The sequence below is a fragment of the Salvelinus fontinalis genome, chromosome 3 (assembly GCF_029448725.1).
Source record: "Salvelinus fontinalis isolate EN_2023a chromosome 3, ASM2944872v1, whole genome shotgun sequence".
Lineage (NCBI taxonomy): Eukaryota > Metazoa > Chordata > Actinopteri > Salmoniformes > Salmonidae > Salvelinus > Salvelinus fontinalis.
Genome location: NC_074667.1, coordinates 27,540,272 through 27,610,486, shown reverse-complemented (window position 1 = coordinate 27,610,486; position 70,215 = coordinate 27,540,272). Strand labels below are relative to the sequence as shown.

General features: G+C 40.7%; 6 protein-coding genes and 2 long non-coding RNA genes across 12 annotated transcripts in view; 6 read left to right on the top strand and 2 right to left on the bottom strand.

Moving 5' to 3' along the window:
• Positions 1–14,598, top strand: part of LOC129842593 (transmembrane and coiled-coil domains protein 1-like) — a 17,633-nt gene extending 3,035 nt beyond the window's left edge. Inside the window, exons 3-8 of one of the 3 annotated variants that reach the window (XM_055911238.1) lie at positions 2,260–2,303; positions 4,606–4,874; positions 7,973–8,398; positions 9,686–10,167; positions 13,018–13,153; positions 13,348–14,598. In XM_055911238.1, the coding sequence (XP_055767213.1) occupies positions 4,650–4,874; positions 7,973–8,398; positions 9,686–10,167; positions 13,018–13,153; positions 13,348–13,662 (1,584 nt within the window). In that variant the 5' untranslated portion in view covers positions 2,260–2,303; positions 4,606–4,649 and the 3' untranslated portion in view covers positions 13,663–14,598. Of the gene's footprint in view, positions 1–2,259; positions 4,875–7,972; positions 8,399–9,685; positions 10,168–13,017; positions 13,154–13,347 lie in introns of all 3 variants that reach the window. The other 2 variants (XM_055911231.1, XM_055911223.1) reach the window with 2 other exon arrangements.
• Positions 14,599–16,253: 1,655 nt separating this feature from the next.
• Positions 16,254–21,397, bottom strand: LOC129835259 (protein B4-like). The gene is made up of 3 exons (XM_055900814.1): positions 21,309–21,397; positions 17,995–18,234; positions 16,254–16,600 (listed from the first exon to the last, which is right to left on the bottom strand). The coding sequence occupies exons 1-3, from the start codon at positions 21,328–21,330 to the stop codon at positions 16,413–16,415; spliced, it is 450 nt and encodes a 149-aa protein (XP_055756789.1). The 5' UTR covers positions 21,331–21,397; the 3' UTR covers positions 16,254–16,412.
• A 2,705-nt stretch (positions 21,398–24,102) lies between these two features.
• On the top strand, positions 24,103–26,560 carry LOC129835256 (mucin-2-like). The gene is made up of 8 exons (XM_055900800.1): positions 24,103–24,541; positions 24,683–24,739; positions 25,270–25,332; positions 25,502–25,525; positions 25,780–25,827; positions 26,026–26,079; positions 26,269–26,325; positions 26,454–26,560. The coding sequence occupies exons 1-8, from the start codon at positions 24,106–24,108 to the stop codon at positions 26,558–26,560; spliced, it is 846 nt and encodes a 281-aa protein (XP_055756775.1). The 5' UTR covers positions 24,103–24,105.
• Positions 26,561–26,671: 111 nt separating this feature from the next.
• Positions 26,672–30,657, top strand: LOC129842901 (uncharacterized). The gene is made up of 6 exons (XR_008757706.1): positions 26,672–26,726; positions 26,836–26,867; positions 26,976–27,016; positions 27,672–27,738; positions 28,122–28,162; positions 28,399–30,657. It is a non-coding gene; the product is annotated as an uncharacterized LOC129842901 (long non-coding RNA).
• A 1,647-nt stretch (positions 30,658–32,304) lies between these two features.
• On the bottom strand, positions 32,305–36,679 carry LOC129835249 (histone H1-like). The gene is made up of 5 exons (XM_055900787.1): positions 36,030–36,679; positions 35,704–35,930; positions 33,028–33,105; positions 32,751–32,807; positions 32,305–32,568 (listed from the first exon to the last, which is right to left on the bottom strand). Exons 1-5 carry the CDS (start codon positions 36,157–36,159, stop codon positions 32,305–32,307), a joined length of 756 nt encoding a protein of 251 aa, XP_055756762.1. The 5' UTR covers positions 36,160–36,679.
• A 7,166-nt stretch (positions 36,680–43,845) lies between these two features.
• On the top strand, positions 43,846–48,444 carry LOC129842792 (uncharacterized). Of its 2 annotated transcripts, XR_008757683.1 has the most exons (11): positions 43,846–44,692; positions 45,203–45,265; positions 45,435–45,458; positions 45,947–46,000; positions 46,191–46,247; positions 46,376–46,468; positions 46,630–46,648; positions 46,758–46,789; positions 46,898–46,938; positions 47,586–48,074; positions 48,228–48,444. XR_008757683.1 is itself a non-coding variant. In XM_055911450.1 (10 exons), the coding sequence occupies exons 1-10, from the start codon at positions 44,626–44,628 to the stop codon at positions 47,751–47,753; spliced, it is 618 nt and encodes a 205-aa protein (XP_055767425.1). In that variant the 5' UTR covers positions 43,846–44,625; the 3' UTR covers positions 47,754–48,444. The 2 variants fall into 2 exon arrangements, 1 of the variants encoding a protein (XP_055767425.1); XM_055911450.1 differs by having other exon boundaries at positions 47,586–48,444.
• Positions 48,445–51,815: 3,371 nt separating this feature from the next.
• LOC129842733 (uncharacterized) lies at positions 51,816–54,602 on the top strand. The gene is made up of 5 exons (XM_055911368.1): positions 51,816–52,096; positions 52,377–52,664; positions 52,883–53,167; positions 53,356–53,667; positions 54,248–54,602. The coding sequence occupies exons 2-5, from the start codon at positions 52,589–52,591 to the stop codon at positions 54,577–54,579; spliced, it is 1,005 nt and encodes a 334-aa protein (XP_055767343.1). The 5' UTR covers positions 51,816–52,096; positions 52,377–52,588; the 3' UTR covers positions 54,580–54,602.
• Positions 54,603–54,691: 89 nt separating this feature from the next.
• LOC129842912 (uncharacterized) lies at positions 54,692–59,915 on the top strand. Of its 2 annotated transcripts, none has more exons than XR_008757709.1 (5): positions 54,692–55,738; positions 55,980–56,027; positions 56,343–56,372; positions 57,357–57,407; positions 59,863–59,915. It is a non-coding gene; the product is annotated as an uncharacterized LOC129842912 (long non-coding RNA). The 2 variants fall into 2 exon arrangements; XR_008757708.1 differs by having other exon boundaries at positions 57,354–57,407.
• The last annotated feature ends 10,300 nt before the right edge of the window (positions 59,916–70,215 follow it).

Below are 70,215 nucleotides of genomic sequence, written 5' to 3'. Positions count from 1 at the left end.
AAAGAAGGCCGCTTTTGAGCTTTAAAAAATGGAGCCTGAAATAGTTGTGGTATTAATGTTACAGCCATGTTGGCTTTCATCAGAATGAAGAATAGCTTTTGGTAGATGAACAGTGGTAAAAATAGATGAGAAGATGGATGCAGGCGGACACAGCACATTAAGACATTGTCCCCTTCCTGGACAAAGGGCCATGCTGTAGATGCCATGTGAAAGTAGACAGTTACAGTGAATGGACACAAGTACAGATATGGTTGCCAATGTGGTAGATACATTTGCATGAAGTATCTTCTCCATGTAGGCACATGCAGTATAGACTGTAGAGAGAGACACACATACACACATGCTGGTGTGACCTTGGAAGGCTGCATGCATGAGGCGGCCGAGGGAAAGGGGGGCGATCTCAATTGCATACTACTCGCGTCCTCTCTCCTCGTCTCCTTCTCAAAACACATTAGAGGAGAAGGTCAGAGGGAAGTGACCTCTGGCTTTGTCATCCAATGGGTTTTGAGGAGGAGGGAGGACGCGAGGAGTATGCAATTGAGATCTTCCCAGTGATAGGAGAGTGTTGGCTGACCCACTTCTGACAGAGATAATGTAGCGCCCTAAAGGAGGAAAAGAGACTGGGGGTGTCATGGTGTGCTTCACTGTGTGAATGTCTGTTAGTACACTTGTCCATGTACTCGTAGATCGGGGCGGCAGGTAGCCTAGTGGTTAGAGCGTTGGGCCTGTAACCGAAAGGTTTCCAGATCGAATCCCCGAGCTGACAAAGTGAAAATCTGTCGTTCTGCCCATGAACAAGGCAGTTAAACCACTGTTCCTAGACCGTCAATGTAAATAAGAATTTGATCTTAACTGACTTGCCTAGATAAATATGCATTTTGGACTACATCTGTGGCAGTAGGTAGTCTGATATTACAGCATTAGGTCCTGTCTGCTTAATAATGCATTCATAATGCCATTAGACTCCCTAATCACTCTGTGGAACATGCATGTCACTGTGCTTTTGTTTGGTTTGTGTGTAGCCTACCTGCTCACTTGTTAACCACTGCGTCCCCTCAGTGAATTCGGGCCTGCAAATGGGCCTATATATAGCCGGACCTTTCAGTCTCGCTTGCAATAAGTTAAACATGGGGTGAAATGAGGAGGGGAATGGGTAAGAGCGTTAGGGGATTTCCACTGATAGCTGAGGAGTATGCAGATATGCCTGTTGACATCTACTTTAGTCTATTTGGTGAGGTCAAGTGTTAGTTACTGCTAAGTGTGCAGCGCTGCTGGGCGAGATTAGCCATAGTGTTACCTCAGTGTTACCTCAGTGTTACCTCAGTGTTGGGTTAATGTTACAGGCTTAGTGTTCCAGCTATGAGGAAGGGACTTACTCAAATGAAGCAATCTCTCAATCCTATCCATTTGGGAAAATTTCACTCTGTCATTAGTAGTGTTTTTTTCCTATGCTGTATTTGGGCGTTGCGCTATGCAGGCAGTTTTTCTCTGCATCCTCCAATCTGCTAATGTGAGGGGAAATTGTGGTGATGTATTATAATTTGCGAGTGGGTAGGGAGTTGTGTGGGAGGCATCGTGTCCGGCTTGTGCCAGTAAACTGGTGGTGACTGAATTCTTTCCCTTTTCCTCTTCCTTTAGTTGTGTGCGGATTGGGCAACTGGTGTGGTTGGTGGGTTCCACTGATAGACACTTACTCTGTCCGAAGCGGCACCCTGTCCCCTGTATAGTGCACTACTTTTTGACCAGAGTCCATCAAAAGTAGTGTACTATGTAGGAGGATTTGGTTCCTTTTGGGATGAAGGCTTTGACTAAAAAACAGGTTCTTGGCTCACTGCACAAAAGGAGCGCTGCTGGTCAGTGTCTCTCAAGCTTTGTGTCCCTCATTACTTCCGTTATTTACTGTAACACTCATGATGTATCGGACCTCTACTGCTCTGCTCGTAGCTCTCCTGAGTAATCTGGATGGAGTCATCACTGCGAGGTGTTCCACACACCTTCATGTCATGGTCTCATATTTTGAGTGTGCACAAGGCAGTGATATTTGCTGTTAAGATGAGGACTTCTCAAAATGTATTCTAGGAGGAGTCCCTGAAGCCCCTCAGTGAGTGTGTACAGGTCTCGTTGATTCTGTGCAGTTTGTACACGGCTGATTTGAGCACGGGTCCGTGTGCCGCCATTGCCAGCGTCATTTATTTGTATCTCGTCATTGGTTCCATTTTGATAGTGATTTCCCTCTGACGTTGACCTCTTTCTCCGCAGCCAACCCTGAGCTGTAAGTCGGAAGAGGAGAAGCTGGACGGAGGGTAAGATCTATCTATCCCTGGCTCTCTTTTTTATTTTTTCTCTTTCTTGCCACCTGTTTCTTCTTGCTCTCTCCTTTTCCCTCGCGCTCTCTTCCTCCATATCTCTTCCCCCTTTCTTTGCTGTTGCTAAGTAAAATACAGTCTTTATATAAAGTGCTTTCCTGGAGCTCAACTCTCAGATGATGTGGATTTAGCCTTAGCCATCTCCGCTCACGGCTCCATGCTTGATCTGGTCTCTGAGGTCAAGGCTCTCTACAGGGATATCATGGCCCAACTCTGGGTGCCTCAGCCAGATAAGAACCCACCAGAAGATTCCATTATTCATTTATATTTTGTTTCATTATTACTTATCTTTTTCATACTATTTACTTTAAACTCATTCGAAATCCTCAAAGGGTATGTTTTTTCCCCCACCCATTTTAGTAAAGAAATCGTTTCTGAAATGCTGTGTGTCTTATATTAGACTACAAACGACTGTCTAAGTAAATAACAAATGAAGGCGATGTTTGTTAACCTCTGCCTGACAAGGAAACCACAGTCAGATTAGGCTAGTTAACCCAGGTCCTGTGACGTGCTTTCGTCCTCTAAAAGTGCGTTTGCAATATGACACACTGAAGTGCCACTATCTATGGAAACTGTACAATAAAACCCCAGCATTTCAGAAATTGTTTTTGGAAATTATTTTGTTTAGCACGACACCGTCATTGCTGTAGAAGTCTGCTTTCTTTAGTATAGTTGTTTTGTAAGTGGGTTTGGACATCACAGACGTTGTGGTTTGGGTCATATGGATTTACCATACTGAACAAAAATATAAACGCAAAAATTTCAAAGATTTTAGTTACAGTTCATGTAAGGAAATCAGTCAATTTAAATATATTCATCAGACCCGAATCTATGGATTTCACATGACTGGGAATACAGATGATTGCACCTCAGGATCTCGTCATGGTGTCTTTGTGCATTCAAATTGGCATCAATTTAAAATGCAATTTTGTTTGTTGTCAATAGCTTATACCTGCCCATACCATAACCCCACAGCCACCATGGGTCAGTCTGTTCACAACGTTGACATCAGCAAACCTGCTCTCCCGCACGAGGCCATACAGGTGGTCTGTGGTTGTGAGGCTGGTTGGACCTACGTCATTTGAGAGAATTTGTCAGGAGGCGGCTTATGGTAGAGAAATTAACATTACATTCTCTGGTGACAGCTCTGCTGGACATTCCTGCAGTCAGCATGCCAATTGCACGCTGCCTCAACTTGAGACATCTGTGACATTGTATTGTGACAACTGCACGGTTGAGTGGGATTTTATTGTCCCAGCACAAGGTGCACAAGCTGCACAAGGTGCTGTATAATGTGTAATGATCATGCTTTTTAATCAGCTTCTTGATATGCCAAACCTGTCAGGTGGATGGATTGTCTTGGCAAAGGAGAAATGCTCACTGACAGGGATGTAAACTAATTTGTGAACAAAATTTGAGAAGCTTTTTGTGCGTATGGAACAATTCTGTGATATTTTATTTCAGCTCATGAAACATGGGACCAACACTTTACATGCTGCGTTTTTATATTTTTGTTCAGTGTAATAATAAAAAATATTTGAACATACAAATATATATAAATAAATCGAGTCAACTAAACTCGAGCCTCAATGTTTCAAAGCTGACACGAGTTCAACCTCTGCCTGCTGCTTTTTGTAATCATTGTTTTAATTATGGTGCTTTCTTTTGTCCCATCCACTCACTGTTGCATGTCATAATCCATTTTATTTCCCTTTTTGTGTTAGACGAGCATGTCTTTGAGCCAATCCGCATGCACGCGCATAGGGCCCAAGTGAGTGAGCGCCATACTCCTTGCTTCCCGACTTTTGAAGCTGCCTCTCAAAGGGGGTGTGTTGTTGGGGCATAGCTAGACCCCCGCACCCCCAGAGTTGACCCTGTGGCTGAGCGTCAGCCTGGCGCCCCCTGATGGATCAGGCTAGTAGTGAGCAGAGTCCTGAGGAGCCGGATGCGGGAGGTCGGGCGGAGCAGGAGGTGGGCCGAAGGGCGTCTGAGTCGGAGCACGGCCTGTCCAAAATCACCCACAATGCACTGGAGAACATGGGCGCGCTTGGCCACGGCCTGAAGCAGCTTTTCCAGCCGCAGCGCCGCCGCTCGTCCGTCTCCCCGCACGACGCCGCCGCCTCCTCAGGTTGCCCCGCCCTTGAGCCCCCTGACGGTGGGGGGCCAGAGGTTGGGGACGCCCACTCGGCACCCGGTCCGGACTCTGACCCCCACACTACTTCCTCCGCTCCCCCTGCAGCTCTGAGCCGCGTTCTGCAGCAAATCCGTGGCGCGCCCCCCATAATGAAGCGAGGGACCAGTCTGCAGAGCCGCCGCACCAAGGCGGGGGGGACCGGGGACCCCCCCCAGAAAGGCAGCCCCCAGATCCACCGGAGGAGTACCCAGGAGGTTATGCTGCTGCAGGCTGGCCGCCCGCGCTCCTCCTCCACCACGGACACGCCCACCAGCCCCGCCCTGACCGACATGCTGCTCACTTCCGGGTACCACTCCACTGAGGAGCCTGACAGGGTGAGTTGAAACTAGGCCCCTACAGGGGTTGGTCCCCTGTAAAACCTACCCACTGGTGCAGACAGGCCACTGCAAGCTTTTCACCTATATAAAAAAAAAAAAAATGTAATAAACAAGCAGCTGCTGCTAGAGAAAACGCATATCTAAATGGAAGCACAGTATTGGAAGGTCAGAATTCATGATGATTTACTGTGAAATGAAATTGAAGAATTCATGATGATTTACTGTGAAATGAAATTGATCATATTGGGCTTACTGGCTTGCCTTCCTCTGGATGTTCTTGGATGAGTGAAAGGAACTGTCATTACTGGCAGGTCAGTGTGTGTGTGTGTATTGGTCACTATGTGCTCTAAGCCCTTCTATATTTAGCTGTGGCTGTCTCCAAGTATACTTCAGGTCAGCCAGCGAAGGCTTGACTTGCAGGCCAAAACAAGCTGAAAAGCGGCTGGTCCCCTGACATCTCTGACACTGTCCTCCAACATTTTAGATGTAGACTGGTCCTCACTGGAATTGCTCAAATCCGTAGAAATTTGGAGTACACTGTATTAACAATATCTTGCCAATGAATGAATACTGACTGACTTAGTAGCAGGACAGTGCATTTCTAAATTCTTCACGCTGTTAGGATTGAGTGTTGAACTCCTAGACAACTAGTACAACTAGCCCATCATTGTGTCTGAGGTATACCCATCATGCACAGTGCATACCCCTGGCAGTCACCTCGCAATGCTTGATGACACCACCAAGCCTTTTGAGCAGGAAGGGTATGAATCGGGCAGTAGGATGACGAACCTAAGCAGTCTGTTCCACCAACAGCAGACCGTGGCCACCCTACTGTGTGAACTGTAATTAACTCGCGTTACGTGAGCAGCTAACAGGCTAGTGGCTAGCTACAGTAGCGTCTGGATGTGTCTGTAGTTGAGCGACTCAGTCTGTCGGTCTTAGAGAAAGCAAAAGTCCTTTCCATCCCCACATAAGCTGTCTGAACTGACAGTGATGGAAGTGCAACTCCACTGTAGTTAGTGGCCTTCGTCTGGCCCAACTCCCCAGAACGGAACATAAATCATTCATTCTGGGCTGATCTCCAGCACCGCCGTTCTAGAATCCCACCTCTCTGTGTAGAAAATAGATTTGAGAACATAACATTTTTATTTTTCTGGTTGAGAAAAATGCTTTAGCTTCAGTGAAGCCACACCATTTACTGTGAATAGGGAAGTTACACACACACACACACACACACACACACACTCTGTATGGCATCCCTGTCTGATGGATTACTGCTCAGTATATAGACATGGGTTCCTCTGGAGATATTTATGGATGGCTGTTTTTACAAATTATTAACATGTTCCTTTATGGCAAATCAGTCTGAGGTAACATTATGTAGGGTGTCCAGCCACTGCCCAGAGGGGGTGAATGTCACTTCTGTATGTTATAATAGGCAGAATCTACCACAAACCCAAAGCTTCCTTATGTTATAAAATACAATTTACCAAGACATCTGATTATTTGTGTTCTGAGTCGTTCAGTGGGGTCTTTCTCTAATGTGTCATTAACGTTATTTACCCAAAAAGTCCGATTTTGTAACTTAATATATCCGATAATAAGCACAGAGAACTGTTGATATAGCGGTGCAGGCTTCTCATAACTTTTGAGGATTTATAATTTTGTCGTTGTCAGTTGTTTCTGCGGGTCGCAAAAGGTGCATTTCACAAATGTTATTAAATGTAAATGGCTTTCACAATAAAAAGCTTGGAACATGCTCAATAATCCATGGCCATTTCACCGAGCGACGCTTGTTTTTGTGAGGTCTTCGAAGAGGAGTTTCGACCTAATGTGAAAAGCATACGCGTCATGTCTCAATCGATATCCATTTTACCTCTATTGTTTTATGTCCTGCGGATTCGAGAATGACGACCCGTTCAATGGGAAGGTGAGCCTCAGAATTAAGGCTACGGGCTACCGTTCACCGAATCCAGCCTAACTGATGCGATAGAGATATACACTACCGTTCAAAAGTTTGGGGTCACATAGAAATGTCCTTGTTTTGAAATAAAAGCATTTTTTTTTTTGTCCGTTTTAAAATAACATCAAATTGATCAGAAATGCAGTGTAGACATTGTTAATGTTGTAAATGACTATTGTAGCTGGAAACGGCAGATTTTTTTTATGGAATATCTACATAGGCTACAGAGGCCCATTATCAGCCACCATCACTCCCGTGTTCCAATGGCATGTTGTGATAGCTATCCAAGTTTATCATTTTAAAAGGTTAATTGATCTTTAGAAAACCCTTTTGCCTAGAAGGCCAGCATCCCGGAGTCGCTTCTTCACTGTTGACGTTGAGACTGGTGTGTTTGCGGGTACTATTTAATGAAGCTGCCAGTTGAGGACTTGGGAGGCGGCTGTTTCTCAAACTAGACACTCTAATGTACTTGTCTTCTTACTCAGTTGTGCACCAAGGCCTCTCACTCTTTCTATTCTGGTTAGCCAGTTTTTGCTGTTCTGTGAAGGGAGTAGTACACAGCGTTGTACGCAATCTTCAGTTTCTGATAATGGGCCTCTGTACGCCTATTTAGATATTCCATTTAAAATCGGCTGTTCCCAGCTACAATAGTCATTTACAACATTACCAATGTACACTGTATTTCTGATCAATTTGATGTTATTTTGATGGACAAAAAATCAGCTTTTCTGTCAAAAACAAGGACATTTCTAAGTGACCCCAACCTTTTGATTGGTTGTGTGTATAAAAAATGGGTTGTGATTTAGTCCCCCTAATTCTGACCATCCTACAAGGGTAAAAACTAACTTTTTAAGGGACTATGATAGAGACATGAGGTTTGGATCACTGGGTTTTCTAGGATGATTATCTACACAATTAACATTTTACACATTGGTCAAAATGTGTTTTTGATTGGAGACCCTATATTATGATTATACGGTGTTGGCTGATTTGATCATGTTTGCCTTAGTTACTTTCCACTCCATTTGGCTACTTTTAATGCTCTTCCTCAATCTTACACGACAGTCTCTGATCTATCCTTCTCTCCTCCCATCTTCTCTTCCTCCTCGTTACTCTGTCTTTCCTGGGTCAGCTGGATTGTCTGGACGGTTCCGGCCCGGCTGTATCGCCCAACGCCCTCTCCTGCGGAGCCGACGGCTACGGGCTGGACTCGGTCGACACCACCCCCGACCCCCAGCGCACAAAACAGGCCATTGCCCAGCTGCAGCAGAAGATCCTCAAGCTCACCGAGCAGATCAAGATTGAGCAGACGGCCAGAGACGATAACGTGGCCGAGTACCTGAAGCTGGCCAACAACGCGGACAAGCAGCAGAGTGCCCGCATCAAACAGGTGTTTGAGAAGAAGAACCAGAAGTCGGCCCAGACCATTCAGCAGCTGCAGAGGAAGCTGGAGCACTACCACCGCAAACTGAGAGAGGTGGAGCACAATGGTATCCCCCGTCAGCCCAAAGACGTGCTCCGAGACATGCACCAAGGCCTCAAGGGCGTGGGCGCTAAGGTTAGCGTTATGAACATTTTAACATCACATGTACTTTCCTTATGAGGTCATCCCGCTTATTTTTCACCAGTGTTATTTCTACCACTAGTGTGCCACTGCAACTGCTAATGTGAGTACTACCACCACCATCAATCTATTTTTTTCTGGTTTTAGTCACTTGTCCTTTTCAGAGTAATTAGCAGCACACAGTTTCCTACAGAATTCAATAGATTGCGTGTAGAATATGCATGTCTCAGACCTGGGTTCATAAATACTATTCAAAATCATTTCAAACTTTAGCTGGGCTTGATTGAGCTTGACTGGTGCAATAACTTATAGAAGAGTCGCAAACCGTGCCCATCTGTCACTCCAGGCAGACTAAAGCAAACGCTAAAAGTATTTGAAAGATTAAGTGGTATTTGAACTAGGGGTGTGAAACGTTTTAAATTGAAATTGGGATCCCTAATGTTTAGAATAATCCCAAATGGAAAAAGTACCCCCCCCCCCCCCCCATCGCTAATAATGCGTGTATTTGTTCAGTCTTTGGTCTGTTGCATGTAGAATTTCCTAGCCTGTTCATTGGTTTACTGAAGTTAAGAAATTGCGAAGTACATTGCGTGGTACAGCTTCTGATTGCCGACAGATGGGCCTAGTGCACAGTTCTGCCTGTTGGCCGACCTGCCTGTACTCTGCCCCTCCCCTCTCTCTCTGTCGCTCACTAAGAAAGATGCCAGTGTTTGGGAAGTACGGCATCTAATCGGTCTCTGTTTTTTAATCGTAGCAGTCGATTCCTATCGGAAGATATTTTCTTTCTACAAAATGTCTTGTTATGGTATTTAACAAACTTTACACCTAAAGTTGCGCGCAGTCAGATGATTGATTATTTGATTGGCACTTCTGGTAATTAGTACCGCTTCAGTGGTATTCCTTTACAGACAAGTAAAATGCCCGCTCAGTCAAGCTTCGAAACTCTCCAGAGTTTAGTGTCGATATTTTAAAAAGCTTTAGCGTACCCTTACAAACATGCCGTGGCTGAGGTGCTTTCAAGGGTATATGACTGCAGTAGATATAACTTCATTGCCCGGCCCAGCGGTCATGCATTAGGACCATTATTCTGCATTGTGGAATTTTCAGATTTATTCTGGTAAATCGTAAAAAGAAAATGGCAGTTAAGCGTTTTATCAAAGTTGTCCATTTGTCACATCCCTAAGTTGAACCCAGGTCTGGTATCTCTGTCCCATGTGTTTTCACTACCACCGTAGTCTCCCCTCCCTCCCTAGTTAGTAACTGACCCATCTCCCCCAACAGGTCACCGGTGGCCTCTCCAGCTTCTCCCACGCCACTCACTCGGCGGCCGGGGCCGTGGTGTCCAAGCCTCGCGAGATCGCCTCCCTCATCCGCAACAAGTTTGGCAGCGCAGACAACATCTCTGCCCTGAAGGACTCCCTGGACGAGCCCCAGGAGGATGGTCACGTTCTGGGGACTGGGGGGTCCAGGACCCTGGGGGGGGCCTCTAGCCCTAAGTACGGCAGCGAGGACGACTGCTCCAGTGCCACCTCCGGCTCGGCTGGGGCCAACAGCATCACAGGGGCCCCTGGGGGCCCGCCCAGCTCTAAGGGCTTGAACACACTGGAGCACGGCCAGAGCTTGGGCTTGGACACGCTGCTCCACGAGGTCCAGGAGCTCCGGGACAGCCAAGGTCGGCTGGATGAGTCATTTGACAGCCTGAAAAGCCACTACCAGAGAGACTACACCATGATCATGCAGGCCCTGCAGGAGGAGAGATACAGGTAGCCACTGCATGCCACACACAACCTAGGACGCAACCGGTATTAAATAGACTAGACCAGTGGTTACCAACGGGTCGATCGACTGGGCGACCTTCAAGGCAATTTTAGTTGATCAAACATTTCTGTAGAAAAGGCTACCTGGGTGGCAGGTAGCCTAGCGGTTAAAAGGGTAAGGCCAGTAACTGAAAGGTCACTGGTTCGAATCCCAGAGCCGACTAGTTGAAACATCTGTCGATGTGCCCTTGAGCAAGGCACTTAATCCCAATTTCTGCTGTTAGTCGCTCTGTATAAGAGCGTCTGCTAAATGACTCAAATGTAAAAATGATAAAGCCTATATATGATAAAGCCTGATAAAGCCATATATGTATGTATATATGTATGTATATGTCTTGCTCTGTTGGCGGTAGGTGCACTTGATTCCGAAGCACTGTGCCGGGTAGGCAAAGTGTTCCCATTTTGAACCATTTTCTCTGAAGGGACACATTCTGCTTAACCGGCGGACCAGGAGTGCTAAATCAAGCGCGCCTACTGTGCTGGCCAATCGGCTAGTTCAAATCACCATGCCTACAGCTTCCACGACCCCCACAGCAAAGTTTGATACCAGCCTACTAGCATACTTGAGACTTCAACTTTGACAGTGTCTCTTTAGTCATAGTTTTCAAAGAATACAGCAAGGAGCTGCTGTTTTTGTAATGGAGTTCATGTTTAAGTTTTTATTCAGCATTGTCAACACAAAACAAAAACGCACTTCTCCCTACTTCCACTAGTGCTACAACCAGCACTGCAGCTGCAATGAATGAATGAATGAATGAATTGAGTAGCCAAGTGTATCGATAGGCCTGCGTTTTTATTATTAGCAGCTCGTCGTGTCTATTGTAATATAGAGGAATATTTAACTTTCTCTAGTTATAGGAACAACATGAATTTGTGCATGAGGCAGAAATAATGTTGTGCGACTCGAGGTTCACCATCAGGTGGAAGACTGTCCTCTCTCTCTGGTCAGTCTCACCGGAGGAAAGGAGCGAGCAGGGACCGTGAGAGATGGACTCTGCTTCTCTCTCCCCTCTGCTGAAACTGACCGTCAGATGCAGGGAGCATCAGTTTCCCCAGTGGGAGAAACTCCCCAAATACAGGTGTGCCAAGCTTGTAGCGTCATGCCCAAGAAGACACAATGCTGTAATTGCTGCCAAAGGTGTTTCAACAAAGTACTGAGTAAAGGGTCTGAATACTTATGTAAATGTGTTTTATTTATTTTTTGGTACAAATTAGCAAAAATTTCTAATCCTGTTTTCGCTTTGTCATTATGGGGTATTGTGTGTAGATTGAGGGGGGGGGGGACTATTTAATTAATTTTAGAATAAGGCTGTAAAAAGGTCAAGGGGTCTGAATACTTTCCTTAGCCACTGTGCCTTCAGAAAGTATTCCCACCCCTTGACTTTTTCCACAGTTTGTTACATTACAGCCTTATTCTAAAATACTAACCTAGCCTAATTGACAGAGAAAAGGAACCCTGTACAGAATTAAAATATTCCAAATACCCCATAATGTCAAAGTGGAATTGTGTTTTTTGACATTTTTACAAATGTATTTAAAAAGGAAACGCTGAAATGTCATGTCTAAGTATTCAACCACTTTTGTTATGGCAAGCCTAAATTAGTTGAGGAGTAAAAATGTGCTTAAGAAGTCACAAGTTGCATGGCCAATACAAAGACACAGGTGTCCTTCCTCACTCAGTTGCCAGAGAGGAAGGAAACTGCTCAGGGATTTCACAATGGTGACTTTAATACAGAGTTTAATAGTTGTGATAGGAAAAACATTGTAGTTACTCAAAGTCTGTACAGAATTAAAATATTCCAAAACATTCATACTGTTTACAACTTGTTGTCCTGAAATATGAAGTGTTATGTTTGGTACAAATACAACACATTAGATTAGACTACCTATCTCCATATTTTAATATAGGTGGTGGCTGCATCATGTTATGGGTATTCTTGTAATCATTAAGGACTGGGGAGTTTTTCAGGATTAAAAAATAAATGGAATAGAGCTAAGCACAGGCATAATCCTAGAGGAAAACCTGGTTGTCTGCTTTCCACCTGACACTGGGCTAATAACCTAAAACACAAGGCCACATCTACACTGGAGTTGCTTACCAAGAAGACAGTGAATGTTCTTTACAGTTTTGACTTAAATCTGCTTGAAAATGTATGTCAAGACTTAAATGGTTGTCTAGCAATGATCAACAACCAATTTGACAGAGCTTGAAGAATTTTGAAAAGAATAATGGGGAAAATGGTACAATCCAAGTGTGTAAATCTCCGAGAGACTTACCCAGAAAGACTCACAGCTGTAATCGCTGCCAAAGGTGATTCTAACATGTATTGACTCCGGGGTGTGAATACTTATGTAAATTGAGATTTAATTTTCAATATATTTGCAAAAACCTCTAAACATATTTTCACTTTGCTATTATGGGATGTTGTGTATAGATGAGGACATTTTGAATTCAGGCTGTAACACAATGTGGAATAAGTCAAGGGGTATGAATACTTACTGAAGGCAGAGTACATACTCACTGAACTTAGCAGTTACTCAAGTTGCTAAGAGATGCAAAATCCCCTTGTTACTAAATTTAGAATACCGGTATACTTTCTCAGTTCAAAATAACTTATCACTCAGCACCAGCAAACATTTCCACTAACACTTCCTTTCATGACACATTTTATAATAAATAAAAAAAATACATGTATATGTAGCAAAAGCTGTAAAAAAACAACATTTTTTTGTCCTCAAAGGGTGGGGAGGGGTTAATGCAAGGACGTGTTTGATTGGTACCGTGTGTGTGTTCAGGTGTGAGCGTTTGGAGGAGCAGCTGAATGACTTAACAGAGCTGCACCAGAATGAGATCCTGAATCTGAAGCAGGAGCTGGCCAGCATGGAGGAGAAGATCGCCTATCAGTCATACGAGAGAGCTAGAGACATTCAGGTAGGTTCTGTCAGCAATTGAAATAAGGAATATTTTTACCTCATACCTTTTAGCTCCAGTGAACTCAATTATTTCTTCTTTCACCCCCCTTGATATGTTGTTATACGATAGGGTCTGGCTGTGTTTGTGGTGAAGAGAGTTAGTGACATTCCAACCTGTTTAACCATGCCCCCCCCCCCCCCCCCCATATATAGGAGTCTCTGGAGGTGTGCCAGACGCGTATCTCCAAGATGGAGCTGCAGCAACAACAGCAGCAGGTGGTCCAGCTAGAGGGCCTAGAGAACGCCACGGCCCGGACCCTGCTGGGCAAGCTCATCAACGTACTGCTAGCCGTCATGGCCGTGCTCCTGGTCTTCGTCTCCACCGTGGCCAACTGTGTGGTGCCCCTGATGAAGACGCGCAGCCGCACCTTCTCCACGCTGCTCTTTGTCGTCCTCCTCGCCTTCCTGTGGAGGAACTGGGAGGTCATCTCGCAGTACCTGGATCGCTTCCTGTTGTCCCCGAGTTGACCTACAGGGGTGGGGCTCTCTCAATGAGTGACGAAGGGAGGTGATGGCGGGGCTCCCTGAACAATGAGGGACAGAGGTGGGGCCTGGTGTGGGGGGACGACTAACTAACAAACCCGTACACTGCCTCTGATGCATGTGGTGGAGCCAGGCCAGCACAAAGGGCGGGCTTAGCGGAAAGGAGGATGAGGAGCCAGGAGATCTGCACACCTACTTCTCTCGCTCTCTCCAAGCAGTGCAATTGTTTACACGTGGAAGACGTTTTCTTACTTTAGAATTGATTCAAGTGGTATTGAATTTGTTTCTTCTTGTTATTGTAGTCATTAATGCAGATGCTTGAGGGCTTTCTCTTGTGGCAGGATTGGGAAGGTAAACAGCTGGCATGTTGATGATCCACATGGCTAGTGACTTTACCCTTTTCTCTACGTCCAAAATCTCTCTTCCTTTTCTCTCTTTAACCCTAAAATCTCTCCTTTGTCCCTTTTCTTACTCCCAATATGTTCTCTTCCATGTTTGTCTTCCTCTGCCCGTCTTCTCAATCACCCCAGTCTTTGCCTATTTCACCAAACCGCTCTTCTTTCTGGGAGGATTGATGTGACTAGCTACAGTGCACTGCTGTGGACAAAATCTAATATATCACTGGATCAAGCAAGTGATGGGTTCTTGACTTGTTTCTATTGGACGAGCTAAACGTGACGTTGGGCCTGATTGGATCAGGACTGAGTCGGAATATGCTCAGCTTGAAGCCCCGCACTCTTGGCCTGGCCTGTTGGATGTGCCCCTGCTGAGACTATAAACTCATCTATAAACTGAATGAACATACTTGAAGAGCTGTGAAACTGCTCAGACTTTCAGTGCTTCCGTACTGTTTCTATTAGTGAAATGAAATATAAACTTTTTATTTTTTAAAACAAATAAACATGCAGTTTTAAAGATGAAGGATTGAGTCAACACACCCAGCTTCTATTTCAACCTCATGTTTTTGATGTGTAGAAAATATTGCCTATATTGACAAGCTAGCTAGCTAATTCCCACCCAGTTGACTGTTAAAATAGTGTAAGCCCTCCATTGCAATGTCTATGCTACAATGGGTTAACCATAAGTATCACAACAAGCACAACTCCAATATGTAGTAGTTTTTTCAGTTGCAGAAATGCCACATGCGTCCACAACCTAACAATTACAAAACTTGGATTCGATCAAATAACCCCCATGCGGAAAATTGGCAAATATCTATTGACCAAATTCAACTCATTGACCTCCATATAAATTGCTCACGTCGTGGACAGATTCTGGGCAGAGTAAAAACTTGGTTCACTTCTTCCCGTGTATCCTTTTTCAAATCCAGGCCTTGAGGTCCACAGCATTAATTATTTATTTTTCTCCTTAGGGGTGGTTGAGTAAAAGCTGGTTAAACTTCCAGGGAATAAATAACCAGGAGCACCAGTGAACAGCAATGTTCTGGTTTGGGTAACTTTGAATATCAAACTGAAGACCCAATTAGTTATTGCACCCCCTTGTGGACAAACTGAAATGGTACAATATGTTGCATTTCACCTTTGTGGGCACTGACCCATAAGACTAGTTTTTGAATAGTTATGGGAAATGTTTAGTTCTAACTGTATAGAAAGACTGCTACCACAAACCAGCAGCATCCAAAAATCCATGGTGGAGAGAACAGTGAAGGACCAGTATCAGGGCCGTCCCTCAGGAGACTGGTACAAGATGTCATGTCCAGTGTGCCGAAGTGTTCCAGGCTCAGATTGGTCTCAACCATCTTCACACTCACTGTACCAGATTATCCCAATGACTCGTGCCATGGTCGTCAACCTATGATGGATGAACAACAAAGTCCTGACTGCATAGAAAACACCTTAGCCATCAATATTTTCCAGGAAGTCACTGTACTAGTGATACAATTAATCTGGCAGAAGAGGGTACTGATTTAAACAGGTGTAAGAAACAAGAACTTCCCATCTTTTTATTTATATATTTATCTTGCATCATTACAAACCCCTAGCTACCATCAACACTTCTCTACAGGAAAAGTGGAGATTAGATTTTACAGCAGCTAGGTCTACACCTAAATGCCACAAACAAGAACTACAAACTGCTTTATTTAAAAACACAAAGTGGATAAAAGGAGTGCAGTCACTCTGCTGCTGCCCTCTTGCCCCATTTCCCTGTGGGTTTAACTTCAGGAGCAGCAGTGTCCCCCTTCATCGGCTTCTGGAAAGCTTTGGCCTTTGCACCCTTCTTGGCTGCCCCTTCACCCTTGGTAGTCTTCTGTGCTTTGGGTTGCTCCTCAGCTGTCCCCTCTGCCCTCTTCGACTTGGGCTTCTTAGCAGGGGCCACCTTGGAAGCAGATGCTTTTGCATCCTGAAAAATGAAAATGACAGGTTTACAATACAATCACCCATTTAAAATTAGATTCAATTTAACCATGGTAAAGCCCAAATAGGGAACAGTACCCATGACAAGTGTGTGTGTAATATATATATATAAAAAAAGTCCCTATACACCAAAAGCACTTGAACAATGCCAATAGTCAGAACATAACTGAAACCACACTTGCCTCTGAAGGTTTCTCCTTCTGCTTTTTGGCTGTAGCCTTTTTCTTCTCAGCTTCTAGAGACAAAGGTTAGTGATGTGTGTGTATGCATGCAATCATGGACACAATGAGGAGAAGTGAGATACCGATACAAGTCATTGAATGAGCAATGTTAAATGTCCTCCATTGCAATGGATGTAGCTCAATAACAATGATCCCATACAATTGGGCAGATTATAGGGTGATGTCTAAATCCTAGGAGTGATGAGCACAATCGTTTCAGTTTACCGGCTTCCTGGTCCTTAGTCTTCTTGGCTCCGACCTTTGCAGCCTTTGGTGCCTTCTCCACATTGGGATCAGTGTTCTCAGTGACCTTTTGCCACACTGTCAATTAGTGTAGACAGCTTCCTGCTGCCACTCTGCTAATCATCAGATGGGGGAGGAGAGGTATGGGCCCCATGTGGGTAGATGTGGGGCCCTGCCTTGATTGGGTAACTGAAAAAATAAACTGCATAATAGCTAAATGTGACTGGTCAATTATGTGAGTCAGGGGCTGGGCCCAAGAGGCAAAAAAAACAAATTACTTATTTTATAACCAACCAAGGGAGCCTGTTCTCAATGTTCAAAATAAACCAGAGAATATATTTAGCCACAGAGGACCAATAGCTTCTCAAAAATAACTGGATTAAATGTTCTCACAAGCACATGCAGGTAACTGCCAAAATAAAGAAAACGCCAACAAAGTGTCTTAAAAAGGGTGTTTGCTGCAAGAACAACTTCAATGCACCTTGGCATAAATTCTACAAACTGACCTAAACCATGGCAGGAAAACACCCCACACACACACCATAAACTTTGTGTCCCTCATTTACTCAATTGTTTCCTTTATTTTGGCAGTTACTGGTTGCCTACTGTCGGGAAGGCTGCAATTTGGGCAGAGTGCATTCCAAATGTACAGCTTGTTGTGTTGTGGCCATAGACAGAATTGTAATATTCATATGTGTAAACATACTGAATTGTAATTGGATGCATTTTACCGCCGTATCATACTGTGCTATGACTGCTTAAGACCACCCAGATGGTTAGGTCATGGTCAGCTGATCATGGTTGGAGATACGTGAACATGCCAGTTGTAGCTAGCTAATAAAGAGCTACGTTAAGAAATATCTTGTAGTACTGCATTTTATTATTTTGTACAAAGCGTGCAAAACAAGAATACACTGATTTTTTTGAACCTCTTACCCTGGCAATTTGAGTGGTAACTCATGGGTACACTAGCAATGGCTGCCAGTCCTGATTTGAATGGGAACTGCCATCCATGGATTATATGTATATAGTTGGTTGCAGTTGTCCGTTTGCACATTTCAAAATACAAATTGCGGGAAAAACATAGTTTGGAAAGCAAATGCCTACTGCTGAAAATAGAAGACTGTCTGTAGAACCAATATAATTCTCAACTCCCAATTTTTAGTGACCAGCAGGACTATTTTTCAAAGTAGCTCATCTTGAGATAGGCTATTGCCATGAGGAGCGCATTGGCCATCACCGTGAGTAGTAGCCTATGGCTTCATCATTACGCGAGTCAGTGTGCCACTGGAAATGGTATGTAATTGCCCAATGTAGTAATATATAAATAAAAAACACAATTCAAACAGGAAAGCTGCTTTGACATACTCAATTACAATTTTTGGGAAGGAAAACCATTTCACTCATATTGTAAATTATTGGTCATTTTTCATAGAAATCTAGAAACACTGGGCATTTACTTTAAGATTTAGACATGCATGGATCACTTACCCGAAACCTCCCCTGTACTCCCTCGAATCCTTTTTTCAGGGTCTTGCGTATCATGTATTTCAACCTCACCAGGTCCACAGATGGATATTTCTCTGTTATGAATCCGCGAATGGCCTGCGAGGAGACCCCCTTTCGAGAGTCCAACTCCTTCAGCGCTTCGTTAACCATCACCATCGTAGGTGGATGAAGAGGAGTTCTCCATGCCACAGCAGGTGCGTTGCTGGATTCTAACAATGAAATGGACAAATGTATCAACCGTAATCTAACCAAATAACCGTCAAATTAGGCTACTCAAATTGGCCTAAACCGCACATGGTTTTATAAACCTGATTTAGCTTTTCCCGACACTTTTCATATTTTTGGGGCACGTCAGAAGATGAAGTTACTTCTGCTACTTTTTTTAGGTGGCATGATCAAACGGTTACTCTCAAAGTTAGGCCACATAAAAACGTTAGTTTAAAAACAGCAACTGCATTCTCAGCCTACACACGTTCAATGCGTTTATGCACTTCAAGCAACACCGCAGCAAAGCACGCGGTTTATCAGAACGGGCGCTGACATTTAGGTACCAGTTAGAGCATTCAAGGTAAACTGATCAGTCCGAGTAGTGTGAACTCGCTTCGTCTTCTCTCCTCCGTTCCTTCCATCCTTTCCTTTCATTTACTGTGCTTATCAGTTTACCTTCACTGCTCTGGCATATTATTAAACATGACTCACCAAACATAAATGAAATATGAAAACCCTTCTACATTTTAGAGACCATCAAACTCTTAACCACAAATGCAAGGTTTTTGTAGGTAAACTTTGTGCAGCAGTTAAAAACTTAAAACAAAAAGTCGAAGATAAAAAAAAAATCTCAGACAGACAAGTTAGTTTGGTTTTAAAAATCGAATTGTCGGCAATAATAATACAACATAACATCTGTTAAAGACAGATAGCTTGAGAACCTAAAAATAATTACAGATAAATGATTCTGAATGTTCAGCCTCCTTGTCCTCTGCAACATGACATTAGCCCACAGTTGCCATATGAGACATCTGTGGTTTTCCTGTGAACAAGCACCACATCTACATTTCTATTGAAACATGTATTCTTTGTCCCAGTCACAGCCACCATCTTCTGTAAAGTCAGACTAACAGTATGTATGTAGCTCTCTAAAAAATGACATTGTTCATCCCTGATATGGCTGGTCATCTGTTTTTGCTCATCCTCCTTTTCGGTGAGTTATTTTTCCGCTCCATCTGTTTGTGCTACAGGATATTCCATTCTTCTTTCCCCTCTTTTAGTCTTTTACTTTAGGAACTCTTAATATTTCAACATGTTATGGTTATAATAAGTGTGTCTTATTCCACTGATCATCCTATTGATTTATATTTCTCTGTCATTATTTTACATTTTGTTCAGATAAGAATGACCACTGCTTGATAACATGGCTGTGAATGCATTACAGACTGTTCCGCTTCGCCAACTTGTGTAAAGTGTTCCCATGTCATGTTTTCTTATTTTTCATAATGGCAAAAAGAGCATGATAATGACCCATTTTGTTATGTCCAGATACCTTCCAGTACATCAAAGCCGAAGGTCAGTATCATTATTATGAATTTAAAGCTTCAATTTGTAACTTTTTGGGCTACCAGACAAAACAACGGGTTACCAAAATATTCAAATAATAATTGACATATTTTCAATAAAAACGTTATTTCGATGAATTCATCCATAAGATTTCATCCTTCCACGAGATGCTGTATTGTCACGTTCCTGACCTGTTTCTGTTAGTTTTTGTATGTGTTAGTTGGTCAGGACGTGAGTTTGGGTGGGCAGTCTATGTTTTCTGTTTCTATGTTTGTTTAAGGGTGACTTAATATGGCTCTCAATTAGAGGCAGGTGGTTTTCATTTCCTCTGATTGAGAGTCATATTAAGGTAGGTGTTTTCACACTGTTTGTTGTGGGTGGTTGTTTCCTGTGTCAGTGTTTGTTGCACCATACGGGACTGTTTCGTGCATTCTTCGTTTTATGTAGTCATTTTTCCTGTTGTGCGTTCTTCGTGTTTTATGTAAGTTCGTATGTTCAGGTTTGTCTACATTCGTTTTGTTATTTTGTAAGTATTCAAGTGTAGTTCGTGTTTTTCGTCTACACTTAAATAAATTCATTATGTCTAATTACAACGCTGCAGTTTGGTTCAATCCCTGCTCCTCCTCTTTGGATGAAGAGGAGGAGGAACGCCGTTACATGTATACACTGGGTATACAAAACATTAACATGACATAGACTGACCAGGCAATTCCAGTTGAAAGCTATGATCCCTTATTGATGTCACTTGTTAAAGCCACTTACATCAGTAAATAGATGAAGGCGAGGAGACATGTTGAAGACATGGATTGTGTATGTGTGCCATTCAGAGGGGGAAAGGGCAAGACAACATATTTAAGTGCCTTTGAACGGGGTATGGTAGAAGGTGCCAGAACTGTAACAGTGCTGGGTTTTTCACGCTCAACAGTTTCCTGTGTGTATCAAGAATGGTCCACCACCTTAAGGACTTCCTGCCAACTTGACACAACTGTGGGAAGGATTGGAGTCAACATGGGTCAGCATCCCCGTGGAATGAGACAGACAGCAAGATTAATACAAATCTCTGCTTTTGAAAACCAAATGCTAGTCTAAAATAAATGGAATATAATATCTAAATGCTTTTTACAGTGGAGATCAAGTTTATAAATTGCCTGGCTGGGCTGATGAGATAGTGGATTGAGCAGTCAAATGGAATAGTGCATAGACAATTTTTTGTGTTTGCAAACGTTGCTCGCATCGCCCTCGTGTGGCAACGTTTACAAATACAAAAAAATAGTCTATTCACTATTCCATTTGACTGCTCAATCCACTATGGTGACAGAACAGAACGCCAACAAAAAAAAGCCTCTATTTACATGTTGCTTATGAGTGAATTTCACACTACTTTTGAATTATTATTGGAGTTTAAGGCTCGTATGAATGTCCTGCTTAATATAATGTTTGTGTCATCATTGCAAATCAACTACATTATACTTAAATTACTTCAACTTCATCCAGTAAAATTTGGCTATCTTTTGCTACAGCCTATGGCCATGTCAGTGAGCGTTAGCATTCTAGCTAACAACTTGCTGCATCCAAAATAGTTATTTTACAAAGATCACAACCAAATATAATCTTAGTGACTGTTCAAGCAAGAATCAACACATCATTGTCAGCATAGGAGAGCCCCCAAAAAGTTATTTTGTTTAGAAGTTAAAAAAAAAAAAATAATAATAAATCTAGGCTTTCTTACTGCAGTCAAGAGTCACGCGCATCTGTACGTGACGTCAGTGTGTCGTTCACTGGAAAGTATGGAACGCCATTTGGGTCTTTGCATTTCAAACAAGATACACGTGAAATAACACTGTTTGATGTGTCAAATAAGACTATTTGAAGGGTCAAGTCAGCTTGTTGACCAATCAGGACCTGGATAAGACTGTACGTCACATAATCATTTAACACGTTCGTTACTTTTTTACGTAGTTTTTACAGATTGATTACACTATCACATGTATTTCATATGTCACAGCGATTCACCGATATGTATGATGCTGATAATGTTTTGTCTTGTGCACCTGCCGCTGCAGCACAAGTGCAGACACACTTCCCCAAGGTCTGGGACAGTTCTGGTCAGAAAAAAATCCATCACTTCCGTTGTTTGGCTGTTCCCATATAGCAACGTTCCAAAATGAGCATATGTCTAGGTGGAAGGATGAAAATAAAACACATTTACTCAGAACAATAATACGTCTTTAATGAAAGACATGTCCTTCATCTTTTGTTTAAATGTTGGCAACCGCTTTACAAAAAGCTAAATGCCCATCGAAGCAAAGGATTATTGTGTGATAACTCCCTCCAAAGGGCTGTTCCTGGCACGGGTTCTCATTGTTTATTTCTTAAATAGACAACAGTGTCTTAATTGTTTTTCTCTTTCAAACTCATATAATATTAAGTGGTACGTTACCTGTATGAGTAGTTAAACATTGAAAATTAATTTATAATTCAATTAAAAAAGACACTCCATCATCCCTCTGATCTCACAGATCTTCCTCAGCCCAGTCTAACAGTGATTCCTGCAGTCATCAAAGAAAGAGACTCAGTTCAGCTGAACTGTCAGACTCCTCCATCTGTCTCTGAGTGTTACTTCAAAATGGAAGGGCAAGTAGAATTCACCCTACCATCACCCTGTCAACAGACACTCACAGGAACACTACTGGTGAAGTGGACAGGTCAGAGTTCACCAGCTGAGGTCAAAATACAATGTCAGTACAATGCTACAGGTTCACAGTTTAGATCCATATACAGTGAGGCATCAACAGTCACAATTCAGGGTAAGAAGATTGTTTGAATGTTTGTAAACAATGTACTGTTGTGCCATCATTACCATGTTCCTCTTGGGATATGTTATCATACTGTGTGTTGTCATTAGCTATTACATGAAACAATCAAGGAATATATTATATCTCCTTAATTTCCCATACTGTTGCCGCATAAAGTAATTGACTCAAGATCCTTAAGTCTTAAATAACAAAGAGGGATTAGACTGTAAGTACATTTCTCAAAACCACAAAATACTTAATTCCCCTATTCTCACAGACATTCCTCAGCTGACAGTGAGTTCTACAGACATCAGAGAGACAGAATCAGTTCAGCTGAGTTGTGAGACTCCTCCCTCTCTCCCTGTGTATCACTGTTACTTCTACATGGAGGGGGAGAAGATTCTTCCAGACTCATCGTGTACGCAGACAATAACAGGAACTGAGCTGCTGAAGAGGTCTGGTCCAACATTTCCAGCTGTGGTCAAAGTGACGTGTTACTACACTGTAAGGGAGTCTCACACATCTCCTTTTAGTAACCCTGTCTCAGTCACTGTTCAGGGTAAGTTGGTGGTTTAAACAATGATACACTTCACTGTTATACCGTATTAATTATGCTCGTTCTGAAAATGAGATCTTCTGTCGTATTTCTTAAACGTCTTCATTTCACATAATGACAGGATTTACTGAACTTTGTACAAACATAAATGCTGATAGTTTAACATGTTATTCATGGATTTTCCATACTGTTAGTATGTATGGATTACCTGTAATGTTTTGTACATGCAACTTTCAAAGAGACCCACCTCCTCCCAGGCTGACAGTGAGTTCTTCAGTCATCAGAGAGAGAGACTCAACTGTCACACTCCTCCATCTGTCTCTGTATCTCACTGTTACTTCTACACAGAGGGGAGAGATCCTAAACACTCACCCTGTACACGTTCACTCACGGGGACTGAGCTGCTCTCGTGGGCAGGTCAAAGTTCATCTTCTGAGATCAAACTGAGATGTTTTTACACAGTAGAAACGTACTATCCGTCGATGCAAAGTGGTTCTGTCTCTCTTACTATTCTTGGTAAGAAATGTTATATTCAGATTGTCTTGAATGATTCTGTTTAAATCACAATCTCATCCAATGTCATTTAAAAAATATTTGTTGTGAAGACAATACATATTTGAAATGTACATGTCAAAAGTAGAGTTCTAAGATCCCACGGCAAACAACCACAGAGACAGGCCAAAGTACAATCAAAGGTTCTTTATAAACTCAGCTTGACACAGTAATACACAGTATCACCACGGCCCTATTAGAAACGTATAAATAGGCTGGGATTTAGGGCTGTAGGCTAACTAGAAGCAACGGGCCAAACTAACACAGCAGTTGATTCCCGATCGGTGGCCAATGTTCATTCAGTTCCTTCCGAGCAGGGTTTGTTCATTCGGTTCTACCCGAGCAGGATTAGTTTGGCTCTACCCGAGCAGGGTTTGTTCATTCGGTTCTACCCGAGCAGGGTTTGTTCATTCGGTTCTACCCGAACAGGGTTTGGCTCTTCCTCCCGAGCAGGGAGAGGGAGATCTTACAATCACTGCACACCATACCAGCAAGCAAAATAGTCCATGCGATTCAATTTGATTTCACATGTGAGAATGTAAGGAATTAAGTGAAAGGCAATCGCTGTAAACACACAGCACACATGATTAAACATAATACATATGCATGATATCAAATAAGACATGCTGATACGTAATATAAAGAGAATGGCAGGCGCTAGTTTAGTAAGAGTCAGTGTCACTTGTGACATATACATTACATTCAAAGAGAGTGATGTAAAAAGGAGTCTCTGTCCTTTCCTAACAGATCTAAAACCAGACATTACAGTCAATTTTGATGAGGACTTCACCATCATCTGTTTGATTCCTGGACCCGTCAGTCCTGACACCACCTGTAACCTGTATGTTGGAGAGGAGAGTCAGCCATCCTTCACAGAAAAGATCAAGACGAGAAAAGCCACCTCAGCATCCGGACAGCAGTTCTGTCAATTCACTCCAAAACATAGTGATCTGATCAGTCGTCTACAGTCAGTGAGGAGTAAGGAGGTGAGCTGTGACTACAGAGTGAGCTCAGGACCAAACTCTCTCTCACCACGCAGTGATGGGAAAAGCTTTGCACGTGAGTCATTATCTAAAGAAATCTATCAGGGCTGCAGGTCTTCATGATCTGACTCACTTTGATTTTAGCATCTTCTTAGTATGACTATCTTCATCCTGACCAATAAACGAAATACCACATTTCAATCCCAAATGATTTCAGATCTGGTGGGAGTTCACATCAGTGATCCAACAACTATACAGACACCTTCTATAGCAGGTAGACTACACATTTGTGCTTTTATAGTGGCACTGCTGTTATTTTAAAGCAAAGCAAGTTTCAGCAATAAGAATAGTTGTGTTCATGTGTAAAGGAAGCGGTTCTGTTAGTTAATTAAGCTGTTCTGTAGAAATGACACCAGCCTCAACACCAATGTCTGCGATCATCAGCACAAGTAATAGAATGTCTGTGCCCATCTAGTCGAGTGTTTAGATCGTATCTATGCGCTGTTTGACTTCTGCTGTTAGATACATGGTGACTTTATACTAGGAAGCTGTCAACAACAATCAACACCTTATCTGTCCTGAAAGACTTGATCACCTTATGAATTGGTCTTATCATCTCTATAATGAGGAGAAATATAATCTACCAGGGCTAGAAGCAATCTGTCCGTAGTGATTTTTATAGTCCTACTTTGCCCACTTTGAATAGATAAATCATGAAGGTATTTCAAAAGGCCAACAACACCATGATGATCATTAATACGATCATGAATAAAATGCTAATTTCATTATTATGTGTTTTCTCAGTGGGTTTGACTCCAGGTCCTAGATCTACTTTCCCTCCCAGCACGACAGTGAGTCCTACAGAAGGTGTGTTGGGCCTCTAAATGACAATCTCTGCAAATACCAATTGTACAGTCAAGAGTTTAGATTACGGGCCTGTAAAATTAAGTGACCCAAATGTGAATGTAAAACCTTATTCTTGTGTAGTCATATTGCTTCCCACTTGTTTCAACTGTTACTTGTACCTTTACCCCAGACACAACAGTGACACCAACTACCAGTAAGTAGATCCACCAATTTAAACTTAGTTTGCAAATACAATATCTTTGTTCACATTCATTAACTAAAGCTCTGACCGGTTAACTAATAGATGTATTCATAGCTGCTTGTAATTCCAGTCCAGATTTGTGTACTTTTAGTCTGATTTGTAGGTAATGTGCAGTGTACTTCTCTCTTTCTGCTTAATTAATGACCTTAGATTTTACATTCCTTTACATTTGTTCTTGTGTAATATGAGTAATCTCTTCTCACCAGGTTTGACCTCCCCTTTGACCCCTAGCACGGCAGTGAATCCTTTATCAGGTCTCGTAGTCATCTTTATCTAGTTAGCTAATATAAGTAAAACAAATAGAGTAGCTTATCTTCTCCATGTTTTTGTATGTTTTTTTTCCAATCACAAATTTGCCTCATTACAAAAAGAGGTTGATATTTGATTGATTAAAATCAACCCATTTAGATGTTTTTTTGTATAATCCGATGCAATGATTTGCTTTGCATCAGGGTCCACTGTTTGCTGTACTTTGACCACTGACCCCCCAGCCAGTCCAACTGAAAGTAAGTATAGCCAATAGGTTTAATTTAGTTTGCTAAATATTTTTGTCTATTAAAGCATAAACCAGTATACAAATATAGCCAAATGTGAATTCAGTCAAAGGTTTAGGATTAATCAAACAATTTGTCTCTTCTTAGAAATATTTACATAACTCTGTTATTAAACTGTCCTTCTCTCTTGCATGTGCCCAGGAGGTCAAAGCTCCACAGAAAGTGATGTGGAATCAAACAGTCAAGAAAGCATTCTGGGTAAGTATCCTTTTCGAGCTGTCTTTTCTCACACATATGAAAACAGAGCTGTGCACATTTTCTTAGACGAACAATAATGTGGTCCAAGAGCTAATGACCTCTCCCGATGTCATCATGTCACCAAATAGTGGGGCAAATATGGCAGGCAGCAGTGAGTGTGGCTTCTGGAGTGGGCGTGCTCCTGGTAGGATTGACAGCTGTCTGTCTCTGCAGGAGGACCAGTGAGTACATTTGATTATGCATAACAAATCATTTGCAAATTTACCGTGCTGACATTAATGTAAGTGACTTTTGCATGGGTTAATTTATCAACTCATTTTGATCATATTGTATAGGTTAGACTATATTCAATATAATTAATTTATCCTCATTTGTTTTTCAGAGAAAAACTATTCTCAGAGGTAAGAATTCTCCTCGTGAATATGATGCAGATTGTATCAACCTTTAGTTCTGTATTGTCCATGATGAGATGTTCTTACCACAACCTTCTTATACTTTTATGTTGTACAGACCTACAGCCAGACAGGATGATCACAGCCAATGTATGTTCCTAACAAAATACATCAACATAGACACACATACAACTTACCTAACTATATACAGGCATGTACAAACACTGTAATTCCATTTTCATTGTGTTTCTGTTGTAGATGATTTGGTGTCTATGGGAGCGGTGAGCAGCGGAGTCATGGTGAATATTCTAAATTACAGTGGTATCTGTACACATATACCCCTCTGACAGAGGAGGCTGGTGGGATGTGTTATAGGAGGACAGGCTTATTGTAATGATTGTAATGGATTTAATAGGATGGAGTCAAACAAATCAAACACATCAAAACTACGTGTTTGACTCCATTCCATTAATTCCATTTCAACTATTACAATGAGACCGTCCTCCTATAACTCCTCTCACCAGCATCCTCTGCCCTCTGACTGTCTGATCTGAGGATCAAGACCTTAATGTTACATTAGTAGTGCTTCAACATATGAATGTTCAAAGTATCAAACCAACAGCTATATTTATTTACAAATTTATATGGTCATTTTTTTTATTACCAAATAAGATGTTTTTCACCAAAAACGGTTTCTGGATACATTAAATCATGTTAAACCTTGTAAATGTGTTCATAAGTAGGTACATAGTTTATGTAAAATCAAATAACCTACATCTTGCATTGGACATGTGTAGACCTCAGAATGACACAAAACCCACAAACACTTCCTGTGATACAAAGGAGGGTGCAGTTCATGTCACGAGTTAGAAAGTAGAATAGACAGTCAGTTTGTTACGACTGGAGGATAAAAAGTCTCTCTCTTCTCTCTTCTCCTCCCTCTCTCTACTACAGGTGGATTCAGGAGATGCTGGAATTGATTCTCAGACCCCTTCTGTACTGCCCACGTTCATGCCCTCAGGTTTGTCCCTCAGATCTCGGGACCATCTGCAAGTGCACAGCTACTGTACATGCTTGAACTTTGTGCCTAACCTTTTCAACCATATCAAAATGCATATATGACACTCACAACAGAAATTAATGTGTCCGAGCATCAGCAGCGTGAGAATAGAGCTGTAGGTCTGCAGGGGGGTTTGAGTCACAAGGAGAAGTGTGAAATGACATCAAGCCCTGTTACTTGCACTTCTTCTGTTTGGCTGTTACTAACGCAATAGGGCAAACTCGACTAAGTAACACACATGCAATGTAGACATGTTAAATACACATGACCCACCCTAAAACACACACTCATAGATACATACACAACCTCTTACTGATGGAATTGTCTCTCTCTGTGAAGTGCAGGTCCCGTTGATGTGGATACACAGGCATTTGCAAATGAACATGTAAGTACAGCACAAATGTCCTATTCGTTGTAATATATTATATTGTTATATTATTATATATGGCATTGTTTTCACAGACAGACCGACTAGAGGATAAAAGTATCTCTCTTTCTCTCACTGTGTTTCATGACTTTCAGTTTAAGATTGGTGTTACATCCTCATAAACAAACCTTATGAATTACATTTACTGTACTGTAGATTCGACGCCCTAAAGTGAATCTGTTTCTTTCCTCTAGTCTGATACGTACCACGTATACAGCTCAATCCCCGACAGACCAGCAACCTCAGCCCAGCCGGATGGGTTGTACAGTCTTCTGCAGACAAACTGACACTACACCTCTGGCTTTCTGTAGCTATGTCTCACACATCTCATACAAATACATTCTTTCTCACACGACATCCTTTGTTTATCACACATCCAGATACTGCAAATAAGTTGCTTAACAGGTGATATTACTACTGTATTACACATGGACAACTGACTTCTGTTACATGTCTATCCATAAAATCTGTTACTTTGTTAATATATATATTTTTGGAGGGGTCTGGGTCATACTCCCCTTTGAGCATTTTTCTTATTTCCTCCCCCTAGTAAATGCTAAATCTACTGTAATGATGTATATTATATTGACTGTGTGATACCTCCTTCCATAACGGTTGGATACAATTAATTTCCTATTGGGCAAAACATAATCCAAAACACAACCAAAACAAACTGCAAATGCATCCAACAGGTTTGTTGAGTCACAAGCTTGATGTATTTATTGGGTGCAAGGAATATAGGACCAAAATACAAAATGTGTGACTACTTTAATACACTATAAATGAATTTGTCCAAATACTCGTGACTTCCTCAAATGTGGGGACTATATAGATAAAGTGCTTTTATATCTAAATCGTAAAACATACAATACCTTCAGAAAGTCTTCACACCCCTTGACGTTTTCCACATTTTGTTGTGTTACAGCCTGAATTTTAAATTTATGAAATTTAGATTTTTTTTGTCACTGGTCTACACACAATACCCCATATCGGGGTAGAAGATAATCCAGTGGTTAGAGCATTGGACTAGTAACCGAAAGGTTGCAAGATCAAATTCCCGTGCTGACAAGGTAAAAATCTGTTGTTCTGCACCTGAACAAGGCAGTTAACCACTGTTCCTAGGCCTTCATTGAAAATAAGAATGTGTTCTTAACTGACTTGCCTAGTTAAATAAAGGTAAAAATAAAAATAAATAATATCAAAGTGGAATTACGTTAACAAAAAGTGTGAATGAGTATTCAACCCCTTTGTTTTGGAAATCCAAAATAAGTTCAGAAGTGAAATTTTGCTTAACAAGTCGCATAATACGTGTTTATAATAGTGTTTATTATGATTCTTTTATGACTACCTGATCTCTGTACCCAAAACATACAATTATCTGTAAAGATGGTCAGTCACGTAGTGAATTTCAAACACAGATTCAACCATGAAAAACAGGGAGGTTGTCTAATGCCTCACAAAGTACCATTATTGTTAAAAAGTAGACATTGAATATTCCTTTGAGCAAGATGAAGTTATTAATTACACTTTGGATGGTGTACCAATATACCCAGTCACAACATAGATACTGGCATCATTCTGGAGGAGGCGGGGCCTGTTGTGGGGGGAGGCGACTAACTAACAAACCTGTACACTGTCTCTGATGCATGTGGTGGAGCCAGGCCAGCTCAAAGGGCGGGCTTAGCGGGAAAGGAGGAGGATGAGGAGCCAGGAGATCTGCATGTTTATTTATCTCGCTCTCTCCAAGCAGTGAAATTGTTTACACGTGGAAACGTTTTCTTGCTTTAGAATTGATTCAAGTGGTATTGAATTTATTTCTTCTTGTTTTTGCAGTCATTAATGCAGATGCTTAAAGGCTTTCTCTTGTGGCAGGAATGGGAAGGTAAACAGCTGGCATGTTGATGATCCACATGGCTAGTGACTTTACCCTTTTCTCTCCACCCATAATCTCTCTTCCTTTTCTCTCTTTAACCCTAAAATCTCTCCTTTCTCCCTTTTCTTACTCCCAATATGTTCTCTTCCATGTTTGTCTTCCTCTGCCCCTCTTCTCAATCACCCCAATTTTTGCCCATTTCACCAAATCGCTCTTCTTTCTGGGAGGATTGATGTGACTAGCTACAGTGCACTGCTGTGGACAAAATCAAATTTATCACTGGATCAAGCAAGTGATTGGTTCTTGACTTGTTTCTATTGGACGAGCTAAACGCGACGTTGGGCCTGATTGCATCAGGACTGAGTCGGAATATGCTCAGCTTGAAGCCCCGCACTCTTGGCCTGGCCTGTTGGATGTGCCCCTGCTGAGACTATAAACTCATCTATAAACCGAATGAACATACTTGAAGAGCTGTGAAACTGCTCAGACTTTCAGTGCTTCCGTACTGTTTCTATTAGTGACAATGAAATGTCAACTTTTTATTTTTTTAAACAAATAAACATGCAGTTTTAAAGATGAAGGATTGAGTCAACACACCCAGTTTCTATTTCAACCTCATGTTTTTGATGTGTAGAAAATATTGCCTATATTGACAAGCTAGTCGAGCTCTTACAATGTCCTCAAAGATGGAAGGCAGGCGGTTCTAGCCAATGAGGGCAGATAAGTGTGACTGGGTCATAGATAGGTCGCATCTGTGACAGCTTCAATGGCGTTGTCTATGCTCTCCATTTTAAAGTATTACATTTCCTTCAATGGCAGATTTCTCCTGACTCGTAGGAATTCCCACCCAGTTGACTATGTTAAAATAATGTAAGCCCTCCATTTCAATGTCAATGCTACAATGGGTTAACCATAAGTATCCCAACAGGCACAACTTCAATATAAATTGTTTTTTCAGTTGCAGAAATGCCACATGCGTCCACAACCTAACAATTACAAAACTTGGATTCGATCAAATAACCCCCACGTGGAAAATTGGCAAATATTTGTTGACCAAATACAACTCATTGACCTCCATACGAATTGCTCACGTCGTGGACAGATTCTGGGCAGAGTTAAAACTTGCTTTGCTTCTTCCCGTGTATCCTTTTTCAAATCCAGGTTTTGAGGTCCACAGCATTAATAATTTATTTTTCTCCTTAGGGGTGGTTGAGTAAAAGCTGGTTAAACTTCCAGGGAATAAAGAACCAGGAGCACCAGTGGACAGCAATGTTCTGGTTTGGGTACCTTTGAATATCAAACTGAAGACCCAATCAGTTCTTGGACCCCCTTGTGGACAAACTGAAGTCGTACAATATGTTGCATTGCACCATTTTTGTAATTTTTTTATTTTTTACCGTTATTTTACCAGGTAAGTTGACTGAGAACACGTTCTCATTTGCAGCAACGACCTGGGGAATAGTTACAGGGGAGAGCAGGGGGATGAATGAGCCAATTGTAAACTGGGGATTATTAGGTGACCATGATGGTTTGAGGGCCAGATTGGGAATTTAGCCAGGACACCGGGGTTAACAACCCTACTCTTACGATAAGTGCCATGGGATCTTTAATGACCCATAAGACTAGTTTTGAATAATTTCTAATAGATTAATAGTTATGGGAAATGTTAGTTTTAACTGTATAGAAAGACTGCTACCACAAACCAGCACCATCAAAAATTCCAGAGTGGAGAGAACAGCGAAAGACCAGTATCAGGGCCGTCCCTCAGGAGACTGGTACCAAGATATCATGTCCAGTGTGTTCCAGGCTCAGATGGAACTCAACTATCTGCACACTCACTGTACCAGATTTTCCCAACAAATCGTGCCATGGTCATCAACCTATGATGGACGAACAACAAAGTCCTGACTATAGAAAACACCTTAACCATCAATATTTTCCAGGAACCGTGAAGTCACTGTACTAGTGATACAATTAATCTGGCAGAAGAGGGTACTGATTAAGCAGGTGCAAGAAACAAGAACTTAACAGCTTTTTATTTATATATAAACTTGCATCAGTGAATCATTAAACATTATTACAAACCCCTAGATACCACCAACACTTATCTACAGGAAAAGTGGAGATTACATTTTACAGCAGCTAGGTCTACACTTAAATGCCACAAACAAGTAGTACAAAAAACTGCTTTATTTAAAAACATATAAAGGGGATAAAAGGAGTGCAGTCACTCTGCTGCTGCCCCCCTTGCCTCGTTTCTCTGTGGTTTTAGCTTCAGGAGCATTAGTGTCCCCTTCATCACCCTCTGCAGGCTTCTGGCAAGCTTTGGCCTTTGCACCCTTCTTGGCTGCCACTTCACCCTTGGTAGTCTTCTGTGCTTTGGGTTGATCCTCAGCTGTCCCCTCTTCCCCATTGTCCTATTCGACTTGGGCTTCTTAGCAGGGGCCACCTTGGAAGCAGATGCTTTTGCGGCCTTCCTGAGTTTTGCATCCTGAAAGATGAAAATGACAGGTTTGCAATACAATCACCCATTTAAAATTAGAGATTCAATTTAACCATGATAAAGCCCAAATAGGGAACAGTACCCATGACAAAAGTATATATATAAAAAAGTCCCTTTACACCAAAACCACTTGAACAATGCCAATAGTCAGAACATAACTGAAACCACACTTGCCTCTGAAGGTTTCTCCTTCTGCTTTTTGGCTGTAGCCTTTTTCTTCTCAGCTTCTAGAGACAAAAGTTAGTGATGTGTGTGTATGCATGCAATCATGGACACAATGAGGAGAAGTGAGATACCCATACAAGTCATTGAATGAGCAATGTTAAATGTCCTCCATTGCAATGGGCGTAGCTCAATAACAATGATCCTATACAATTTGGCAGATTATAGGGTGATGTCTAAATCCTAGGAGTGATGAGCACAATCAATTCAGTGGATTCAGTTTACCGGCTTCCTTGTCCGTAGTCTTCTTGGGATCAGTGTTCTCAGTGGCCTTTGGCTTGGGCTCCTTGACCATAACCCTGACTGCAAGGGAGAGTGAACACATATTGAGCTACATTATTTCAAACACCAAGCCCATGTTCAATATGTTTGTCATATAATGTTGACTTATCTAATAAACACCACTTTATATTCAAATCTGGTACCATGAAGTTTGGCTCATTTGGCAGGTAAGCTACTATCACATTCAGAAAATAAAGTCCATTCAACACATTTTACTTAGATTAACAAAGCCTAGTTGCCACAAGTAGCCTAATAAAGTAACTGTCCAGTGGAGATCTCACTTTAAAAAAAGTTTCATCCTGTGTAATTTGTAAGTCGCTCTGGATAAGAGCGTCTGCTAAATGACTTAAATGTAAATGTGTAGTGATGTTACGTTTGATGCCTGAGCTCTGAGGCATGCGTTGAAATTACATTGTGCCGATATTCGTATCACTTTATCAGAAGCACGTGGTCAATGACGTCCAAAGCTTTGTTTCGTCGAACAACCACCTGATTGGTAGAAGACAAAAAAGCTACACTGCACACACACTCTATGGGGTGTGGGACATAATCTATAATTATTTAGCTGCTCTAAATCCTTTAGACCAGCAGGTGCCACTAGTGTGCACCTTATCAAAGCCTTGAGTAATTAACCTATTTCAGACAATTAGCTGGAAAATCTCAATGCTCCAGGAAGCTTTGTTTCCCTATCACTAATCCTATACTCGTATTTGTAGCCAAAGCATGATTTGAAAAAACAAAACAAAAAAACACTTAAACTTGTAACACAAAACATACAATTTTGATAATGCTTGCCATTTCCTCATTAAACATTATATCATGTTGGCTCATTGGCTGAGCTGGCCAATCAGCAGTATACTTGATTTAATATTTTCTGTAACAGGTATATGCCCACACCATTCTGTTGTTGGGGTACGTCCAGGGCCGGATTAACAGGGCCGGATTAACAAAGGGACTTCCTGGGCCCAGAAGGCAGAAAAAAAGTCAGAAATATATACATTCATTGTACAGCACATATTAGATATGTAGTATATATTTTTACTGCAACCACAAACCACAGGAGGATTCAGGAGCCCTCTCTCAATGAGTGTGGACAGCTTCCTGCTGCCACCCTGCTAATCATCAGATGGGGGGAGGAGAGGTATGGGCCCCATGTGGGTAAATGGGGGGCCCTGCCTTGATTGGGTAACTGAAAAAATAAACTGCATAATAACTAAATGTGACTGGTCAATTATGTGAGTCAGGGGCAGGGCCCAAGAGGCAACAAAACAAATTACTTATTTTATAACCAACCAAGGGAGCCTGTTCTCAATGTTCAAAATACAACAGAGAACATATTTAGCCACAGAGTATCAATAGTTTCTCAAAAATAACTGTTTTGTTTTCACAAGCACATTCAGGTAACTGCCAAAATAAAGAAAACGCCAACAAAGTGTCTTAAAAAGGGTGTTTGCTGCAAGAACAGCTTCAATGCACCTTGGCATAAATTCTACAAATGGACCTAAACAGTGGCAGGAAAACACACCCCACACACACCATAAACTTTGTGTCCCTCATTGTAACGCTCGTCGTTAGGTGGAAGAGAGGAGGACCAAGGCGCAGCGTGGTAAATGTTCATGATGATGAATTTCAATGCTAATCCAACAAACAGAACACTAACAAAATAACAAACTAAGAGAACAAACGAAACAGTACCGTGTGGCGAACAAACACTGACACGGCAACAAATACCCACAAACCTAAAGTGAAACCCAGTCTGCCTAAGTATGATTCTCGATCAGGGACAACGATTGACAGCTGCCTCTGATTGAGAATCATACCAGGCTGAACACAAAACCCCAACATAGAAAACACACATAGACTGCCCACCCCAACTCACGCCCTGACCAACTAAATAAAGACAAAACAAAGGAAATAAAGGTCAGAACGTGAAACTCATTGACTCAATTGTTTCCTTTATTTTGGTAGTTACTGGTTGCCTACAGTCGGGAAGTTTGCAATTTGGGCAGCATGCATGCCAAATGTACAGCTTGTTGTGTTGTGGCCATAGACATAATACATAGATTTTTGGAACCTCTTACCCTGGAAATTTGAGTGGTAACTCATGGGTACTCTAGCAATGGCTGCCAGTCCTGATTTGAACTGGAACTGCCATCCATGGATTATATGTAGATAGTTGGTTGCAGCTGTCGGTTTGCACATTTCAAAATACAAATCACGGGAAAGAACATAGTTTGGAAAGCAAATGCCTACTGCTGAAAATAGAAGACTGCATTTACAACCAATTTAATTCTCAACTCCCAATTTTTAGTGACCAGCAGCACTGTTTTTCAAAGTAGCTCATCTTGAGATAAACTATTGCCATGAGGAGCGCATTGGCCAGCACGGTGAGTAGTAGCCTATGGCTTCATCATTACGCGAGTCAAGTGTGCCACTGGAAATGGTATGTAATTGCCCAATGTAGTAATATATAAATAGAAAACACAATTCAAACAGGAAAGCTGCTTTGACATACTCAATTACAATTTTTGGGAAGGAAAACCATTTTACTAATTTTTCATAGAAATCTGGAAACACTGGGCATTTACTTTAAGATTTAGACATGCATGGATCACTTACCCGAAACCTCCCCTGTACTCCCTCGAATCCTTTTTTCAGGGTCTTGCGTATCATGTATTTCAACCTCACCAGGTCCACAGATGGATATTTCTCTGTTATGTATCCGCGAATGGCCTGCGAGGACACCCCCTTTCGAGAGTCCAACTCCTTCAGCGCTTCGTTAACCATCACCATCGTAGGTGGATGAAGAGGAGTTCTCCATGCCACAGCAGGTGCGTTGCTGGATTCTAACAATGAAATGGACAAATGTATCAACCGTAATCTAACCAAATAACCGTCAAATTAGGCTACTCAAATTGGCCTAAACCGCACATGGTTTTACAAACCTGGTTTAGCTTTTCCTGACACTTTTTCATATTTCTTGGGCACATCAGAAGATGAAGTTACTTCTTCGGCTGCAGCTGCTTTTTTTTTAGGTGGCATGATCAAACAGTTAACCTCAAAGTTAGGCCACATAAAGACGTTCGTTTAAAAACAGCAACTGCATTCTCAGCCTACACACGTTCAATGTTAGGCACTTCAAGCAACACCGCAGCAAAGCACGCGGTTTACCTGAACAGGCGCTGACATTTAGGTACCAGTTAGATCATTCAAGGTAAACTGATCAGTCCGAGTAGTGTGAACTCGCTTCTTCTTCTCTCCTCCGTTCCTTCCTTCCATCCTTTCCTTTCATTTACTGTGCTTATCAGTTTACCTTCACTGCTCTGGCATATTATTAAACATGACTCACCAAACATAAAATGAAATATGAAAACCCTTCTACATTTTAGAGACCATCAAACTCTTAACCACAAATGCAGGGTTTTTGTAGGTAAACTTTGTGCAGCAGTTAAAAACTTAAAACAAAAAGTCGAAGATAAAAAAAAAATCTCAGACAGACAAGTTAGTTTGGTTTTAAAAATCGAATTGTCGGCAATAATAATACAACATAACATCTGTTAAAGACAGATAGCTTTAGAACCTAAAAATAATTACCGATAAATGATTCTGAATGTTCAGCCTCTTTGTCATCTGCAACATGTCATTAGCCCACTGTTGCCATATGAGAAATCTGTGGTTTTCCTGTGAACAATTTCCGCATCTACATTTCTATTGAAACATGTATTCTTTGTCCCAGTCACTGCCACCATCTTCTGTAAAGTCAGACTAACAGTATGTATGTAGCTCTCTAAAAAATGACATTGTTCACCCCTGATATGGCTGGTCATCTGTTTTTGCTCATCCTCCTTTTCGGTGAGTTATTTTTCCGCTCCATCTGTTTGTGCTACAGGATATTCCATTCTTCTTTCCCCTCTTTTAGTCTTTTACTTTAGGAACTCTTAATATTTCAACATGTTATGGTTATAATAAGTGTGTCTTATTCCACTGATCATCCTATTGATTTATATTTCTCTGTCATTATTTTACATTTTGTTCAGATAAGAATGACCACTGCTTGATAACATGGCTGTGAATGCATTACAGACTGTTCCGCTTCGCCAACTTGTGTAAAGTGTTCCCATCTCATGTTTTCTTATTTTTCATAATGGCAAAAAGAGCATGTTAATGACCCATTTTGTTATGTCTAGATACCTTCCAGTACATCAAAGCCGAAGGTCAGTATCATTATTATGAATTTAAAGCTTCAATTTGTAACTTTTTGGGCTACCAGACAAAACAACGGGTTACCAAAATATTCAAATAATGATTTACATATTTTCAATAAAAATGTTATTTTGATGAATTCATCCATAAGATTTCATCCTTCCACGAGATGCTGTATACACTGGGTATACAAAACATTAACATGACATAGACTGACCAGGCAAATCCAGGTGAAAGCTATGATCCCTTATTGATGTCACTTGTTAAAGCCATTTAAATCAATAAATAGATGAAGGGGAGGAGACAGATTGAAGACATGTATTGTGTATGTATACTATTCAGAGGGGGAAAGGGCAAGATTTAAGTGCCTTTGAACAGGATATGGTAGCAGGTGCCAGAACTGCAACAGTGCTGGGTTTTTCACGCTCAATAGTTTCCTGTATCAAGAATGGTCCACCACCCTAAGGACATCCTGCAAATTTGACACAACTGTGGGAAGGATTGGAGTCAACATCGGTCAGCATCCCTGAGGAATGCTTTCGACACATTGTAAAATCCATGCCCCGACTGTTTGGTATACTCCTTGTAGTCCCGACACAAATCTAGGGTTGGTACCCAAGCCAGCTGGTTGATCATTCTAAATGTTCCATTGCCATGATGGCTGTCAACGTTCTTATGCCTTGCTTGCTAGCTAGGAAACTTCGGCTAACACAGTCACGTCAAACAGTGCAGCCAGAATAACAGCAAAGAAGCTGCATTTGCATTTGTTTAAGCTGTTTTCTAATGATTTTTGGGGGGATTCAGCCATAACAATGAGCAATTGACACGATGCGCGATTTTGCCTGGCATAGAAAATGTGCTCTCTCTCTGTCACGTTCCTGACATATTTCTGTTAGTTTGTTGTATGTGTTAGTTGGTCAGGACGTGAGTTTGGGTGGGCATTCTGTGTTGTCTGTTTCTATGTTGGTTTAGGGTTGCCTGGTATGGCTCTTAATTAGAGGCAGGTGTTTGGCGTTCCTCTAATTGAGAGTCATATTTAGGTAGGTTGTTTCACAGTGTTCGTTGTGGGTGGTTGTCTCCTGTGCCAGTGTTTGTCGCACCATACGGGACTGTTCGGTATGTTTGTACATCGTCATTTTTGTGTAGTCTTTTTTTCCCTGTTCGTGCGTTCTTCGTGTTTTATTGTAAGTTCGTATGTCTAGGTTTGTCTACACATTCGTTTTGTTAGTTAATTCAAGTCTAGTTCGTTTTCTGTCTTAGTTGTTTTGTCGTGTCTTAATTAAATCATGTCATTTCACAACGCTGCGCCTTGGTTCAATCACTACTCCTCCTCTTCGGATGAAGAGGAAGAGGATTACTGTTACACTCTCCAGGACACTATTCAGAGGAGCTAGCCAACTACAGTACAAAGTTAACATAATCACTTCAAACTGAAGCTGGAATGACAGTAAATTAGCTGCATTTCGTGTTTTTCTATTGGCATTTCTTTGTGTATATATCCATAAAAATTATACTGATTCCTGATTTTGACTGGGTAAGAAAAGCTGCCAGACTGTCTCATGCCGACACGTTAGTTCATTACTATGGGGCAGCTGGAGGTGATCAAATGTCAATATTGAAACAATGTTGCAAACGTCGGAGACAGACAGCAAGGTAAATACAAATCTCTGCTGTTGAAAACCAAATGCTAGTCTAAAATAAATGGGATATAATATCTAAATGCTTTTTACAGTGGAGATCAAGTCTATAAATTGCCTGGCTGGGCTGATGAGATAGTGGATTGAGCAGTCAAATTGAATAGTGAATAGACTATTTTTTTTGTGTTTGCAAACGTTTGGCGCATCTCTCTCATGCGGCAACATTTGCAAAAACAAAAAATTGTCTATTCACTATTCCATTTGACTGCTCAATACACTATGGTGACAGAACATGGGGGAGTTTTTCTAGTACGCCAACAAAAAAAGCCTTTATTTACATGTTGCATATGTTTGCATTTCATACTACTTTTGGATTATAATTGGAGTTTAAGGCTCATATGAATGTCCTGCTTAATATAATGTTTGTGTCATCATTGCAAATCAACCGCATTATACTTAAAAATAACTTAAACTTCAACCAGTAAAATGTCTCTTTGGCTATCTTTTGCTACAGCCTATTGCTATGTCAGTGAGTGTTTAGCATTCTAGCTAACAACTTGCTGCATCCAAAATAGTTATTTTACAAAGATCACAACCAAATATAATCTTAGTGACTGTTCAAGCAAGAATTAAAACATCATTGTCAGCGTAGGAGAGCTCCCCAAAAGTGATTTTGTTTAGAACTAATAAAAGCGTAAATCTAGGCTATGTTGAATGGGCGCAGATGGCGTGGCTTTCTTACTACAGCCAAGAGTTACGCGCATCTGTACATGACGTCACTGGGTCATCCACTGGAAAGTATGGAAAGCCATTTGGGTCTTTGCATTTCAAACAAGATACACGTGAAATAACACTGTTTGATGCGTCAAATAACACTATTTGAAGCGGAAAATAAGCTTGTTGACCAATCAGGACCTGGATATGACTGTACGTCACATAATAATTTAAAACTTTATAATAACATAATAATGTATAATAATTTATAATATAATAATAATTCTTACATAATAATGTAAGATTTCTTTACGTAGTTATTACAGCTTGATTACACTATCACTTGTATTTCATATGTCACAGCGATTCACCGATATGTATCATGCTGGTAATGTTTTGTCTTGTGCACCTGCTGCTGCAGCACAAGCGCAGACACACTTCCCCAAGCTCTGGGACAGTTCTGGTCAGAAAAATCCACTTCTTCTGTTGTTTGGCTGTGCCCATATAGCAACGTCCCAAAATGAGCATTTGTCCTGGTGGAAGGATGAAAATAAAACACAATAATAGGTCTTTAATGAAAGACATGTCCTTAATCTTTTGTTTAAATGTTGGCAACCGTTTTACAAAAGCTAAATGCCCATCGAAGCTGAGGATTATTGTGTGATAACTCCCTCCTAAGGGCTGTTCCTGGCACGTTCTCATTGTTTATTGCTTAAATAGACAACAGTGTCTTAATTGTTTTTCTCTTTCAAACTCATATAATATTAAGTGGTACGTTATCTGTATGAGTAGTTAAACATTGAAAATTAATTTATAATTCAATTAAAAAAGACACTCCATCATCCCTCTGATCTCACAGATCTTCCTCGGCTCAGTCTGACAGTGATTCCTGCAGTCATCAAAGAGAGAGACTCAGTTCAGATGAACTGTCAGACTCCTCCATCTGTCTCTGAGTGTTACTTCAAAATAGAGGGGCAAGTAGAATTCACCCTACCATCACCCTGTCAACAGACACTCACAGGAACACTACTGGTGAAGTGGACAGGTCAGAGTTCACCAGCTGAGGTCAAAATGCAATGTCATTACAGTGCTACAGGTTCACAGTTTAGATCCATATACAGTGAGCCGTCAACAGTCACAATTCAGGGTAAGAAGACTATTTGAATGGTTGTAAACAATGTACTGTTGTGCCATCATTACCATGTTCCTCTTGGGATATGTTATCATACTGTGTGTTGTCATTAGCTATTGCATGAAGCAATCAAGGAATATATTATATCTCCTTAATTTCCCATACTGTCACCGCATAAAGTAATTGACTCAAGATCCTTAAGTCTTAAATAACAAGGAGGGATTAGACTGTCAGTACATTTCTCAAAACCACAAAATACTTAATTCCCCTATTCTCACAGACCTTCCTCAGCTGACAGTGAGTTCTACAGTCATCAGAGAGACAGAATCAGTTCAGCTGAGTTGTGAGTCTCCTCCCTCTCTCCCTGTGTATCACTGTTACTTCTACATAGAGGGGGAGAAGGATCTTCCAGACTCATCGTGTACGCAGACAATAACAGGAACTGAGCTGCTCAAGAGGTCTGGTCCAACATTTCCAGCTGTGATCAAAGTGACATGTTACTACACTGTATGGGAGTCTCACACATCTCCTTTAAGTGACCCTGTCTCAGTCACTGTTCAGGGTAAGTTGGTGGTTTAAACAATGATACACTTCACTGTTATACCGTATTAATTATGCTCGTTCTGAAAATGAGATCTTCTGTCGTATTTCTTAAACGTCTTCATTTCACATAATGACAGGATTTACTGTACTTTGTACAAACATAAATGCTGATAGTTTAACATTTTATTAATGGATTTTCCATACTGTTAGTATGTATGGATTACCTGTAATGTTTTTTAAACGCAACTTTCAAAGAGACCCACCTCCTCCCAGGCTGACAGTGAGTTCTTCAGTCATCAGAGAGAGAGACTCATCTCTCAGACTCCTCCATCTGGCTCTGTGTCTCACTATTACTTCTACACAGAGGGGAGAGCTCCTAAACACTCACCCTGTACACGTTCACTCACGGGGACTGAGCTGCTCTCGTGGGCAGGTCAAAGTTCATCTGCTGAGATCAAACTGAGATGTTTTTACACAGTAGAAACTTACTATCCGTCGATGCAAAGTGGTTCTGTCTCTCTTACTATTCTTGGTAAGAAATGTTATATTCAGATTGTCTTGAATGATTCTGTTTAAATCACAATCTCATCCAATGTCATTTAAAAAAAATTGTTATGAAGACAATACATATTTGAAATGTACATGTCAAAAGTAGAGTTCTAAGATCCCACGGAAAACAACCACAGAGACAGGCCAAAGTACAATCAAAGGTTCTTTATAAACTCAGCTTTAAACAGTAATACACAGTATCACTACGGCCCTATTAGAAACGTATAAATAGGCTGGGATTTAGGGCTGTAGGCTAACTAGAAGCAACGGGACAAACTAACACAGCAGTTGATTCCCGATCGGTGGCCAATGTTCATTCAGGTCCTTCCGAACAGGGTTTGTTCATTCGGTTCTACCCGAGCAGGATTAGTTTGGCTCTACCCGAACAGGGTTCGTTCATTCAGTTCTACCCGAGCAGGATTAGTTTGTCTCTACCCCAACAGGGTTTGTTTTTCTTCCTCCCGAGCAGGGAGAGGGAGATCTGTGGAATCACTGCACACCATACAACTAAGCAAAATTGTCCGTGTGATTCAAATTGATTTCACACGTGAGAATGTAAGGAATTAAGTGAAAGGCAATCGCTGTAAACACACAGGACACATGATTAAACATCATAAATATGCATGATATCAAATAAGACATGCTGATACGTACTATAAATAGAATGGGAGGCTCTAGTTTAGTAAGAGTCAGTGTCACTTGTGACATATACATTACATTCAAAGAGAGTGATGTAAAAAGGAGTCTCTGTCCTTTCCTAACAGATCCAAAACCAGACATTACAGTCAATTTTGATGAGGACTTCACCATCATCTGTTCAAATCAAATCAAATCAAATTTTATTAGTCACATACACATGGTTAGCAGATGTTAATGCGAGTGTAGCGAAATGCTTGTGCTTCTAGTTCCGACAATGCAGTAATAACAAGTAATCTAACCTAACAATTCCACAACTACTACCTTATACACGCAAGTGTAAAGGGATAAAGAATATGTACATAAAGATATATGAATGAGTGATGGTACAGAACGGCATAGGCAAGATGCAGTAGATGGTATAGAGTACGGTATATACATATGAGATGGGTAATGTAGGGTATGTAAACATTATATTAAGTGGCATTGTTTAAAGTGGCTAGTGGTACATGTATTACATAAAGATGGCAAGATGCAGTAGATGGTATAGAGTACAGTATATACATATGAGATGGGTAATGTAGGGTATGTAAACATTATATTAAGTGGCATTGTTTAAAGTGGCTAGTGGTACATTTTTACATAATTTCCATCAATTCCCAATTTTAAAGTGGCTGGAGTTGAGTCAGTATGTTGGCAGCGGCCGCTAAATGTTAGTGGTGGCTGTTTAACAGTCTGATGGCCTTGAGATAGAAGCTGTTTTTCAGTCTCTCGGTCCCTGCTTTGATGCACCTGTACTGACCTCGCCTTCTGGATGATAGCGGGGTGAACAGGCAGTGGCTTGGGTGGTTGTTGTCCTTGATAATCTTTATGGCCTTCCTGTGACATCGGGTGGTGTAGGTGTCCTGGAGGGCAGATAGTTTGCCCCCGGTGATGCGTTCTGCAGACCTCACTACCCTCTGGAGAGCCTTACGGTTGTGGGCGGAGCAGTTGCCGTACCAGGCGGGGATACAGCCTGACAGGATGCTCTCGATTGTGCATCTGTAGAAGTTTGTGAGTGCTTTTGGTGACAAGCCGAATTTCTTCAGCCTCCTGAGGTTGAAGAGGCGCTGCTGCGCCTTCTTCACAACGCTGTCTGTGTGGGTGGACCAATTCAGTTTGTCCGTGATGTGTACACCGAGGAACTTAAAACTTTCCACCTTCTCCACTACTGACCCGTCGATGTGGATAGGGGGGTGCTCCCTCTGCTGTTTCCTGAAGTCCACAATCATCTCCTTTGTTTTGTTGACGTTGAGTGTGAGGTTATTTTCCTGACACCACACTCCGAGGGCCCTCACCTCCTCCCTGTAGGCCGTCTCGTCGTTGTTGGTAATCAAGCCTACCACTGTAGTGTCATCCGCAAACTTGATGATTGAGTTGGAGGCGTGCATGGCCACGCAGTCGTGGGTGAACAGGGAGTACAGGAGAGGGCTCAGAAAGCACCCTTGTGGGGCCCCAGTGTTGAGGATCAGCGGGGTGGAGATGTTGTTACCTACCCTCACCACCTGGGGGCGGCCCGTCAGGAAGTCCAGGACCCAGTTGCACAGGGCGGGGTCGAGACCCAGGGTCTCGAGCTTGATGACGAGTTTGGAGGGTACTATGGTGTTAAATGCTGAGCTGTAGTCGATGAACAGCATTCTCACATAGGTATTCCTCTTGTCCAGATGGGTTAGGGCAGTGTGCAGTGTGGTTGCGATCTGTTTGATTCGTGGTTCCGTCAGTCCTGACTCCACCGGTAACCTGTATGTTGGAAAGGAGAGTCAGCCATCCTTCACAGCAGAGATCTGGAAAGAAAAAAGCAAATGTTCCAAACAGTGGTTCTGTAGATTCAATGTAACTGAGAGGGATATTATCAGAACTCTACAGTCAGTGAGGCTTAAGGAGGTAAACTTTGACTACAGAGTGAGCTCAGGACCAAACTCTCTCTCTCCACGCAGTGATGGGAAAAGCTTTGCACGTGAGTCATTATCTAAACAAATCTATCAGGGCTGCAGGTCTTCATGATCTGACTCACTTTGATTTTAGCATCTTCTTAGTATGACTATCTTCATTCTGACCAACTAACTAAATACCACATTTCAATCCCAAATGATTTTAGATCTGGTGGGAGTTCACATCAGTGATCCAACAACTATACAGACACCTTCTATGGCAGGTAGGCTACACATGTGTGCTTTTATAGTGGCACTGCTGTTATTTTAAAGCAACAAAAGTTTCAGCAATAAGAATAATTGTCTTAATGTGTAAATTAAGCTGTTCTATAGATATGACACCAGCATCAACACCAATGTCTGGGATCATCAGCACAAGTAATAGAATGTCTGTGTTCATCTAGTCGAGTGTTTAGATCGTATCTATGCGCTGTTATGCTTCTGCTGTTAGATAACATGGTGACTTTATTCTAGGAAGCTGTAAACAACAATCAACACCTTATCTGTCCTGAAAGACTTTATCACCTTATGAATTGGTCTTATCATCTCTATAATGAGGAGAAATATAATCTACCAGGGCTAGAAGCCACCTATCCGTAGTGATTTTTATAGTCTTACTTTGCCCACTTTGAATAGATAAATCATGAAGGTATTTCAAAAGGCCAACAACACCATGATGATCATTAATGCGATCATGAATAAAATGCTAATTTCATTAATATGTGTTTTCTCAGTGGGTTTGACTCCAGGTCCTAGATCTACTTTGCTTCCCAGCACGACAGTGAGTCCTACAGAAGGTGTGTTGGGCCTCTAAATTACCATCTCTGCAAGTTCCAATTATACAGTCAAGCGTTAAGATTACGGGCCTGTAAAATTAAGTGACCCAAATGTGAATGTAAAACCTTATTCTTGTGTAATCATATTGCTTCCCATTTGTTTCGACTGTTACTTGTACCTTTACCCCAGACACCACAGTGACACCAACTACCAGTAAGTAGATCCACCAATTTAAACTTAGTTTGCAAGTACAATATCTTTGTCCACATTCATTCACTAAAGCTCCGGTTAACTAATAGATTCATAGCTGCTTGTAATTTCAGTCCAGATTTTTAACAATTTTTAGTCCATCTGATTTGTAGGTAATGTGTATTGTACTTCTCTCTTTCTGCTTATTGAAATACCTTAGATATTATATTAATTTACATTTGTTCTTGTGTAATATGAGTAATCTCTCCTCACCAGGTTTGACCTCCCCTTTGACCCCTAGCACTGCAGTGAATCCTTTATCATCATCTTTATCTAGTTAGCAAATATAAGTAAAACAAATAGAGTAGCTTATCTTCTCCATGTTTTTGTATGTTTTTTTTCCAATCACAAATTTGCCTCATTACAAAAAGAGGTTGATATTTGATTGATTAAAATCAACCCATTTAGATGTATTTTTGTATAATCAGATCCAATGATTTGCTTTGCATCAGGGTCGACTGTTTGCTGTACTTTGACCACTGACACCCCAGCCAGTCCAACTGAAAGTAAGTATAGCCAATAGGTTTCATTTAGTTTTCTAAATATTTTAGTCTATTAGAGCATAACCCAGTTTTGCAAATATAGACAAATGTAAATTCAGTCAAAGGTTTAGGATTAATCAAACAATTTGTTTATTCTTAGAAATATTTGCATAACTCTGTTATTAAACTGTCCTTCTCTCTTGCATGTGCCCAGGAGGTCAAAGCTCCACAGAAAGTGATGTGGAATCAAACAGTCAAGAAAGCATTCTGGGTAAGTATCCTTTTCTCGCTGTCTTTTCTCACACATATGAAAACAGAGCTGTGCACATTATCTTAGTAGAACAATAATGTGGTCCAAGTGCTAATGACCTCTCCCGATGTCATCATGTCACCAAATAGTGGGGCAAATATGGCAGGCAGCAGTGAGTGTGGCTTCTGGAGTGGGCGTGCTCCTGGTAGGATTGACAGCTGTCTGTCTCTGCAGGAGGATCAGTGAGTACATTTGATTCTGCAAAACAAATCATTTGCAAATTTACCGTGTTGATATTAATGTAAGTTCCTATGGCATGGGTTAATTTATCATCTCATTTTGATCATACTGTATAGATTAGACTATATTCAATATAATTAATTTAGCCTCATTTGTTTTTCAGAGAAAACCAATTCTCAGAGGTAAGAATTCTCCTCGTGAATATGATGCAGATCGTATCAACCTTTAGTTCTGTATTGTCCATGATGAGATGTTCTTACCACAAACTTCTTATACTTTTATGTTGTTCAGACCTACAGCCAGACAGGATGATCACAGCCAATGTATGTTCCAAACAAAATACATCAACATAGACACACATACAACTTACATAACTATATACACTCATGTACAAACACTGTAATTCCATTTTCATTGTGTTTATGTTGTAGATGATTTGGTGTCTATGGGAGCGGTGAGCAGCGGAGTCATGGTGAATATTCTACATTACAGTGGTATCTGTACACATATACCCCTCTGACAGAGGAGGCTGGTGGGATGAGTTATAGGAGGACAGGCTCATTGTAATGATTGTAATGGATTTATTAGGACGGAGTCAAACAAATCAAACACATCAAAACTACGTGTTCGACTCCATTCCATTAATACCATTTCAACGATTACAATGAGACCGTCCTCCTATAACTCCTCTCACCAGCATCCTCTGCCCTCTGACTGTCTGATCTGAGGATCAATACCTTAATAATACATTAGTAGTGCTTCAACATATGAACGTTCAAAGTATTAAATCAACAGCTATATTTATTTACAGATTTATATGGTCATTTATATTTATTAACAAATAAGATGTTTTTCCACAGAAATAATTTCTGTGCAAATGTGTTCCTAAGTAGGTACAGAGTTTAGTCTTGTAAACTATTTTTGATCAAATAACCTACATCTTGCATTGGACATGTGTAGACCTCAGAATGACACAAAACCCACAAACACTTCCTGTGATACAAAGGAGTGTGCAGTTCATGTCACGAGTTAGAGAGCAGAATAGACAGACAGTTTTTAGACTGGAGGATAAAAAGTCTATCTCTTCTCTCTCTTCTTCTCCCTCTCTCTCTACTACAGGTGGATTCAGGAGATGCTGGAATCGATTCTCAGATCACTTCTGTACTGTACACGTTCATGCCCTCAGGTTTGTCCCTCAGATCTCGGGATCATCTGCAAGTGCACAGCTACTGTACATGCTTGAACTTTGTGCCTAACCTTATCCACCATATCAAAATGCATATATGACACTTAAAACAGAAATGAATGTGTCCGAGCATCAGCAGCGTGAGAATAGAGCTGTAGATCTGCAGGGGAGTTAGAGACATAAGGAGAAGTGTGAAATGACATCAAGCCCTGTTACTTGCACTTCTTCTGTTTGGCTGTTACTAACGCAACAGGGCAAACTCGACTAAGTAACACACATGCAATGTAGACATGTAATATACACATGACCCACCCTCAAACACACTCATACATACATACACAACCTCTTACTCATGGAATTGTCTCTCTCTGTGATGTGCAAGTCCTGTTGATCTGGATACACAGGCATTTGCAAATGAACATGTAAGTACAGCACAAATAATTGCATGGAGTATAGATATATCGTTGTACAGTTCATTGTATCATATTGTTATATTGTTATATGTAGCACTGTTTTCACAGACAGACTGACTAGAGGATTAAAGTATCTCTCTCTCACTTCTGACAACACTTTAGGGGCTCCCGAGTGGCACTGCATCTCAGTGCTAGAGGTGTCACAACAGACACCCTGGTTCAAATCCAGGCTGTTTCACACCAGGCCGTGATTGGGACTCCCATAGGGCGGCATACAATTGTCCGGGTTTGGCCGGTGTAGGTAGTCATTGTAAATAAGAATTTGTTCTTAACTGATTTGCCTAGTTAAATAAAGGTTAAATAAACGTTTAAAAAGTCACTCTCGCCGTGTTTTATGACTTTCAGTTTAAGATTGGTACCATGTATACAGCTCAATCCCCGACAGACCAGCAACCTCAGCCCAGCCAGATGGGTTGTAGAGTCTTCTGCAGACACACTGAAACTACACCTCTATGTCTCACACATCTCACACAAATACATTCTTTCTCATATGATATCCTTTGTTTATCACACATCCAGTTACTGTAAATAAGTTGCTTAAGATATTTATACTGTATTACACATGTTCAACTGGTTTATGTTACATGTCTATCCATAATATCTGTTACTGTGTTAATATTTATATTTTGGAGTTTTTGGAGGAGTCCGGGGCATACTCCCCTTTGAGCATTTTTCTTGTTTCTTCCCCCTAGTAAATGCCACATCTACTGTATTTATGTCTATTATTTAACCTCGGTGATACCTCCTTCCATAACGGTTGGATACAATTAATTTCCTATTGAGCAAAACATAATCCAAAACATAACCGAAACAAACTGCAAATGTATCCAACAGGTTAAAAAAAAAGAGTCAATAAGTATTCAACCCCTTTGTTATGGAAAGCCTAAATAAGTCCAGGAGTAGAAATGTGCTTAACAAGTCACATATTAAGTTGCATGAACTCACTCTGTGTGCAATAATAGTGTTTAACATGATTTTTAATGACCTCATCTCTGTACCCCGCACATACAACTATCTGTAAGGTCGGTTCGTCAAAGCAGTGAATTTCAAACACAGATTCAACCACAAAGACCAGGGAGGTTATTGGTAGATGTGGGAAAAAAAGAAGAAGCAGCCATTGAATAGCCATTTGAGCATGGTGAAGGTATTAATTACACTTTGGATACTGGCATCATTCCTAACTTAGTTGCCGGAGAGGAAGACACCCGCTCAGAGATTTCACCATGAGCCCAATCATGACTTTAAAACAGTTACAGAGTTTATTGGCTGTGATAGGAGAAAACTGAGGATGGATCAACAACATTGTAGTTAATCTACCATACCAACCTAAATGACGGAGTGAAAAGAAGGAAGCTTGTACCTGTTTGCAACAAGGCACTAAAGTAATTCTGCAAAAAATGTGGCAAAGCAATTTACTCTTATGTCCTGAATACAAAATGCTATTTTTGGGGCAAATCGAATACAACACGTTACTGAGTATCACTCCATATTTTCAAGCACAGTGGTGGCAGCGTCATGTTATGGGTATACTTGTAATCATTAAGGACTGGGGAGGTTTTCAGGATAGAAAATTAACAGAATGGAGCTAAACATAGGCAAAGTCCTAGAGGGAATTCACCAAACACTGGGAGATGAATTCACCTTTCTGTAGGATATTAACCTAAAACACAAGGCTAAATCTACACTGGAGTTGCTTACCAAGAAGACAGTGAAAGGCAGAGTTACAGTTTTGAGTTAAATCTACTTGAAAATCTATGGCAAGATCTGAAACGGTTGTTTGGGAATGATCAACAACCAATTGGACGGAGCTTGAAGATATTTGAAAAGAATAATGGGCAAATGTTGCACAATCCAGGTGTGGAAAGCTCTTAGAGACTTAGAGACCCAGAAAGACTCACAGCTGTAATCGTTGCCAAAGGTGCTTCTACAAAGTATTGACTCAGGGGTGTAAAAACTTATCAAAATGAGATATTTCTCTATTTCATTTTCAATAAATCAGTAAAAATTACAAAATCATGTTTTCAGTTTGTCATAATGGGGTATTGTGTGTAGATGGGTGAGACATGTTTTTTTAAATACATTTTGAATTCAGGCTGTAACAGAATAATAATAATAATAATAATTTTAATAATAAGTCAAGGGGAATGAAAACTTTATGAAAATATCCTCAAATAAAGGGGAAATTCTGTACTGTCTCTTTAATGAAAACATTCTATCTCAAATCTAAAATACTGGAGTATAGAGCCATATATATTTTTGGGGCTTCACTGTCCAAATGCATATGGAGGAGAGATTTTGACCGATAAATTATTCTGATTATTCAGATACCCTTACCCCTGAAACATTAGCTCACACTTGCTGTATGAGTCTGTTTAGGTTTCTACTCTCTGTGGTTTTGTAGTGAACAAGCTCCACATCTACTTCTCTATTCAAACAATCCTCTGACTCAGTCACACACCTTACTGTGAAGACAGACTAACAGTATGTAGCTGTCCGACAAATGGCATTGTTCATCCCTGATATGGCTGGTCATCTGTTCTTGGTCATCCTCCTTTTTGGTGAGTTATTTCTACATTTCTACAGTTTCATCATCTGTTTGTTCTACAGGATATTCCTCTTCTTCTCTCCCCTCTTTTACTCTTTTACTTTAGGAACTGTTGATATTTCTGAATCTCATGACTATGATGAGTGTCTTGTATCTTATTCCATTAATCATCTTATTTATTTCTCTCTATCATTATTTTACATTTTGTTCAGAAAATGATGGCCATTGCTTGATTCCCATTAATGCATTACAGTAGGTTATGCCACTTTACCAACTTGTGTGAAGTGCTCAGGTATCTCATGTAGAATTTGTTTTTTTAGAATGTCAGACTATAACATATTTTATAATTTCTAGATACCTTCATATCCATCAAAGCCCAAGGTCAGTATCATAATTATGAGTTTTTAGTTACCCTGGAAAAATATAATAATAATTATGGTATTTATTCTTATCATTCAAACATAACATTAGCTGATAGCGTATCCATCTGACACTATGAATTCAACAGGAATGACTGATAAATTATGAATACAATACAGTGCTGAAGGTTGGCAGTTTAAATCCGTATACAGTGAACCTACTTCTGTCCAAATTCAGGGTAAAACAAATGACTATAGCTGTAAACACTGCAAACACTGTACTGCTCAATTGGTCCTCTAGAAATACGTTATTATTGTCTTTTGTAAAGAGCCGTTGCATGAAGCAATATATTATATTCCCATTATTTCCCATACTATCGCTGGGAATTATTCTCAAAGATCTAGGGTCTGAAAAAACGAAGTGTGATTGTTTTATTTAACAGCTGACAGTACATTTCCCAAACCAGTAACAAAATGCTCAGTTCCTCTGTCCTCTCAGATCTTCCTCAACACAGTCTGGAATATTTTTATGTATGTTGTAATAAGCCATTACTTAAAACAATATATATTTCACATACTATCATTATATGAACGAATGGACCTTATTATCAAAATCCTTTAGTCTCAATAAACATGACGATAACTGTTTTTAGACATTAAATGTTGATAGATTTACTTGATTTTATAATAGACATGCATATTTAAATCCAATTCAATGGGTGTCAGTAAATTTCTCAAAACAAGTCAAACATTTGAAATACTCCTCTCTTCTGATCTTACAGGCCCTCCTCTTCCCAGGTTGACAGTGAGTCCTGCTGTCATCAGAGAGAGAGACTCAGTTCAGCTGAGCTGTGAGACTCCTCCATCCGTCTCCGTGTCTCAGTGTTATCTCTTCACTGAGAAGCGAGACTATAAACCATCCTGTCGGCAGACACTCACAGGGACTGAGCTCCTCTCGTGGTCAGATCAACGTTCACCTGCTGTGGTCAACGTGAGATGTTACTACTACGCTGTAGGGAGTTATAACCCATCCTCTCACAGTGATCCTGTCTCGGTCACTGTCGAAGGTAAGCGGGTTATTTACATAATTGTAAAAATGACCCTCCTTTTATTTCTCACCATATTCTGAGAAACAATAAGCAACAATACACTAACCTGCAACAATATAATTCTGATTTCAAAGACAATGTTTCACAAAATTATTTACTGTCTTTTTACAATCTAGAAGTAATTTGAAGTGATGAATCATGTTCTTGAAATGCCCAGGTCTGTTACACATGAAGATTTTATGTACATAGTAATCTGTTGAATATTAGATTGACATACTATTTCCCTCTGAACTCACAGTCCCTCCTCAGCTGACAGTGAGTCCTGACGTCATCAGGGATACAGACACAGTTCAGCTGCGATGTCACACTTCTCAATCTACCTCTGTGTCTCAGTGTTACTTCTACATAGAGGAAAGACAACATTTCCAACATACCACATCCTGTCATCATTCACTCACAGGGACCAAGCTGCTTGAATGGGCAGGTCGTGGTCCAACCACCAAGGTCAACATGAGATGTATCTACTATGATGTAGAGATGTCTATCTACTCTCCTTACAGTGACCCTGTCTCAGTCACTCTCCTGGGTAAGCGGGGTATGTATTATTATACCCCAGTGTTTTTCTATTCTGGTTCAAGATTAACACACCAGATTATTTTATATTATTTATATAATATACATTTTAAAAACTGACTGAAGCAATAAGAGATGAAGTTATGCACTTTTAGATTTGAGGGTTTATTTCATGCAATGTATTTTAGCAAACTGTTGAAAGTGGTTTACTTCCTGATTCTGACATTACAGACCTCCCTCAGCCCAGGCTGACAGTGAGTTCTACAGTCATCAGAGAGAGAGACTCAGTTCAGCTGAGCTGTGACGCTCCTCCATCTGTCTCTGTGTCTCAGTGTTACTTCTACACAGAGGGGAGAGATCCTAAACCCTCACCCTGTACGAGGTCACTCACGGGGACTGAGCTGCTCTCGTGGGCAGGTGAACGTTTATCTGCTGAGGTCAAACTGAGATGTTTTTACACAGTAGAGACTCACTATCCATCAACGCACAGTCATCCTGCGCCTATCACTATTCTTGGTAAAATAGTATTATTATTATGAATACACTGATCTGATTGGCTCACTGTAATCAGATTGCAATATGTAATGTCATGCTAACATATACAGACGATTTAGTTCTTACTCTTTTTGTTATCTAGTACAGAAAGAGGTGTGTATTCTCATTAACCTACAGTATGGACAGTTATTGATGTGTTCTCCTCACAGGTAAACTGCAGAAACCAGACATTAGTGTCAATGACGAATCTTCTCATGACATCACCATTATTTGTGTACTTCCTGAGTCTGTCAGTGATGGTCATAGCTGTAACCTGTACACTGGAGACCAGCCTCAGGCCTACAAAGAGGCTTGGGTCGGGAGATTTAACGCAACATTATCCAAACTATTCTGTACCTTCCGTGTCACTAAGAATGATCTGTTCAGGCATCTGCAGTTGGAGAGAGATGTGAGCTGTGACTATAGAGTGAACACAGGATCACACTCTCTGTCTCCCCGCAGTGATAAATACATTATTACAGGTAAGATACTTACAGAAATATGTATGAAATACATATATACTGTATGTAAATTTTTTAAGGGCAGGTTTATTAGTATGGGCAAAAACTTGTTGAATAAACATTGTTTATACCTCTTTTTAACAAAAAAATATTTTTTTCCTTCTGATGGCATTAAATCAACGTGGAAAATGTATTGGATTTGCCAAAATAATTTTGTGAATGTTGGTCTTTTTTTCATCCAACATTGAACCTAAATCCAATGACATGGATGAAATGTTGTTGATTTCACTTTGAATTCACATTAGTTGACAACTCAATCAAATGTAAATCAAAACGAGGTGTAGAACTGACGTCTGTGCCCATTGGGCAAATGCTTAATTTATTGCTAACTTATTTTGAACAAATGAATTAATTTTAATTCATGTTTTTAAATCACAGTCCAAGTTAATTCAAAATAGTTATACAAATCATAAGTCCATGTCATGTTTATGACCATCATGATTTGACCTTGCATAGTGAAAGACTGCGGGCTCTACAATATATTGTTATGTGCAGAATAGTCTGCCTTGTAGTTCATTAAGTCGTTGTCCTCTCCCAACAGGTCAGAAACCAAATATTACAGTTAGTCTGAAAGAGAACCTCATCATCACCTGTTTAATTCCTGGCTCTGTCAGTAATGACACCACCTGTAACCTGTATGTTGGAGAGCAGAGTAAGCGTCTTTTTAGAGCACACGTCTGGAAGAAGAAACACACAGATTCCAAATGCTGGTTCTGTCAATTCTCTGTGGACGAGAATGATCTTATTAGAAGTCTACAGTCAGTGAGGAGTAAGGAGGTGAGCTGTGACTACAGCGTGAGCTCAGGACCAAACTCTCTCTCACCACGCAGTGATGGGTACAGCTTTACAGGTGAGTCATTATCTATAAGGTAATAATCTATCAGTGCTGCAGGTCTTCATGATCTGACTACACATTGATTTGTTTAATATGACTATATTCATTCTGACCCCCCCCCCCACTAACTCAATCACTCACTCATCTTCACTCGCTCCATGGAGCACAGCACCTTGACATATGGATCTCCACACTGTCTTATTCTGGGCCAGGTCCCAGGCTGATCTGGTGTTGAGTCCCAGGTTGTGTAGTTTAAATTCTTTGTTGACCTGGTTCAGTGTTTAGATTGTATGTATGCACTGTTAGGCTTCTGCTGTTAGATACATGGTGACCTTATTCTAGGAAGCTGATAACAACAATCAACACCGTATCTGTCCTGAAAGACTTTATCACCTTTTGAATTGGTCTTATCATCTCTATAATGAGGAGAAATATCATCTACCAGGGCTAGAAGCAATCTGTCCATAGTAAATGTGATAGTCCTACTTTGCCCACTTTGAATAGATAAGTCATGAAGGTATTTCAAAAGGCCAACAACACCATGATAATCAATAATACGATCATTAATAAAATGCTAATTTGAGGTCCTAGATCTACTTTGCCTACCAGCACGACAGTGAGTCCTACAGAAGGTGTGTTGGGCCTCTAAATGACCATCTCTGTTACGGCTGTCCTCGCTGACAGAAGGTGGGGACCAAAACGCAGAGTGGTTAGTGTTCATTCTTTTAATGAAAATCAACAAAACACTTCAAAATACAAAAAACAACCAACGTGACAAAACCGAAACCGTCCTGTGTGGCAACAAAACCTCCACAGGAACAAACACCCACAAAACACAAGTGAAACCCTGGCTGCCTAAGTATGATTCTCAATCAGGGACAACGATTGACAGCTGTCTCTGATTGAGAATCATACCAGGCCAAACACAAAATCCCAACATAGAAAATCAACCATAGACAACCCACCCAACTCACGCCTTGACCAACTAAAATAAATACAAAACAAAGGAAAACAGGTCAGGAACGTGACAATCTCTGCAAATAGTAATTATACAGTCAAGAGTTTAGATTACGGTCCTGTAAAATTAGGAGACCAACATTATGTAATACCTTATTCTTGTGTAATTATATTGCTTCCCACTAGTTTCGACTGTTACTTCTACTTTGACCCCAGACACCCCAGTGAGATCAACTACCAGTAAGTAGGCCCACTAATTTTAACTTACATGTATATTTTTGTTAACATTAATTCACTAAAGCTCCATCCGATTTATGAATTGACCCATTCATAGCTGCTTGTAATTTCAGTCCAGATTTGTGTACTTTTAGTCCATCTGATTTGTAAGTAATGTGTAGTGTACTTCTCTCTTTATGCTTATTGAATGACCTTAGATATTAAATTAATTTACGTTTGTTCTTGTGTAATCTCTTCTCACCAGGGTTGACCTCTCCTTTGACCCCCAGCACAGCAGTGAATCCTACATCAGGTGTGTTGGTCATCTTTCTCTAGTTAGCAGAAAGGAATTAAACAAATAGGCTAGATTTATTTTACTCAGGTTTTTACTCCTAATTTCCCCTGATTAAAAAAAGAGGTTTATATCTCATTAATTAAATCAACTCATTTAAATACCTTCATTTTTGTTTAATCAGATCCAATGACTTTGCTTTGCACCAGGTTCGATCGCTAGTTCTACTTTGACAACTGACACCCCAAAGAGTCCACATGATTTTAGTTTAGTGGCGTAATAAGTTGTGTTGTGTGTTAACTGTTATTAAACAGTCTCTCTCTTGCGTGTGCCCAGGAGGTCAAAGCTCCACAGAAAGCGTTCTGGGTAAGCATCCATCTCTAGCTGACTACCTGTCTTTTCTCAGACGAATTAGACATTTACAGGAAGGAAGTGAAGTTTACAATAAAAAAATATTCTATATTATTCTCAGAAAATAAAATGTCTATCTCCAACTCCCTTACCATGTAGGTCCATTGCTTGTTCAAGAGGTGTTGATATCTGATAGAGTTTTGGTTAATACATCCCATGCCTCAATTGTATTTGCCCGAGCTTTGTTTATCATGGCCACTGATCGCTCTATACGAACAATATCTTGAAAATATGATAACCATGTTTGAGGCAAGAGGATTGTAGGGGTAATCCACTAAGGATAACCTTTTTTGCTGCTGTTAACCCCGCATAAATTATTATTTTCTGAACCAGTTATCATTCAACAAAAATAAAGGTGGATATTCACAGGGAAACACATTTTTGTAAGGACATTTGGAACATGTGAACAGAACTGGGACACCAAAGGACATTCCCAAAACATTAGTGTTACAACAGTATTCATACAGCATCTCTCACATATTGGAGTTGGAATCAGCTTCATCTTAAAACACTTAATGGTGTTGCATAACTTCTATGTATAAGCTGGTGTGCTGGGTTTTTAGAGGTAACAAATACATTTTCCTAAATGGTATCCCAGTTCAGGTCAGGTCCCAATCCCTGCATTTCACGGTTCCATACTAGAGGGACACCCAATGTAGAGCATTTAACAGACAGCAGGCAATCATAAGTGGCTGAGACCATTCTAGAAGTTAATGAAGGGAATATCCATGTAAGCATTATGTGGGATGTTAACGGGGCATCCCATGGTACACCCTAAGCTTTTAAGGTTCTGGGTTTTAACAGTAATATGCCAAATTATGAAATTGTGAACATTTAATCTTTCTACTGACTGAGTTGTGTTGTTCTCTAACAGAAATAATGAATACCTTTCTATTTGTGTAATCAGATACAGAATTGACTTGTATTACTTTCCAGCAGTTTCGACTGTTACTTCTACTTTGACCCCTGACATCACAGTGAGACCAACTAGTAAGTATCCCTTACTTTACAATGACATGTTTAGTTCACTCTAATTCACTAAAGCTCCAACAGGTTTACTCATAGACTTATTCATGGCTGCTTGTACGGTCACTCTACTTTGTTGTACTTTTCTTAGATATGAATGGCCCCCGGAGGGGATGGCTGCCGTTTTACGGGTTCCTAACCAATTGTGCCATTCTGGGTGTTTTTTTTGCGTTGTTTGTGACTTGTTTTGTGCATAATGTTTCTGCCACCGTCTCTTATGACCGAAAAGAGCTTCTGGACATCAGAACAGCGATTACTCGCTGGGCGAAGATTTTTTCTTTAATGAATTGAAGGAGAAAGATTTTACGTCTCTTCACAGACCAGGCCCAAAGCCCCTTCATTCGCATGAAGAGGAGATTCCGATACAGGGGCCGCAGATCATGATGTTTGGTGAGAATTCGTCTGCAAGTGGATAATCCTGGTTTACCATCCGTATCTTACGTTTCACCAAGTCATGACTGAACGAGAACATGGATCATATATAGTTGGCTGGGTTTTCCGTGCATCGGCAAGACAGAACAATAAACCTCCAGTAAGACGAGGGGTGGTGGTCTGTGTCTATTTGTCAAAAACAACTGGAAGTCTAGAGGTCTTGCTCGCCTGAGGTAGAATATCTCATGATAAGCTGTAGACCACACTATTTACCAAGAGAGTTTATCTATATTTTTCGTAGCTGTCTATTTACCACCATAAACCGATGCAGGCACGAAGACTGCACTCAATGAGCTGTATAAGGCCATAAGCAAACAAGAGAATGCTCATCCAGAAGCGGCGCTCCTAGTAGCTGGGGACTTTAATGCAGGAAAACTTAAATCCATTTTACCTAATTTCTACCAGCATGTCAAATGTGCAACCAGAGGAAAAAAAATCTCTAGACCACCTTTACTCCACACACAGAGATGCGTACAAATCTCTCCCTCACCCTCCATTTGGCAAATCTGACCATAATTCTATCCTCCTGATTCCTGCTAACAAGCAAAGACTCAAGCAGGACTTACCATTGATTTGCTCATAACGGAAGTGGTCAGATGACACGCATGCTAAGCTACAGGACAGTTTTTCTAGCACAGACTGTAATATGTTTTGGGATTCATCCGATGGCATTGAGGCATGGGATGTATTAACCAAAACCCACTACAATTCACATACCGCCCCAACAGATCCACAAATGACGCAATCGCTATTGGTCTCAACATTGCCCTTTCCCACCTGGACAAAAGGAACACCTACGTGAGAATGCTGTTTGCTGACTAAAGTTCAACACTATATTTCCCCTTAAAGCTCATCACTAAGCTAAGTACACAGGGCCTTAAATCCTCCCTCTGCAACTGGATCCTGGACTTCCTGATGGGTCGCCCCCAGGTTGTAAGGGTAGGCAACAACAAAATCTGCCTCATTGATCCTCAACACAGGGGCCTGTCAAAGGTGTGTGTTGAGTCCCCTCGTGTACTACCTGTTCATCCACAGGTGCTTGGTCATGCACGTCTCCAACACCATCATTAAGTTTGCCTACGACACAATGGTGGTAGGCCTGATCACCGACAATGATGAGACAGCCTATAGGGATTAGGTCAGAGACCTGTCAGTGTGATGCCAAGACAACAAGCACGCCCCCATTCACATTGACAGGGCTGTAGTGGAGCGGGTTCGAGAGTTTTAACTTCCTTGGTGTCCACATCACTAACAAACTATCATTGTCCAAACAAACCAAGGCAGTCGTGAAGAAGGCATGACAATGCCTATCCCCTCTCAGGGGACTGAAAATATTTGTCATGGGATTCTCAAAAAGTTATACAGCTGCACCATCGAGAGCATCCTGACTGATTGCATCACCGCTTGGTATGGCAACTGCTCGGCATCCGACCGCAGAGGTTATTGTACATCACTGGGGACAAGCTTCCTGCCATCCAGGACATCTATACCAGGCGGGGTCAGAGGAAGGCCCTAAAAATTGTCAAAGACTCCAGTCACCCAAGTCATAAACTTTTCTCTATGCTACCGCATGGCAAGTGGTACCGGATCGCCAATTCTAGGTCCAAAAGGCTCCTTAACAGCTTCTACCCCCAAGCCATAAGACTGCTAAAGAGTTCATCAAATGGCTAACCAGACTATTTGCATTCACCTACTTTTTAAGTTGCTGCTACTCGTTGTTTATTTACTATGCATAGTCACTTTACACCTTACCTGAATTCCCTCCTGTATATAGCCTCATTATTGTTATTTAATTGTGTTACTTTTAATTGTTTTAATTTTAAATTTATTTAATTATTTATAATTTTAAAAAATCTAATATTTTCTTACTTAAAAAAATGTCATTGTTGAAAGTAAGTGTTTCATGGTAAGGCTGTATTGTAACACCTGTTGTAAAACATTTTATTTTATTTGATATGAAACAAATGTACATTTCTCTTCTCACCAGGTTTGACCTCTCATTTGGCCCCTAGCACAGCAGTGAATCCTACATCAGGTGTGTTGGTCATCTTTAGTTAGTAAAACTGAAAAATAATGACATATTTTGTCAAACCCAGGTCTTTGTATTCTTTTTTCATTACAATTGTGCCTAATTACTAGAAAAGAGGTTGATATTGGATTAATTAAATCATCCCATTAAGATACCTTATTGTATAACCAGATTCAATGACTTTGCTTTGCACCAGATTTGACTGTTAGTCCTACTTTGACAACGGACACACCAAAGAGTCCAACTGAAAGTGAGTATGGCCACACGGTTTTGGTTTATTGGTGTTTACTAAGTTGTGATGTGTGTTAACTGTTAACAAACCATCTCTATCTTGCATGTGCACAGGAGGTCAAAGCTCCACAGACAGCGTTGTGAATTCAAATATTAAAAGAGTTTTGGGTAAGTATCCTTATTTAGTAATCCCACAGCAAAAATGCACTTGTCTTTTCCTGCTAGCACTGACTTTGCTGATAACTACTTTGTTGATGGAAAATGTACTTGTTGTGATTGTGATATGTTCTTGCCTCACCTAGCTATCTTAAGATGAATGCACTAATTTAAGTCACTCTGGATAAGAGACTCTGCTAAATTACTTGTCGCGGAAATTACCATCAGGGACACCTGAAGTCAATATTAAATGAATAATTCTTTATTATCAACAAGTTGGAGAGGTTCCAACAAACTTAATGTACCATAGTACACGTTGGTCGGGAGCTCCGCCGGGGAAGTCCCATTAGTTGTCTTATATACTGCTTAAACAGACAAGTTATATTTGCAAGATTTAGCTTATTCATTATTCATAATTCATTCATCATTAACGTTTGGTTCATGCATGTGACCAACTGAGACACCCCTTTCGGTTTTCAAAACAATGTTCTTGGCGCACTGCCAAATTGCTTATGCTGATAGTGAGGATTCCTCCCAGTCACGATCAATCAGTCACTTGCATGAACCCAGTCCAATTGGTTATTAGAAAAGCACAACCATTACATTTTCCTTCACAGACTCAAATGTAAAACGCTTAGCTAACTTGCTGTCTTTTCTCACATATATGAAAACGGAAACATTTACAAAGACTAATAATAAAGTGGTATTCTGACACCTGTCTACCATTGAAGTATTTACATTTGGATTAAGAGCTAATGACCTCTTCTGATGACATCATGTCACCAAACAGCGGTGCAATTATGGCAGGCAGCAGTGGGTATGTCTTCTGGAGTGGGCGTGTTCCTGATTGGATTGACAGCTGTCTATCTTTGCAGGAGGACCAGTGAGTACTTTCCGATTCTGCATAACAAATAATTTGCAAACATTTTCCTTTCTCATATTAATATAAGTGCCTTTGACATGGGTTAATCTTTCAACTCCTTTTGGTGATATTGTGTAGTGTAGGCTATATTCAATATCATTCATTTAGTCTAATTTGTTTTTCAGAGAAAACCAATTCTCAGAGGTAAGAATTCTCCTTGTGAATATGATGCAGATTGTATCAACCTTTAGTTCTGTATTGTCCATGATGAGATGTTCTTACCACAACCTTCTTATACTTTTATGTTGTACAGACCTACAGCCAGACAGGATGATCACAGACAATGTATGTTCCTAACAAAATACATCAAGCACTGCACACACTACTAACACAACTACACACATGCATGTACAAACACATATTCTAATTTCATTTTAATTTTGTTTCTGTTGTAGATGATTTGGTGATGGGAGCTATGAGCAGTGCAGGCATGTTGGATTCAAGGGATGCTGGGATCTATTCTCTCATCACCTATGTACCGTCCACATTTTTGCCCTCAGGTGAGTTTGTAACAGAAGGTCTTCTGTCCCTGTCTTCCTGACCTGGGACGTGAATTTGGGACACTCAGCACAATAACACTTAATCACTCAATGCCAACCAAACTAACTTACATTTTTTAGTCAGAGCATCTTGAAAGCGTGAGAACAGAGCTGTAAGTCTCCAGGGTGGTTTGAGTCAGGAGGGGAAGTGTGAAGGGACATCAAACCCTGTTATTTTCACTTCTCCTGACCCCCCCCCCCCCCCCCCCCCAGAAAAAAACTACCTCTTACTTGTGTCTTTGTCTCTCTGTGAGGTGCAGGTCCTGTGAAGCAATCTGCAAATGAAGATGTAAGTACAGCAAAATTAATTACCTTGGACATAGATACATACTGGTTTTCAGACGGACAGACAAACAGTCTGAGGGAAAATAAGGATCTTTCTCTCTCTCTTTCCTCCAGGCTGATTCAGAGAATGCAGGGGTCTACAGCCTGATCACTTCTGTACCATCCACATCTATACCATTAGGTTTGTCTATTTAACTCAATCCCAATGATTCATAACATGTAGGGCATTTTATAGGACTCAAAGTTGTTTAGGCGTGTATGTTGGTCTGATGTAGTCATATCAGTAATCATGTATGTATATAAGTTATACATAAGATAATGTGTTAGAGCATGAGAATAGAGAATAGTACTTCTACAGGATGGTTTGAGTCAGGAGGAGAAGTGTGAAGGGACATTAAGTACAGCAAATTGACAAACAACCACACACACACACACACACACACACACACACACACACACACACACACACACACACACACACACACACACACACACACACACACACACACACACACACACACACACACACACACACACACACACACACACACACACACACACACACACACACACACTCACTCAGGCTCCCTCTGTGTTGTACAGGCCCTGTTGAAGAAAATGGAAAGTCATCTGAAAACAACAATGTAAGTTCAGAATCACCCACTGTGTTTGATGATTGTGAACGACTCTCCGTTTCAGATTGATGTTACATACTTTTAAGTTACATTACATTTACATTACTGTAGAATTAAAGGACTGTCTGTCCTTAAACTGTCTGTTTCTTTTCTCTAGTCTGATACGTACCACGTATACAGCTCAATCCCCGACAGACCAGCAACCTCAGCCCAGCCGGATGGGTTGTACAGTCTTCTGCAGACACACTGAAACTACACCACTGGCTCTCTGTATGTCTCACAGAAATACTCTTTATTTCAGGATGTCCTTTATTTATCACACATCATGTTGCTGTAAATAAGTATCTAATACATCTACTGCAGTACCATTTCTAGGCATAAGCGACATACAGTAAGCAGCCACTAGAGGCCCCTCCAGAAGAAAACGTAGGATAGTAGAATACACAACGTGCAGTTTTGAAATGTGGTTCTGCATCAGCAGTTTTTCTCTTGTTATGTCAGTCACTGACAGTCACTCAATTATCCCATGTCAGCTAAGATTTTATAGATTGCTAGGCCCAGTTAGTCTCGCCAGCTATCTAAGTCTTGTAGTAATGGCCAAATTACTGCCCAGGTGCCCTGACCTCCAGGGGGCCCCCAATGATTTTGTTAGTCACTCTCACTCAGATATCAAATGAACATGGCATAAGTCATGGCAAAATGTTAAGAATTGCAGTAAATTAGCTTTAAAACTGAATTTTAATTATTTCAACGACAATGGCACCACGTGTTGAATTTCAGGAAATTTGCTTAATAACTGCAAAGTTCTTTCTGCCCCATGGCAAAATGAGTAGAATTGCAGGACATTAACTTTAAAGCTCCAAATGTTTCTCTCCGCCGCCATGAGCGGGGCCACTAAAATGTTTTGTCGGCGAGGTGGGCAAATCTCGCTTAGGGCCCCCAAAATGCTTGGAACTGCCGTAATTCACTGTATCACAAATGGACACCTGGCTTGTGTTACATGCCTATCCATAATATCTGTTAATGTGTTAGTATTTTTATTTGGGGATTTTGGAGGGGTCCGGGGCATACTCCCCTTTAAACATTTTTAAGTAAATGCCCAAGTAAATATATAGTGTATTTATATCTATTCTGCCATCTGTGTGATGTCTCCTTCCATAACGGTTTGATACAGTTTACTAAAAAAAGTTTATTTTTGATCAAAATTGATAGATACAGACAATTTAAAATAAAGAAATATATAACATATTCACACAATGCAAAAAACAGGTAAATTAGGAAATTAAGATAAATTAAGTCATTAAGATCCAAAGTGGTAAGACATTTTTCTTGGTGAAATTCATTTATCGTTGAAATATGCTTATAATATATTCCAGATGCACCCAAAAATCTACTTTGTTTTTAATTATAGCAAGATATAAAAAAACGAATCTAAATTCACCCCCAAAAAACACCAATATGAGAAATGTATTAATGCTTCTGACCATTACAACAAGCATCTCACGAGTGATGAAACCCCACTTGTCATGCTATATTTCCATGGAAATGTTCAGTGTCGTTGTTTACTGCTTATGTATCTGCACCTCTATTATCTTATTAAGCTAATAACTACAGTAGATAGGAGAAATATTGCCTCTATATCATTGGTATTGAGTGTCTAATTTGATCATATTTCTTGTGAATATTGTACACTGAGTAAACAAAACATTAAGAACACATGGTCTTTCACCAATTTTATTGGATTTAGGTGAAAAGTAGTGTGAAAAAAAATCAAATACATTTTTCAAATCCAATCAGTTTTCCACATTGATTCAACATAATCGCATTGAGTTTTTTGGTTGAAATGATGTGGAAACTAAGTTGATTCAACCAGTTTTTGCCCAGTGGGTAGTTACTAACATGATGTTACTGGTGCACTTTGACTGATGCCAATCGATACAAACGTTAAACGTTTGTTCTCAAGAATAATATCCCCACCATGTTTTTAATTTCCTTTTCTTAATCTCGAGTTCGGTCTCGATACCACATATTGAGTGTCTCGGTCTCAGATCCATTCTCACTCGGTCTTGACTTGGTCTTGGACAATGATGACTCTGAATTTCTTCAGTCTTTGGAGGTGGCAAAATGTTTTCTTTTGCAGTGACATTTGCTGTTTTGGACCTGTAAACACCGATTCTGTAGAGCCGTGCTTCCCAAACCTCTTCCTGGAGATCTACTGTCCTGTAGGTTTTCAGTCCAACCCTAATTTAGCATATCTGATTCAGCTAGTTAACGTCTTGTTGAGCAGCTAATTAGTAGAATCAGGTGTGTTAAATTAGGGTTGGACTTAAAACCCACAGGATGGTAGATCTCCAGGAAGAGGGTTGGGCAGCCCTGCTGTAGAGGGCCTATAAGCTATTTCGCAAGTATGAAACAATCACAGTCAGTAAAGGTGAGGAATTTGATCTGCAATGTATAGATAGATGGCGATTTCGAACTATTTTGGGAATCCAAAGAAGAAATAAATAGGCCTAGATTTTAACTCTTCTCATTTGTCAGAGTCGTGTGTATAGGTGGCAGGGAAGTCAGGCGCAGGAGAGTCAAACGGAGTGTAAAATGGAGTCTTTTAATGAATGTCCAAGTAACATGCTCCATAACACTAATAAGAACATAAACAAATATGGGTACGAAGACCAGTCGCACACCTATACACATAAAAACAACACTGACAATAAACAATCTCTGACAAAGACATGAGGGGAAACAGAGGGTTAAATACACAACATGTAATGGATGGGATTGAAAACAGGTGTGTGAGAAGACAAGACAAAACCAATGGAAAATAAAAAATGGATCAATGATGGCTAGAGGTGAGCCACCATTTTGAGGAGTTCACCCGACATTTCCGGATAGTATTCGACCACCCACCTGAAGGCAAAGCGGCGGGTGAGCGCCTCTATCATCTGAGGCAGGAGACGAGGAGTGCACAGGAGTTTGCTTTGGAGTTTAGAACCTTGGCTGCCGGCGTTTGATAGAGCGACAGGGCCCTGATCGACCATTACCGCTGTAGTCTACGCGAGGACGTGATGTCGACCGCCGAACACCGCCCGAACAAGGAGAGGCAACGACTTCGGCAGAAGTCGTGACATCATTAAAGGCACATTATATTTAGCTACCTCTTTTTTTGTTATGAATAAGAGTATCATCATATACTGAGTGTACAAAACATGACCTAATATTGAGTTGCATCCCCTTTTGCCTTCAGGGCAGCCTCAATTCGTTGGGGCATGGACTCCACAAGGTGTCGAAAGTGTTCCACAGGGATGCTGGCCCATGTTGACTCCAATGCTTCCCACAGTTGTGTCAAGTTGGCTAGATGTCCGTTTGGTGGTGGATCATTATTGATACACACGGTAAACTGCTGAGCATGAAAAGCCCACCTTTCCCAGTCAGAGGATTACGGCAACCGCACAGCGTTACTCACACTAAATTACTTTATTTCCAGAGGACATATGAGATGGATGTGGTTCTGAACAGAGAATAATATGACGGAATATACTAATAAACATAGCATGAGAAGGAATGAGTAACAGCACATGAGCAATAATAAAATTAACTGTATAAGGAGATAGTGACACAAGCAAAGGACTGTATAAGACACAGCATCAACTACTATTAACCACCAGCAAAAGTAACAACCAACAGTAAATGCACAACTTTCAATAATAACATCACTCACTTCTGTCCACGCACTCCATCACTCTTGTCCACTTGGAGAGAGACTGTGGAGGCTCTGACCTGAGCAGGCAGAAGGACTGTCAGGTGTCCTGCTCCCTAGCAACCTATTGGTGGCCTGGTAACAGAGGTCACTGGGAGTTGGGGAGACAGTTTGTGATCGCCTAGTCTCTCTGGCAGCAAGTCCTCAACTGGCAGCTTCATTAAATAGTACCCGCAAATCACCAGTCTCAACGTCAACAGTGAAGAAGCAACTCTGGGATGCTGGCCTTCTAGGCAGAGTCGCAAAGAAAAAGCCATGTCTCAGACTGGCCAATAAAAATAAAATATTAACCTGTTTTGGCTGCAGGGGCAGTATTGAGTAGCCAGATAAAAGGTGCCCATTTCAAACGGCCTCGTACTCAATTTTTGCTCGTACAATATGCATATTATTATTACTATTGGATAGAAAACACTCTCTAGTTTCTAAAACCGTTTGAATTATATCTGTGAGTGAAACAGAACTCATTCTGCAGCAAACTTCCTGACAGGAAGTGGAAAGTCTGAAATTGAGGCTCTGTTCCAGGGGCTGCCTATTAAAGTCCATGTTATTTATTAGTTTAGATGCACTTCATACGTCTTCCACTAGATGTCGACAAGGAGTGAGAGAAGAAATGGACTGTGTAACTTGATCTGGACTCGAATTACAGCTCATGGAATGACGTGTCCTCCATTTCCTGTTTTCAGGAAGGCGCGAAGAGGGACATGGATTTGCCTTTTGAAAAGCTGTCGTTATAGGCGACTACTATCTCCGGCTTTGATTTTATTTGATACATGTGACAATATCATCGTAAAGTATGTTTTTTCAATATAGTTTAATCAGATTATTGAAATTTTTTCGGGAGTTTTGCCGTGTTCCGTTCTCTGACTTTGTTGACGATGGAGAGCTTCGTGCCACTTGGCTAGTGTGCTTGCTAATTCAAGAGGGAAAGTGTCCGTTCTAAATCCAAGCAACGATTGTTCCCGACAAAGGACCCCTTGTCCCCTTTCTGATGAAAGATCAGCAAAAGTAAGAAACATTTTATGATGCTATTTCATAAATCTGTCGTACATGTGAAGTAGTCGTCGGCGCCCAACTTTTGGGTACTCTAGCTATACCGAAGCTGGATGTCGTAATGAAGTTATTTTTTAGAATTCTAACACTGCAATTTCATTAAGAACTAATGGATCTATCATTTCCTATTCAACATGTATTTTTTAGTTATGTTTATGAATAGCTATTTGGTCAGAATATGTGTGTCAGAAAAAGTGTCAGAAAAATATCTGGACGTTGTGGAAAAAGTAGCTAAGTTAGCACAATGTATAACCATTGATTTCAGCTCTAAATATGCACATTTTCGAACAAAACATAAGTGTATGTATAACCTGATGTTATAGGACTGTCATCTGATGAAGAATATCAAGGTTAGTCAAAAATTATGTATCTTTTACTGGTTTGTTACGATCGCTAACTTTTGCTGCTGGGAAATGGCTTGTGTTTCTGGCTATTGTGGTAAGCTAATATAACGCTATACTGTGTTTTCGCTGTAAAACACTTAATAAATCGGAAATATTGGCTGGAATCACAAGATGCCTGTCTTTCATTTGCTGTACACTATGTATTTTTCAGGAATGTTTTATGATGAGTAATTAGGTATTTGACGTTGGTGTCTGTAATTATTCTGGCTGCTTTCGGTGCAATTTCTGATTGTAGCTGCAATGTAAACTATGATTTATACCTGAAATATGCACATTTTTTTAACAAAACATAGATTTATTGTATAACATGTTATAAGACTGTCATCTGATGAAGTTGTTTCTTGGTTAGTTTGGTTGGTTCTTGGTTAGTTAGGTTGGCTTTGTGCATGCTACCTGTGCTGTGAAAAATGTCTGTCCTTTTTTGTATTTGGTGGTGAGCTAACATAAATATACGTGCTGTTTTCGCTGTAAAACATTTTAAAAAATCGGACATGTTGGCTGGATTCACAAGATGTGTACCTTTCATTTGCTGTATTGGACTTGTTAATGTGTGAAAGTTAAATATTAAAAAATATATATATTTTGAATTTTGCGCCCTGCACTTGAGCTGGCTGTTGTCATATTGTGGGCGGCCTCGGGCTTGCAGCCATAAGAAGTTTTAAGATGGGCAAAAGTACACAGACACTGGACAGAGGAACTCTGCCTAGAAGGTCAACATCCCGGTGTTTTGCGGGTAAGATTTAATGAAGCTGCCAGTTGAGGACTTGTGAGGCGTCTGTTTCTCAAACTAGACACTCTAATGTACTTGTCCTCTTAATCAGTTGTGCACCGGGGGCCTCCCACTCCTCTTTCTATTCTGATTAAAGCCAGTTTGCGCTGTTCTGTGAAGGGAGTAGTTGTACGAGATCTTCAGTTTTTTGGCAATTTCTCGCATGGAATAGCCTTCATTTCTCAGAACAAGAATAGACTGACCATTTTGAGCCTGTAATCGAACCCATGAATGCTGATGCTCCAGATACTCAACTAGTCTAAAGAAGGCCAGTTTTATTGCTTCTTTAATCAGAACAACAGTTTTTAGCTGTGCTAACATAATTGCAAAAGGTTTTTCTAATGATCAATTACCCTTTTAAATGATAAACTTGGATTAGCTAACACAACGTTTCATTGGAACACAGGAGTGATGGTTGCTGATAATGGGCCTCTGTACGTCTATGTAGATATTCCATAAAGAATCAGCCGTTTCCAGCTACAAATATCATTTACAACATTAACAATGTCTACACTGTATTTCTGATCAATTTCATGTTATTTTAATAGATAAAACATTTGCTTTTCTTTCAAAAACAAGGATATTTCTACGTGACCCCAAACGTTTAAACGGTAGTGTATATCAAGCAAGTATTTTATATTCCACAGGTATTATCAGATTAAGTTTTTCTTCAAATAATTATCAGACTCAAGTAAAAAAATGCTGTAAACACACAAATACTTAAAGTAAAAACGATTCTCACAAAAGTAGTCCACTGGGCCATTACTAGTCCTGTGTTAGCGGACTGATATAGATGTCTTCAACGCGGCTAACTACTTCCAGCAGCTATGGAGAGTGATGAATGTGCTGCTAACGACCAAATCACTGTTAATAATTCCACTCGTTCACAGAGGCATGCACGATTAGAGCTCAAACAGATCAAAAAGATAAGCATTCTGAGCTTTGATCATCGCTGGAAGCAATATATAGATGTTGACCCATAATTGATTTTCTTTACTGTGTACAAAATATATTTTTTTACTATTAAATATGTTTTAATATTAGAGGAAATTACAGAGGTCCAGACCTTGGTGTCCTCCTATGTTTTTACGGCCCTCAGGAGAGGCTAAGGTCAAGTCATGTGTCTTTCAAAACATGACCCACCAAGCCATGCTTCTTAACACCCGCTTGCTTAAACTGGAATCCAGTTGCACCAATGTGTCAGAGGAAACACCATTCAACTGATGACCGGAGTCAGCCTGCAGGTGCCCGGCCCACCACAATGAGCCAAGTAAAGCCCCCCCCCCAGCCAAACCCCCCAGCCAATCTCGGACAATGCTGAGCCAATTGTGCGCCGCTCTATGGGACTGCCCAATCACAGCCGATCGTGACACACGGGATCAAACCCCAGGCTGTAGTGACCCCGCAACGCGGTGCCTTAGACCGCTGCGCCACTCAGGAGGCCATTAAAGAACATTCTAAAATATTCCCTCCCTTTTATTATGCTGTACACTTGAGGACTCCATTGATCATTTGATGTGTCTAAATACAAAGTGCCATTGGTGTAACTCAATTTAATTGTGA

Coding starts and splice junctions, on each gene's coding strand:
- LOC129842792 (XM_055911450.1), top strand. CDS start 44,626: ATGATTTTAGATCTGGTGGGAGTTCACATCAGTGATCCAACAACTATA. Junction 45,459..45,946: donor CACAGTGACACCAACTACCA/GTAAGTAGATCC, acceptor GCTTTGCATCAG/GGTCGACTGTTTGCTGTACT. Junction 46,001..46,190: donor CCCAGCCAGTCCAACTGAAA/GTAAGTATAGCC, acceptor GCATGTGCCCAG/GAGGTCAAAGCTCCACAGAA.
- LOC129835249 (XM_055900787.1), bottom strand. CDS start 36,159: ATGTGGCCTAACTTTGAGGTTAACTGTTTGATCATGCCACCTAAAAAA. Junction 32,808..33,027: donor GACTACGGACAAGGAAGCCG/GTAAACTGAATC, acceptor TTTTGTCTCTAG/AAGCTGAGAAGAAAAAGGCT. Junction 32,569..32,750: donor GGAGAAACCTTCAGAGGCAA/GTGTGGTTTCAG, acceptor TTCATCTTTCAG/GATGCAAAACTCAGGAAGGC.
- LOC129835256 (XM_055900800.1), top strand. CDS start 24,106: ATGCTGATACGTAATATAAAGAGAATGGCAGGCGCTAGTTTAGTAAGA. Junction 24,740..25,269: donor ACAGACACCTTCTATAGCAG/GTAGACTACACA, acceptor GTGTTTTCTCAG/TGGGTTTGACTCCAGGTCCT. Junction 26,326..26,453: donor CAGTCAAGAAAGCATTCTGG/GTAAGTATCCTT, acceptor GTCACCAAATAG/TGGGGCAAATATGGCAGGCA.
- LOC129842733 (XM_055911368.1), top strand. CDS start 52,589: ATGAGATGTATCTACTATGATGTAGAGATGTCTATCTACTCTCCTTAC. Junction 53,168..53,355: donor TGCGCCTATCACTATTCTTG/GTAAAATAGTAT, acceptor TTCTCCTCACAG/GTAAACTGCAGAAACCAGAC. Junction 53,668..54,247: donor TGATAAATACATTATTACAG/GTAAGATACTTA, acceptor CTCTCCCAACAG/GTCAGAAACCAAATATTACA.
- LOC129835259 (XM_055900814.1), bottom strand. CDS start 21,330: ATGCGCGTGACTCTTGACTGCA. Junction 18,235..21,308: donor GCGCGTGACTCTTGACTGCA/GTAAGAAAGCCT, acceptor TTTCATTGTTAG/AATCCAGCAACGCACCTGCT. Junction 16,601..17,994: donor GTTTCGGGTAAGTGATCCAT/GCATGTCTAAAT, acceptor GTCTACACTAAT/TGACAGTGTGGCAAAAGGTC.